We start from the raw sequence: 60,986 nt of genomic DNA on the forward strand, positions 1-60,986 counted from the left end.
TCCCTCAGTGCCTGTGAGAAGAAAAAAATGAAAGTATTCATGGTGGGACAAAGAAGAAGGAAGAAAAGAGAAACCACTTGTTTGTCCTTACTGCTCCAGAAAATGACAGCCAAAGCCCGCTCTACATCTGGACGGGGAAGCCATAGGTTGAATGTTACAGGGATGTTCTTATGGCCAAAAAAGTCATTCTATATTGACTTGCAATCAGCTGACATTTTATTGAGAAAAACAAGAAAAATGGGCATGAGGAGGTAAAGAAACCAGCTGTTTCCTGAGCAAAGCCCTCTGATCTCTAGAACCTGTTCATCAGATGAGACAGTTGAAATTTGGGGCCAAGTAGCCAGGAAGCCCGCAGCGGGTGCAGTTCATGCCAGTGGGGTGGGAGGTCGGGTCCAGCCGGGAGAACGCAAGCCCAAGTACTCTGGAGGCCCCCGTATGCATGGCCTGGAGGGCCGAAAAGGGGAAAAAGCAGAGGTGCACACAACCCACTCAGAAAACAGCTGCACCTTTTTCCCGAGGACCCATCCATCAGTGTGCCCCTCTGTGCAAAGCCCCCGATCTGTTGGCCGAATCTCTATTTCTTAACCTTCCATGAGACGGGCGGACAAGCGAGGGTCAGATGGGCACTGTGGAGGCTGAGAGCACAGGGTCCGTCCATAAAGGGAGACTTTCTGAGCCTCATCTGAGAACAGGTGGATGGACAGCTGTCTGAATTAGGAGGTTCCGGCCCTACATTCGAGTCCCAGCTCCAAGGAGTTCGACATAATTGTCCAAGGAAAACAATGTACTGGAGGCATGTCTGTTCCTGACCATTGCTCCTTCTCATCTGATCAATGGAATTAGGTTTGAGCGTTTATCATCTTTAACTGAAGAAACTGATCCTCAAAGACAGAAAACATCAAGCTGTTCTCAGCAATGTATTCCTCAGAAATCTTGCGTGTTTGTTGGGAAAAAGGGATTCTTGGGTCACTCTCCAGCCCTCACGGGATCTGGACCTCTGGCTTTGGGTACAGGAAGTGCTATTATAAAATGGAGAATCAGGGCCGCCTGGGTGGCTCAGTTGGTTAATTGTCTGACTCGTGAAGTCGGCTCAGGTCATGATCTCACAGTTCATGAGTTTGAGCCCCGTATTGAGCTCTGTGCTGATGATATTAGCCTGCTTGGGATTCTCTCCCTCTCTCTCTCAATAAATAAATAAACATTAAAATGGAGAATCAACATTTATGGAACTGCTTTAATAGGCAGTCATGATTCTTAGAACAATTCCTTACCTTCTCCCCAATTTTATTTTTCTTAATAGAACAAAATTTATTTTCCTAAAAAGAATACGTTCCTTTGGAAAACCAAGATTAAAGTCCCAGGCTGTGATTGCTGCATCAATAGAAGTTTTATCTTTGGTGCTTTCCATTTCTCCTTCGAAGCTTCCAGCACATTTTAGGCAAATGAGGAGTCATTTGAGAGAGTAGCTCAGTATATAAAGTCTCTTGCAATTTTTCCGCAGTACAATTAACGCTACCTCTGGCTGTTTCCACGTGCACATAGTAAAAACAAAGACAGAAGTCACAGAGTATATCAGATTCACGAGGGAATTACTGCCTAAATCTCACTAGTTGAAAGTTACATTAGGTCCTGGATACTCAGTACCATTGGCAAAATAACTGCTAGCAAGGAGCTTGCACCGTGGTATCTTCTCTACTGGAAGCAAAATACAAGTCTGCATCATCTCAGCTCAAGACCACAAGTCTGGACGCACACACACACTGGGCCCCGAATTAGTTTCGAATATACTAATGACCATTGATACACATATACACCATCTCTCTCTCGAGCTCTCTATCTATCTGACATTTTTAATTCCCAAAGCCTGGCACCAAAGTGAATAGTGGCTTAACAATTGCTACTTAAAGAGATGGTATTTTCCTTTTTTTAAAGTTTTGTTAATGCTTATTTATTCTTGAGAAAGACAGCGAGAGAGAGGGTGTGAGCAGGGGAGGGGCAGAAAGGGAGGAAGACCTAGAATCTGAAGTAGGATCCAGACTCTGCACTGTGAGCACAGAGCCCCACACAGGGCTCGAACTCCCCAACTGCGAGATCATGACCTGAGCTGAAGTCGGACTCTTCACCGAAAGAAATGTTATTAATCTTTTTCATCCCATTTGCCTCTTGTACGTTTTAAAGGACATCACACGGTAAAGATACAACTGGAGAAGAGAGGAGGGGGAGTGGAGCAGAGGTTATATATTTAAACTAGAAAAAATGTAAAAAAAAGGGAGGAAGAGAAAATTGGAAAGTAACCCAGCTGTACCTATCAAAACTCCAGATGTGCAATCTCTTTTCTACAGCAGCTCCACCACTGAAAATGTACCTTATGGATACACTTGAGAAAATACCAGAATATGTAAAGCATGTATAAATTAGGGTAGGTAGGCACGTGCTGTGGTAACAGACAAGCCTGCAAATCTCCTGTCATAATGTGTGAATTTCAGTCTCATGCTAAGAGCCCAGAAAGTAACACAGATCAGCGGGGACTCTGCTCCCCTCGGTCACTCTGGATCCAGGCTGACCGAGCTCCCACCATGCTTGAGCTGTGCCCTCTGGAACCTAACCACAAGTGAGGCCGGGGAAGGTAGGGGAGGACATAAATTATCTGATGACCTCCAGTGTCTCTGCCACTAACCGCAAGATACTCAAGATGTATTGCATGTAGCAGCTTAGAAACCAAACTTTGCTAGTGAGTGATGATGTACATGAACTGTGGCCTATTATATAGTTGTTAAAAAAAAAAAAAAAGTAAATCCAAATATACCAATGAAGAAAGATCTCCAAGACGTATTGTTTATTTTAAAAGCATAATGTAGGGGCGCCTGGGGGGACTCAGTCGGTTGAGTGTCCAGCTTCGGCTCAGGTCATGATCTCCCAGTCTGGGAGTTCGAGCCCCACGTTGGACTCTGTGCTGACAGCTCAGAGCTTGGAGCCTGCTTCAGATTCTATGTCTCCCTCTCTCTCTGCCCCTCCCCTGCTCGCATTCTGTCTCTCTCTCAAAAATAAACAAACACTTTTTAAAAAAGCATGATGTAGACTAATATGTATAGTGTAATCTCTATAGAGATAATTTTTAAAAAACAGGCATGTACATGCCAACAATATTTTTCTGAACAGATAGACAAGGTTCTATTTACGATGGCCACTTTGATGAGTGGAAAAGGGGCTGGGAAAGGAAACATTTTTTCTCAATTTTTACTTTATTTTTTTTTAGGAAACATAATTTTTACCAGACGCAAGTACAGTACTATTTTTATCCAAAATGAAAATGCTAAAAAAAATACATGTAACAGACTAGCTGATCATGTCATGAAATTCTTGTCAACTGACCCAAGGTTGATAATGGGATCTGGTTACTTGAGGGGGATTCCATTCTCTTAGACGCTAAATGTAGGAAGGAGGTGTTATGAGGTCGACGACTACCTTCCAATGCCTCAGCTAAAGAACTGTGCGTGTCAAGTGTGTGTGCGTGTGCGTGTGCGCATGTATGTGTGCATCTGTGTCCACAGAGCATGCACATACGTGCAAAACGTCCATGTTGAATCTCCATGGTAGATAAATGGGAGTTTGCTGTTCCGGTCTGTCGACTTTTCTGTGTATCTGAAAATTCCCCAAGTAAAAAGCTGAGGAAAATAAGAAGAAAGACTGTGATAAAAAGCACACCACTTGAGAGCAGAGAGCTTCACAGACCTCCTGCCTTCCCACCTTAGGCCTGACGTAGATGGAGTCCAGAGGCAGCCATATTAAAATGTCAGGAATCAGACATCAGGATCCGAAGTCAAGACACATCACAGAAAACAGTGGTGACAATGGTCTGTCGGAGAACAAGTTCTTGAAAAGGATTTCTGTTCAGGCCTATAAAAATCTGGGCGACCTTATTAAGCATAACCAGACTCTTTAAACTGCTTAATGACTGTCGTAATCGTGGTACCTGCTTGGCTGGCCACACCACTTAGAAAATTCTGCCATATTCGAAACACTTTTGTGAAATCTGTTCTTAAAGTTAGTGTAAAGGAGGCTCTCAAAAAAAATGCACGGGGGGCTGAAAAGCCATCTGACTTTAATCCACTCTCTCGTGAGTCTGTGAGGCGGCGGTGACTCAGGGAGAAAGTATGTGCCTACAGATCATTCTTCAGGAGGCGAGGTAGGCTGCCATTTCAGCCGACGGCCGCCTCTCCGAGTGTCGTTAATGGTCACCGCACACAAAGGTTAGGGGCCCTGCTCACTGCATCAGGCACGGCCTCTGAGCCTTTCCCACACGCTGGCAACTCCCTGCATCCAGAACGCAGTTCCCACAGCCTGGCGGGGGAGCTCAGGACACAGGAGCCAACAAGGTGTATTTTCCATCGCTGGACACAGCGGATCACAGCTTCCTCTCTGGAAACGGTGACTGGTGCTTCGGCCACGTCCAGGAGGTGGTTTTCGTAGACCTGTGTGCGTCTGCTACCTACAGTGCAAGCCTCGGACACATAACTCTCTTAGAAAATGGAATGTTCTAGTCTTTTCTTGACCCTTAGGCAACATACGGAGGAATGCATTGGGTGCGGTTAAAGTGAGAGGAACACAGCCCTTTTTTTTTTTTAATGTTTTATTTATTTCTAGGAGAGAGAGAGACAGCGTGAGCAGGGGAGGGTCAGAGAGAGAGGGAGTCACAGACTGAAACAGGCTCCAGGCTCTGAGCTGGCAGTCAGCACAGAGCCCGACGCGGGGCTCGAACCCACGAACAGCGAGATCATGACCTAAGCGAAAGTCGGACACTTACCCGACTAAGCCACCCAGGCGCCCCAACTTATTTTTATCTGAAATACTTAGGGAGCGGGGGCGGGGGGGGCTCCTGGCTTTCCTCTCCCTTCCCGAGCAGGACACGGCGGAGACCCAGGTTTTTCCAGGAGCAAACCCGCATCTGCACGTCTGAACCGCGTATGTTCCTTGCGACTTGTAGGCCACCCTGCGAACCTCCCAGACGCTCAGGCTTCGTTTTCTCCCCTGCTGTTTTCCAGCTCAGTGCTAACTGCTGTTCGCGGACATAAAGCTCCGTGCGGTTCTTTCCTCAGAACGAGCTACGGGAAAACTACCAATTATAGCCAAGAAACAGTCCTTCAAATACACGTACACATTGTAATGTGGGCTGGAAACCAATTGGAAATGTTTTGATTTGCCCTTTAAGGCCAGAGGCAGGCACTTAAGGCAAACTCCTGAGATGTTTGGAAGAAGAGTTATACTAAATTTAGCATCCTAACCAGCCAGTTGGCATATATGCGATGAAAGATTTAAAAAGAAAGAAATTTAACCCGCAGGGACAGAAGAAGCAGGTGGCTGAAAAGAGGACTATGAACAGACTAATGCTTTTTTTTTTTTTTTTTTTTTAAGAAGGTGCTCCAGGAATAAAACCCACGGTGGTTGTGCGGACGTGTGAGTCTCATAATTGTTATTCGTGGGAGGTTCGGGTTGGCTGGACCCCGAGCTCCCCATTAGGAGGAATTCTGTCCTTCAGGTCGCCCTCCCCTGTTCTGAGCACACCCTGCCTGCCTTACATGAAGGGCTAAGTAGATGCGTTCACTGGACAGAAGCTTCTAGACTTGTAGATGAGCATGCGTCGGCTTGCCCGCACGGGCTCCCGGGTTGTGTCTCTGATGAAAGGCTCCCGTTGAGGCTGGTGGACCCTGGTGCTCCTTCTGTCTCTACGTCATCTTTCTATCTTACCCTGTGGGTGCTGTTCGCTGCTGCTGAGCTCCAGGGATACTGGGGTTTTTTGTTGTTGTCGTTGTTGTGTTTTATAAGCTGCTCCCAAACCAGGCACGTACAGCCGAGGTAAAGCATGGGAAGTCCCCACCCGCGTCCTCCGGGGAGGAGGGGCTGCGCGGCTTGCCTGGGGCCCGGCGGGGAGCCTGGGGTCCCAGACAGAGGCGTTCCAGCCGGCACGGCTTCAGGGTCACACGGCACTTCAGCCAAAGGACACAAAGGACTCCAAACTGCATTAAATCACACGCGGGGGACACTGACACTGGGAGTTACGCTTATAGACAGACACCTGCCGTATCTTCCTCAGCATCCTGAGTAGTAGGCAGACTAAGCAGACGAGGAAACACTGAGACCAGACACTTACTGCCCAAGGGACGGGTGTGGGAAGCCAGGAGCTCCTTCTATAGCATTTTGTTTTGATTTCTTTCATTTTAATTTTCTCCACTTGGTGGATCTTAGGGCTAGATGTTAATTTCCACCACTTTATTTTTAGGTCTTCCTTTAATGTTGCATTGTTGACACCATTGTATACAAATAAATGATATACCTGAAGGGCAATCTTGTTGGGTTTTCCTTAAGATTTCAGTTGAATTCAAGTGATTGTCTTTGATGACATTTACCTCCCCTGCCGTTCTTGGACTTTTTAAGATAGAGTCACCATTGCTTTAAAAACAAAACACACACACACACACACAACTCCTGTCATTTACCAAGTATCGATGGCACTTGGGAAATAATAGCTCTATTATCAACTAAAAGATGTTTCTTCAGTCATACGATTCTTTGCCCTAGAAAACAGAAGCAGAGGTGTAGGTAAACATAGCAGGGATGTGCTCCAGGTACCAGCATGGAAAGAATCACACACTAACAAGGCAGGTGAGTCTGAAGTCTATAAGGAAAATGAAGCAAAGCTGGACGGTTAGCTGGTGGAAGAGACCACCACCCACCTCGAACCTGCTGCCTGGCCTGTGGTGGGTTCCCACGGAGTATGTATTTTAATGTTGTTTTTTTTTTTTTTAATTATTTCTGAGAGAGAGACAGACAGAGAGAGAGAGAGAGAATGTGAGCAGGGGAGGGTCAGAGAGACAGGGAGACACAGAATCCAAAGCAGGCTCCAGGCTCTGAGCTGTCAGCACAGAGTCCGACGTGGGGCTCGAAGCCACGAACCGTGAGATCATGACCTGAGCCAAAGTTGGACGCTTAACCGACTGAGCCACCCAGGCGCCCCTGTATGTATTTTAAATTTTATTTTGAGCGAGTGTGCACACGTGCGTGTGAGCGGGGTAGGGACAGAGAGAGAGAGAGTCTGAGAGAGAGAGAGAGAGAGAGAGAGAGAGAGAGAGAGGATCTCAAGCAGGCTCCACACTCAGCAGAGTCCGACGCGGCTCCATCCCAGGATCAGTGAGATCATGACCTGAGTGGAAGTCAAGAGTCAGACGCTCAACTGACTGAGCCACCCAGGTGCCCCTCCTCTGAGGTATTTAAATAGAAGTTGGGGGCCTGCTTGCAGGGACCTGAAAATGTGTGTCAATAAAGAAAAAAAGATCCACTTAACAATTATGAATAAAATGCTGAAAAATACAAGAGCACAGCTCCTGGTTTTACCGGCGTGCATCCATTATCAGTTAGGGCGTCTGTTTGAATTTTCTTACCACACGGGGAAGGGGTGGGGAGCAGCCAGGCCCCGAGCCCCCTGTGGGGTCTTGTTGGAGGGGGTGGGTGGATGGTCAAGGGCAGCCCCAAGTGGGCGGGGTGCGACTGTGAACCGATGGAGGGCTTCAGAGCTTCGCCCCAGGGATGCCAGGATAAGAGCAGTTTACATCAAGGCACTTTTGTCCGGCAGAAAGGCTGGCGGCTGTACTTCAAGTCGTGCTGAAGTTAAAAGTGACCTTGAACGCGCGGGAGTCCCACCCTCGCCCTTTGCAGGTGAGGCGGCTGCACGCAGAACGCAATGAAAGACCAAGGAGGCGTCTCAGTGGCAGAAACACAGCCGCAAGCGAGGGCTCCCCTTTCCCGCATTTAACACACACATCGGCCATCTATGGTGATGGGTTATTATTATCGGGTATTATTGTTTCCCATATGCTGTGTCCTTCTATAGATGGGCATTCTTTTCACGAGGGTGTTGGTTGTTACTTAAGATATAATTAACTTCACATCAAGAATTGTTTTTAAGAGATTAGGTTAATGTCTCACAGCATAAAGATTTTGCGTGGCACGCGCCCTTTGCTTCTGGGGCACGGTTTAATCACTAAAAATTTGATTCATCTTCCTGGCGTGCTATGTTTTATTATAAATAAACAGAGCATTTTCAGATCCTCTCCATCACTGATGCAAACTACACTACCTAGAAAAATCAGTACGATAGGCAAGACTCTTCCATTTCAATGCTGAACATTTGCCTTCAAGGAGCGCCTGGGGGGTTCAGTCGGTTAAGCCTTCAAATTCTGCTCAGGTCAAGATCTCCGGGTTCGTGGGGTCGAGCCCCAGGTCGGGCTCTGTGCTGACAGCTCAGAGCCTGGAAGCTGCTTCGGATTCTGGGTCTCCTCTCTCTGCCCCTCTGGCACTCATGCTCTGTCTCTCTCAGGAATAAACATCAACAAACAAAAAGGAAATCTGCCTTCAGTACGTCTATAGCGTGAATACCAGACATAAGCCCAAATCAACTGGACACAAAAAGCAGTGGGACACACAGCGTCGTGTCCTTGGCACAACAGTAGCAATCGTGTCTCCTTTGGAAGACCTATTTGCTACCGAAGGAAAGGGCAGGGCGATCATCCTTTTATTACACACTTTAGAGAAATGACTTTTCCTTCTCTGGGTTGTTTTTTAACTTTCACTGGTTCTTCTCTAGATTGGGTTCAGAGACTGACAGCAAGGTGCACAGCAGTCACCTAGTGACTGGTAGTTTGATTTTTTTTCGCATTTCCACTGTGCACCTTTATCACAGTGTTCCCAGTGTACCCAAAAGGAACGTGATGACAGAAGAGTGGAATGGAATGGTGGCGGGTGCGGAGAGCACAGCGACCCAGGGCAGGGACTTCACAGCAGCCTGCCTACCTTTCAGACAGAGCTAAGAGCATCTGACTGTGACAACCCCCGGGAGACGTTTCTGTAAGTGTCCTTCTCCCCAGCTGAAAAGAATAACAAGTGGCTGCATATTACTTCCCAGTGGAGTTTGGCTTGCCCAGTTTGGGAAACACAGTTTCAAAAAGAGGGTGGAAAGAATGACGCGGCGTATTTGGTAACTTAAGTTGCAATCTTACAAAGGCCACGATGTAAGTTGCAAATGCAAGACTTGGCGGTTGTTCTTTCATTTTAGCCAGACTGCTCATTAGTGACACTGGTATGTAGGGTGTAACTTTCTGCTTAGTCACTTGGCTGTAAATTGTGCTCTGGAACTTGGATTTGCGGCGAAGGCGGCATAAAATGACCGAGTGGATGGGACTATTATTCTAGCCCCACCTGAAATTGTGGGCTCCTGGGGAATCTGGAGGGGGGGGAGGGGGAAGGAAAGCTGCCTTTCATGAGATCCTCTTGGAGGGGTGGGGTGGGGCGGGGCTTTGAAACATGGGAATCCTTCCCTTGGCTGGGGCTGTGATCGGCAAGACTGTCTAGAGCCCTTGGCTCCTCTGTGCTGGGGCCGTGGTCATCCTGCTCACCTCCCTCCTGAGGTGAGGAGGAGCCGCAGCCTGAGATCTGAGCACTTTCGGGCAACTAGGAGCTGCTTCGGCCCTGACTGCTGCTATGCCCTCACACCTGCAAGTGAGGCTATCTCCCCAGGGGGTGGGGAGTGCCCATGCGTCTCAAGACCTGCAAAACCCCAGGAGCAGAGACAGCCCCAACCGCGCAGGCACCCCCAATCTTCCCCAGGGAGGCCAGCATTGAAAATGCGGTTACAGTAACCACCGGCCTCTGGCTTGCTTTAGTCTGGTGTCACCAAACACGATTTCATCGGCATTACCATTTTACAAGGAACACTGGACTTTTTCCTTCCTCCCGCGAGGGAAAACGAAGGCTTCGATAGCAAACCGCTTTGCTCGAGTGGATCTCAATCGATCTGGAATCAGGCGTTGAGATAACTAGAGTTCATTTTCCTCCTTTTTCTCTGGCCACTAAATTAGGCGGCTCCTGGAGACTGGGTGATCCAGGGGCAGCTAGAGAGGTTTTCGGATCCTCTTTTCGTGAGGGCTTTATGTGAAACTTTAGGATAAAATAGGATTTGTGAGCTGTGAGTTCGAGTTTCATGGGGAAACCAAGGGGCTCCCTCACGGCCCTTTGCGAGATCCGCATTCACATTACGTGCACGTCCTGATTTGAAAACGGGGCACACAGGCGCCCACGGGCAGAAGGCTCTGGACAACTGTAATTACAGAGAAACAGAGTGGAAAGCAAATTAAAAAAACAAGCGAAAACAGAAAGAAAAAAGAAAAGAAAAAAGAAGGAAAGGAAAATACTTTGAAGGCGCTTTTTCCATAGGAAAAAAATATTTTATTTTTTTAAGAACAAATTCAGTTTGAAACAGACGTGGAATGGGACCTCACGGACTGCGGTTCCGGGGGGCTGACTGCGATGTGGAAGGAAGGAAAGCAGACTGAAAACCTAGGACAGGCTATTAAAATAAAATGAAGAAAGAAAAAAAATATTTATAACTCAAGCATAATACTGTGTTACTTACAAATTGGACAACGAAATCTTAAATAAATATCCATGGTACATAATTACGGCACAAATATGCAGCAATTTGGCAAACCTTTTATACCATTTCTTTTTCCTCATTACAGTGCAAAGGGGGAAGACACTGCCGTTTAACACGCTGTAGCTAAATACATTGCAAAATTCAGATTTTATACAAAACATCTTGCTTAGACTTTATAAAAAACCAACATTGCTCTATGTACACAATCTGGGTAAGAAAAGCCATTTCTGTCTTGTTTTCATGTGTATTTTTATTAAAAAGGTGAATAAGGCTACTGTAACATCCCAAATCCATATACAGTAAAATCTGAACCTATTTACAGCATCTTCACTTAAACGTTTATGGTGCAAATTCCAAAGTCAGGTGACTAGGGATGATATTACAAGCAAGGCATTTACAGTAACTTTTTCCAAAGCTGAACCAACTTCAAATAAAGGGACAGTTGGTAGATTGTCATATTCTGCACCAGACACAAAACAGACGCACAGAACACTTTTCAATTGGTTGCAGGTAACTCTTCATCAAATTCATCTGGTTTTTTCACAGTTTAGCATATAACCAAAATCTAGCCAACCGAGGAGACACACATTTGATTTCATTAAAATCAGACTATTTCCCATTTTTCCCCTTCTTGCCCCTCTCCCCCATCCTAAAGGTAATTGTTGATGGCTTACAAGAAAATCTTGCACGAATGCACGTAAAGGAGAGGGTGGGGTGATGGAAAGAATTACATATGTACTGTGGCCGGTCACCATGGCAACCGTCCACAGAAATATGATATAGATATATATAATATATATTGTAGATATATATTATACATATATGTACACATGTATACCACTCACCCACTCACACATACACACACGCACTTTGGACCAACATCATTTTCAGGTTCAGGAAATAGAGAGGGAATGATTTCCGTGACAATTCATTTTTGCAGGTACTCACTGGAGGTCTGAGAACCTTAAAATGCTGTTGCTACATTTTTTTTTCTCCCAATTCAGAAAGCAAAGTGTTACCATAGTAACAGGACTATGTTAAAGATGTCTATTTTGCATAGCACATAAAAAGTAGGTTTCCTGTTTACTCGTTTTTGTTTCCCAAAAGGGAGGGGGCAGGGAGGGGATGGGGGCCGGCGCTCAACTTGCAGCCCCGAGCCCCCTCCGGGGGGACCCGGTAGATTTTAGGAACACTTCAGCCATAAGGCAAGGGAAAACACAACACAGAAACGAAATGCCGGAACATCTTGCCACTGTTAAGTATACGGTGCGGTAACATCCATTTCCTGGTTTGTGGGGCTTGCATTTCCTAGTCTAGGCTTACGTGAGATGCCTTCGGAGGACTGGGCTATTTCTGTATTTACTCCCCTTGTTATTTTTGGAGCGAGGCTGTTTTTCCCAGATGTAGCTGTCCCATTTTTCTTTCTTCGGCACTGGGCGTTGGGGCCGTGTGATTGCCACCAGTGAATTTCCCATCTCTCCGGTGTGGTTTGTGTGCAATCGTAACGTATATATTAGTACAAATCTTTCGGTTTCTATCCCGGGTGTTCTACAGACCTGTCACAGACGCGCCACCTTCCTTCTCCCCTCGACATCACCGTTTCTTTCCGTCTTAAGGACTCAAAGCGGCTCGCACTAGGCTTCCCCCGACACGGCGCCTCGCTCAGTACCTGCAGCCACAGCGTCGTGAGGCTCAAGGGGGGGCGGGGGGGGGGGGACGACGGGGACTCTGACCTTCCTTTCTTACGGGAGAACCGCCTCACTGGCTGGCGATGGAGTTACAGCCTGGCTGACCTCGGCCTTCCTCCGCTAACGCTTTCCCTGTTTCATAAAATGTGATCAGTGTAGCAGCGCAGTCGGCCCGAAACGCCCTCCAGAGGGACGACCCTCCCGCGGCGCCGCCGGCCGCCCCCGTCCTCCGCGCGACGCCCTTGGGTGGGCGGGTCCCTTGCACGGCGGCCGCTGTACCGCGCGTGCGGGGCCTGCTACCTGCGTCTTAAATCTCAGCGGACCAAAGTGCTGTGCTACCTACCGCCCCTCCCACCTGCGCTCCAGACGCAGCAGCAGCAGCAGCAGCAGCAGTGTGGCCTGCGTTTGCAGACAGACCCCCCTCCCCCGCCCCCGCCACGGGCTCCGGGTCGCTGTGGTCTTCGCGGCCGGAGGCTCCATCTCAGCAGACACGGTTTCTGGAAGCGTGTTACCAGCGGCGCCAGCTGCGGCGGTCCGGCCCCCGGGGTGAGGGTTCCAGCAGCGAGGCGGGGTGTGGGGGGAGAGCGGCAGGGGTGTGTGCAACGCGCAGGCCGGGCGCGGGGCCTCTGAGAGCCTCCCCGGCCAGAGGTCCGCGTGACAAGTCTGGACGCTCCTGGGGAGGGACGCCCGAGGCCGAGGGCGCCCCCCCCCCCCGGGACACCTGCCGGGGCGCCGCCCTTCCTGCGGCCGAGGGCCCCGGCGCAGGGCTTGGAGGCGGGGGCGAGGCGCGCCGCGGGCCCCGGGGGCGTCGGTCGGTCGGTCCGTCTTCACCGCGCCGAGCGCCGCAGGCCAGGCCAGGGGTCCAACTCAGCAGGGCGCTTCCGGGAGGGAGCGCCCCGCCCCCGCCGCGCTCGGTCCGTGCGGCGCGGGGTCGCCCACCCTCCTGGGGGGGCGCACGGCGACTTTCCTCCGGGACGCGAAGGCCCCGCCGCGGCTCAGACCTTGTAGTAAATGTTGGCCGGGCTCTGCGGGGGCATCTCCTGGACTATGTACACCGGGTGCCCGTAGTCCCCGCTCACCTTCTCGTAGTGCGGGCAGAAGACGCTGTCGGCAGTCCGCAGCGGGATGATGATGTCGCTGGGCTCCGAGCCGCCCGCGCCCGCGCCGCGCTTGGGCGTGGCCAGCGTGCTCAGCGACAGCGCGGCCGCGTGCTGCGGCGAGTGCTTGCGCTGCCGCCGCCGGTACTTGAGCAGCAGCACCACCAGCGTGACGATGATGACGATGAAGATGATGCACCCGGACGCAATCCCGGCGAATAAGGCCACTTCGGAACCGAGGATGTTGTTCCCCGAGTGCCCGGCGCTGCTGCCGTCCGTGCTGGGACCTGGGAGGCGGGAGGGGGGAGGGCGGCCCGGTTACTGCTGTCCCCGCTCGATGACCCCCCCCCCGCTCCCCGGTGCCCTGCTGCGCACCCCGGCAGGGCGCGCGACGGCCCCCGGAAGGCGGTGCGGAAGGGACCTGGGCTCGGCCTTGCCCACCGCTCCCGACCACGGGGTCGCTGTCCGTCCCCCTCGGGGACAGGCGGGACACGTGGGACAGGCGGGGACATGTGGGACAGGCGGGGACAGGGGGGACAGGCGGGGACAGGCGGGTACACGTGGGACAGGCAGGGACAGGCGGGGATGGGGGGACAGGCGGGGACACGTGGGACAGGCGGGGACACGTGGGACAGGCGGGGACAGGCGGGACACGTGGGACAGGGCAGGGACACGTGGGACAGGCAGGGACAGGCGGGGATGGGGGGACAGGCGGGACACGTGGGACAGGCGGGGACAGGCGGGGATGGGGGGACAGGCGGGACACGTGGGACAGGCGGGGACAGGCGGGGACGGGGGGACAGGCGGGACACGTGGGACAGGCGGGGACAGGCGGGGATGGGGGGACAGGCGGGACACGTGGGACAGGCGGGGACAGGCGGGGATGGGGGGACAGGCGGGACACGTGGGACAGGCGGGGACAGGCGGGGATGGGGGGACAGGCGGGACACGTGGGACAGGCGGGGACAGGCGGGGATGGGGGGACAGGCGGGACACGTGGGACAGGCGGGGACAGGCGGGGACACGTGGGACAGGCGGGGACACGTGGGACAGGTGTGAACAGGCGGGGACATGGGGACAGGCGGGGACAGGTGTCACAGGTGGGGGCAGGCCCCCCGCCCCCCTCCCCCGGGCTGCGGGCCCCCCCGGGGCCAGGGCTGACCGTCCCTGCGCGTCCCCCCGCCCCCTCCGGGAGCCAGCCCCTGGGCCTCTCTCGCCGCCTCCTTCCTGCGGCCCAGCCCGGCCTGCTGTGCGCCGAGGGGGCCATCGCGCCCCGGGAACACGTGCCACTAGTAACTCGTTTGTATTATGTGATTTACACCTAAAATACATTGGGAAGGCGGCAGAAACTCTCACAGACCGGCTGCCAAGCCCACTGAGAAGCACTAAGGAGCTGCCTGGCACCATTCGATTATCCGATTATCCATTTACCGGTTCGTGGTAAGAATTTGACACATCTTGTCCCCGAAAGCTAGGAACACCTCCCCTCCGCAATGTCTGCAAAGAGGGGACAGCGGCAGAAGGTGGCCGCACCCCCGCGCCCAGCCCCTCACGAAACACCGCTCACTCGGCCCAGCAGCAACCACATAAAAATGTCCTGAGCACGGAAACAAGTGCGGAGCTCTCCGCTCAAGGGCCGTTGTGAGAATGAACTTCAGTGGCGGGCAGCTTTATCTGGAATCCTAAACTTCGGGCAGGGAAGCGATGGCTATTTTATTTTAGGCTGAACCAAAAATGTCAGCCGTAACCACCTGAAGCACACGGCATGATGCAAGTTTTTAAGATGTCACCACCTACAATGCAGAACAGGCTCCATCAGGCTCTTTGTGGATTAGACGCAATTAGGTGAGGGATTAGGACGTTAATTATATCTACATTAACGTCGGCTCTACGCTGCTGTTGCAACAGGCGCGATTAAGTGTCACCAATAAAAAGAACTTCGGTCTGAACGATGACTGGTGCTCCTAACTGGCACTCCCATCTGCTGAATTCTACTCTCCTCAATGGGAGACTTTTGTGGGAATGCGTGATTTTGTTCTGATGGAGCAATTAATAACAAGCACCTGGGAGCAAAGAACATGGACTTGGGGAACTAGCAGTCAGTCTGTTCCCCTGGCGTCCAGGTGCTTGGATGCTGCTCTGCCTCTCGCGCTCGGACACACGCAAGCCGCCGTACCTGGATTTGGTTTGACGAAGGGACTTGTCGTTGAACTTCTTCCATTTGTACCGGCTTCTAGCTCTGGGCGTCGTGTCGGATCGTTGTGCCTGGTGGACCCAGCAGAACTCGCATCTATATGAGGAACAAATGATTACTTACGGCCCAGACACCTAACGAGATCTAGCCCTCAGAGCTGCCGCACGTAAATCTCAAGAGGCACAGACAGCAATGAACGTGAGAGATTCTTTATGCAAAGTGCTGTGACATACAAGAATAGAATCTTCCTTTTAAAACGGAACGGTGCTACTGGTTATGTCAGAGGTTTAGATCGTGAGGCCATCTGTGGAAACCGTAGGGATTCTTGCATTTGGCAGGCAGAGCATTGCAGATGACATTTCAATTTAAACGAGCAAGTTGACTGACTACGATCCCAATTTCTAATTAGAAGAATAAATCTTTCTGCACAATAGGTTATCTGTGTGTGAACAGGCTCAGTGAGCTAGTCTTCTGTACTCAAGATGCAGAAATGGGCCAAATGGTAAGAAACCTAAGTTTTCACTCTGGGTCGCTTAATGTTTTTTTGAACCAAAGAGGTGTTTCGCTTTTATTAAGAAAAAAAAGTGTGTACAGAGATATATCTACACACACATGGCAATGGACATTGTACCTGGCTGACCTTAACCGTGAGAGGGAACTCCAGTAAAAGAAGTTTGTTCCACTGACTTGAGGGAATCTGTCAGGGGCTCAAGGTGCAGAGAAGGATGTGTTTTCAAAACTAGGCTACGAGTGCGTGAAGGTGGGCGTTCACGGCCTCGGTGCCACGCTCGCTGGGGACTCAACCAGATAGATTATGGTGACTTCGTGGAGCAGCGGATGGTCTTTACCTTGTCCAACTTTCATGAGGATCTTCATGGCTCTTGTCTGGCACACCCCTCCCTCCTGGTTATCCAGGCCCTCCAAAGACCCATTTGATGTAGCTGATCGAAAATAAAATGGACAAAACAAAAAAATAAAGAAAAATCAGGAACTCAATAAGCCAAGTTTACATGAACATGAAATGTCTGAAAACAATTTGAAAAATAAGAATTCACTCTTAGTCACAGGTTTTCGGAAAGTATGGAATGCTGAAAGCCAACAAATAAAAAATAAAGAAAATAAAGAAAAATGGATCCTGTCAACACCACTGCACGCGTGCTATCTGCGTTCAAGTTTACTTAAGTGCCTTCTCCTCCCTTCAGTATCAACTGATTTGGGGCTAGTCCATACATAAAAGGGACAGGATCTTCCAGAAAGCTTACTATTTCGGGGTCAGCCTCAAAAGAGCAAAATAGTTAATACAGTAACTTTAAAACATCGTAATCACCGCTCAACACCTGCTTCCTCTACAACAGATTTCCTGCCTCGAGAACAATTAGCTCGGTGCTCCCCGTTTGCCAAGCATCCAAGTTCGGTAAACACTGAGAGGAGACTCCCACACGCCCTCTTCTTTCCCCACCTTATGTGAGATCAAGAAGTATGTTAGGATTCAGGTCTTCAAATTCTAAAGTTTTTTCTCCATCGTTTTTGCCCTGGACCAGAAATGATAAGTGTGGTATCAGTACCAAGACCGACCTTAGACAAACTCTTCAACCAAGCTACACGCCGGACGACAGCTTGACCGACAGAGGGGAACCCACGTGCCCTCTGCCAAGGCAGGGCCCTGGGGCAACCGCAGGGTCGGAGGGGAGGCTGTCTAGCAGTCACTTGCCTCCTGTTTCCCTGCTAGATTCCCTTCCCGCTTCAAGAAGGAGGAGGACAGGACGTGTGACCAGTGTCGGTAAAACAGCCCATGCTCTACTGCATTTAAACACATAGTCGTTCTGCCTCCTTAGGATGGTGAGTTTCTCTGAATGGCGTTGTAACTAAAGCTGTAAAAAGACAGGCTGCCAGGTACTCTGCTGAGGAAGAGGATTTAAATCGCAGGTCAAGTTCCAGAAGAGAAAGAAGGTGGAGAATGCTAGACATTTCCATCACTCCGAAGTTAAAGGGGCAAGGCACAGAAGTGTTTCATATACGTTTCTGCGCCGTAAATAATTCTCTACTCTGATTATCAAAGGCTGGTCTACTAATGCTGTACTTTTCAAAGCCCGGAAATAGGGCCAGAATTTCTGGTAAAAATACATCCAGAGGCACTCTCTTAAGGGGCTGTTTGTTTTCCAAATGGTCGATCGGCAAACAAGGTCTACATGCACACACAGAAATATGTGCGCTGCAGAGAATGTTCCTGAGTTACAACTTTTACTTTCACTGCTTTCCTTAAAAACAATGGCTGCTTCTTGTGTATAAATATCTCGTTGCTTATCTGAGTGTTTCCTTAAAGTTTACAGTCGTAAGAATCATACCTCACTCCTCTGCTGACACTGGCACCGAGTTTCTCGCGGGAAAACAGGCAGAACTAACCATAATCATTTTGGGGGTAAAAAGTAGACAGTATTCTCTTATAGATTGTTGAGAAAATGTTTGGCAGAGAAATTAAATAAAACAAATACCTAAAAACTTTAGATGGTTCTGTGAATCTAATAAGAAAAAATTGTTTTTTTCTTCCCCATGTCTCCAACCATTTTCTCTTTTCCCTCCTCCAGACAGCGTCCCAAATTTCTAAGTAACCTCTCCTCCCAAAGCCATAAAACAGTGGCACTGTTTGGGGGCAAGTGCAGAGCAATGCTATCATCTCCACTTCCTTATTTAAAGTTTTCTCACTTCTCGTTCTCAAAAATTAGGCTGTTTTCAAGGAGAAAATCCTGGAAAGCTGAGGTCAATGGCTTCAGAAGTTTAGTTGACTTAATTCAAATGGAATCTCCAGGTTTTCTGCGTGGTAGGCACATAGACGCACTCACACGCAAAGGTGCCCCCAAATGCACAGTGAAATGATCTCACTCTTTCTGGCTAACAGCTTAACAGACAGTTAAAAATACGATCTGAAGGGTGGCGCACAGAAAAGGGGGGAGGGTAGAGCTTTGTTTGTTCCAACCAGGAGCTGGTAAGTCAAAGATTCGGATCTGAAAGAAAACAACGATGACCCCCAGAATGGGTCTGACAAGCCGCGGAAGAAGAGTCACCGTGGAACAGAATTCAAACCTGCGTCCCCGGAGGTGAAAGCTGCTCACTGCTTCTACTGTGTCTGTCTGGAACCACGAGGGGTGCCCCTCGTTTGGGTGATTTTTTTCTTTCGATTTTACTTTGTAGGTCACGCCCTTTCTGAATACCAGTGCGTCCGTGCAGAGCGCCTGTTGGTGCGCCTTGAATGCTGTCCAAATCCCCCCCAGATGTAAAGAACTCAAAGTATTCAAATTAAACTGCAATCTGTAATTTAGCATCCAGGAACTGTAAGACGTAGGAAGAAAACTGTAGCAGGAGAATGAATCTGCTCTGCATCTTTAACAGTTGAAACTTTTTTTCTATTCCTTGGGAGGCGGAGAAGAGCCCTGAAGCCCTGAGTCACACGGAAGGAAATGGACGATTGTTGCTTTGCCTGGTTTTGGGCACCAGAGGTGGATGCTGGTCTGGGGGGGTGGGGGGAAGGGGAGGTGGGGGTGAAGGGGGAGAGTGGGCCAAGAGGCAGAAAGAACACTGTGATGTGCACTCCAGACTCTTGCTTTGTCCCCCTGAGTCAACTTGCAAGTTGCAAAGGTAGGACCAGAAGATATTCAAAATTCATTACTAATGTTAACATAGCGTCCCAAATACCTGGTTGTTTAAAAAGGGAAGATGTTCGCTGTGCAAGAGTTTTGCCCTTCCCTAAGTTAGGAATGACCTGAGCGGTCACGGAAAACCCGGTTGGAAGATGTCAGCAAGCAAAGGAAGCTTCAGAAAGTAAGCGTTTATAACAAGTGTAAAGTAAGTTAGAGTGACTTGCACTTATTTTATATTTGATCCTGTGATGAAAATTAACCTCAGTCTTCCCTACTACCTCCTCAGCAGGAAGCGGAGGGCATATGGTTCTCACTCTGGAAGCCCTCCTATCCCTTGCCTTGAAGGACACTGACAAGTGTGCTGTCCTGATCGCACTCCTCATGGCAGTAATCTCTGAAATTAAACCTCAAGATTAATCGTCTCATTTCTGCCACAAAACCCAGGCACTGAGAACCTTTAAAAGGTGTAGTAGCAGGGCGCCTGGGTGGCTCAGTCGGTTAAACGTCCGACTTCGGCTCAGGTCATGATCTTATGGTTAGTGGGTTCAAGCCCCGCGTCGGGCTCTGTGCTGACAGCTCAGAGCCTGGAGCCTGTCTTCGGATTCTGTGACTCCCTCTCTCTCTGACCCTCCCCTGCTCATACTGTCTCTATCTTTCTCTCAAAGTAAATAAAACATTTAAAAAAAAAAAAAAAAGGTGTAGTAGTGGCTCACTTTGGAAAACAAGAAATCCTTAATGCTTGGGGAGAACATCTAATTCCATTCCAGGAGGCAATCTTGCAATATTTTTCTATTGTTGATCTGAATGTATTAGGAATTTTTAACTTAGAGGGTAAAAATAAACCGTTACCTCATTATACTTAGTTTTTCTTTGTATCCACCTGCATTATCTAATGCTGCCACAATTAGGGTATTCCTAAGTAGATGAAGTTGCATTTAATCATTTGGAGACAGAAAAATAACCCTGTTATACCTAAGCTTTTAGTGCTCAGACATTTTTTTTCTTGGCCTAGAGAAAATATGGACTTTATAAAATTAAAAATTACTGGCAAAGTTTCTCTATCCAGTTAGAAAATAGGCTTAATAAAGATACATGGGCATTTTATAGCCTGCTTTTAAAAGCTTCTGCTTCAGGGATATAATTGCATGTAGTAAGTATACTGAAATTACCAGATTGTTCCCCTGGGGCCTGATTTCCAGTGGGTGGAGATCATTGCTCAGCAAAAAGTCCCCCGAGTTCACACCGCCTAAAAGTTCTTCTTCTTTTTTTTTTTTTTTAAATGTTTTTTTATTTATTTCTGAGAGAGAGACAGTGTGAGCAGGGGAGGGTCAGAGAAAGTGGGAGACACAGAATCTGAAACAGGCTCCAGGCTTCTGAGCTGTCAGCACAGAGCCCGACACGGGGCTTGAACCCACGAACTGTGAGATCATGACCTGAGCCGAAGTCAGATGCTTAACCGACAGAGCCACCCAGGCGCCCCGATACCACCTGAAAGTTCTTTGCTCTGAAAACCGCGCTGCCCATCCGTGCGGCTTCCCGTGAATTTGCACACGGACCCACCAGGCAGCTCTCATTCACGGGGGGCAGCGCACTGGTCATCCAAGGAGATGAACTAGTGAACACGACAGACTAAAGGAGCAAGAAGCTTTCTAGCCGCGCTTTCCAGGCTGTGCCCACGGAGAGGAAGTGAGAGGGCATCTTAACACCCCCATCTGACTGTTTCTGCCCTGCGTCCAGGGACTCCATGCTCCGCTGCACTGGCTCGGGGACATTTGCAGTCGATCAAGGCAGTGACATTGTGCTAATCAGATGGAGGGGTCCCTGCTGGGTTGGTGCATTCTGTGGGTCTCATTCACAAAGAGGTCGGCAATGAGAGCAGCACAAAAAAACTTCTCCAGGATAATGTAATACATAACATCACCAGGAAGGAATATTCTTGGCTCTTCTGGAAAGGATGAGAAAACACGCTCATACTACATGTGAACTGTGTGCAAATGTAGCTTCCTGGGATGGGTCCGGGAAGGTCCCTTATAGTCTTTATTCTTATTAGGAAACTGATCTTTGGGGGAGCCTGGGTGGCTCAGTCGGTTAAGTGTCCGACTTCAGCTCAGGTCATGACCTCACGGTTCATGGGTTCGAGCCCCGCATCAGGCTCTGTGTAGACAGCCAGCTCAGAGCCTGGATCTTGTTTCGGATTCTGTGTCTCACTCTCTCTCTGACCCTCCCTCGCTCATATTCGTCTCTCTCTCTCTCTCAAAAATAAACTATAAAAAAAATTAAAAACAAAAACAAAAAAATGAATAAAGACTATAATTTATATAAAGCTGCACATATTTGCTCTTATTTGATTATGAAACAAACAGCACTTTATGACAAGCCTCTATCAGTATCTGCTTTGTACGATTCTCTTCCACCCACGTCATGATGTGCTGGCCCTGGGAATTCTGGCTTCTTAGGGCCACACTTCCTGCACGCTGGTCTTCCTCCTTAAGCTCAACACAGACCCAGAAGAACCAGAAGCCTGTCACTTGACAATCTGAGAAACCCAAAGCAACAGAATCAAGTGAGAAGCGTGGAGAGTAAAGCCATGACCTTCAAATAAACGTGGTACACAAACTATCTTACTATCTTCTACCAGGGCCTGAACTCTTTGAGCGTCTAAAGGCAAAAAAAAAAAGCTGGAATGAGATCTGTAAGTTGAAAACTAAAGAGCCTGATAAAAATGTCATCAGTTACTGTGAATATATAATACCTGGGAAACTGAGAGCTATCTACTTAATGCCCTGACTTCAATTCAAATTCAAAATGTCTAATATGAACACGGGACTTAATTTCTAGATCTCAAGGCAGTTCGAAGCTTTGGGTGTCACAGGCATCCTCTCAGATACTGAGGAGAAAGATTCTAAACATGGAGATGATAATGTCCAGTGAGTGCCAAAAGTAAAGGCCTTTTTCTTTAATTAATAAAAACTTCTGGAACAGACACAGCCGCACCATGTGCCAAAAGGAAGGAGAAAACTTTGCTTCTTCTAACCTCTCTTCACGTGGCTTTCTTTGTGGACTTATAGTGTAAGAAATGAGGAGTGTGTCACCATCAGTTTCCAAGGGCTTTGCTATTTCTCTCTGGCAGAAAGTCCAGGAAAATTCAGCGTGATTTCAACGCACATGGCATTTCATCCCATAATACCAAACTTGCTTTATCTTTGCTATATAAATAAACACTTCTTAAAATGGCCTCAATTTGAAGAAAGAAAAATACAAAGGAAGAGATTTTCAAAGTGAAATATACATCAACAAAAAGGGTTGTGTCTGTTTTTGTTTTTGAATCTCTACTTGATGCGATAGCTCTCACTGGCATTTGATTAGCTGATTTTTGCATGTGGGGAATAGTTCGCAGTTAAAACACTGTACAGGCTCCTAGTGAGTTAGGATGTGTGGGTTTCTCCCCCGAGGAAACATTGTTCCACGATGATAAAGAAGAATCACTTGAATTAAAGCCACATCACTATGGTTGGGCTTTGAAATTTTAAGGCAGTAAATCATGCATTAAGAATTAATAACTGGCTTAGCCCCAGTGACTTCTGCACAACACAATTAATTAGTTTCTCGGCTAGACAGAAGGGTTTGGAAAAATGAATTTAAAAATGGAGTTACAACTGGGACCTTCCCGCCTTGTATTCTAGCAGTAAACTAGGAGGAAAGATACCAGGTATCAAATACAAACGGGCAGTATCATTTCATTTCCGCAGCTTCACATGTTCGTCACGGACAATGATAGGATCTTCTATTGACAGCTCAAAAATAAGAGGAGGTTTTAAGAATGTTTAACAACCTTGAAAGAGTTTAGTGAACTTTGGGTGTTCCCCAGATCTAATGACCTATATTTCTTTGCCACTTTATATTAATTTGGGGGGGACAAGGTGAGATAAGAAGGTACTAGTAGGTAAACTGAGTCTGAAGCTGCCAGTGTATTTATTGTATCTTAGATCTCATATATGCCATGAGGCTTGGACATGGAGGGAGGTCAACCTATTGAGAGCACAGTAACAGTAGAAAGTAAGAGTCCTCACATCTAGGACATAAGAAATCCTATCAGAACTAACTCAGGAAACCTTTCAGCCGTCAAGAACTGTATACAAAGATCGAGTTAGTGGCAATCACGGAAGATGCTAGGAGCCACAGTTACCTTGGGTAATAAATCCCGAAGAGTCACTGACTACATACGACCAGACGGAAAATGAGAAGCAGTGACCGTGTGTGCGTGTGCGAGAGCACAAGTACAGGGTGTGTGCCAATGAAAGAAACGCCTTCCAGGCTCTAGCAGCGCACTGACATCTTTCTGGAAAAGACCAAACAGCCCTAGCAATGGACTGACTGGCCCTCTTTTTACTAGAGGCCCGCTAATCACAGGAGACGGATTATGGGGCAATTTAGTAGATTTCCTCTTAAAAATACTGCCTCAACACCTAAGTGCCTTGACTTTTAGTGGAGAATTCTGTTGAGAAAACATCCCTTTGTACGTCTAAGATATTATGCTAAACGCAAGGATGATTTATGTATGGAATCTTTCATTAGGTAAAAAAAATTTCAATAACATCCCATAAAACAAGTTTTCATCAGCGTGCTTTAAGGGGATTTATCTTATTGTCACAGGAATTCAGACAAAGTGAACGTCCTGGGGATGTGAGAGTCAGCAGTAAAATTACCTTTATACACGAGAGTCAAACCCAATGTGGGCCAAAGCCTACTGAAAGGAATTGCACTTTATTTATTGTTTAAAAGCTTATTTATTTATTTTGAGGGGGGAGGGGCACTGAGAGAGAGAGAGAGAGAGAGAGAGAGAGAGAGAATTTCAAGCAGGCTCTGCACGTGTGGCTTGGGGAACTCACCAACTGCAGAATCATGACCTGAGCCGAAACCAAGAGTCAGATGCTCAAATGACTGAGCCACCCAGGAGCCCTAGGAATTATGTTTTAAAAATAAGTGGCCAGGGGGCACCTAGGTGGCTTAGTTGGTTAAGTGTCTGACTCTTGATTTCAGCTCAGGTCATGATCTTGAGGTCTGAGAGTCTGAGCTCCACGTCAGGTTCTGCGCTGAGAGTGTGGAGCCTGCTTTAGATTCGCTCTCCCTCTCTGCCCCTCCCCTGCTCAGTTGCTCTCTTTCTCTCAAAATAAATAAAACAAACTTAAAAAAAATAGGTGGCCAGATGACCATTTCGATCGACTGACCAAACTCACATTAAAACAAAGCAAAACAAAACAAAAACGAAACAGCCCCGGCAAGAATGATGTAAGAGTTCAAAAGATAAAACGTTATTCCCCCGTGCGTATATTAGCCTTACTTAAGCATTAAGATTTTGTAAAACTGAGACCTCCTGGTCAAGAGACTGTGATAGTATCTCATGAAAACATTCTGAACTGTGGAGAAGCATGTGTTTGAGTGAATTATTTCCAGCCCACAATCCACTGCCCACTCCTGGGTTTTTGACGGTCTTACTCATTAAAACATCTGTGTGGAAATAGGGAAATGTCTAGATTGCAAAGGGTCAGAGTAAAAAGTCCGCGGTGGGGAGGGCGCACATCCCCCAGCGCCTTGCTCATTCTACTGTCACTAATCGGATGCAATGGTATTAATGGCCCAGTGGCGGGGGGGCGGGGGGGGGGAGGCTGCAGCACTGTGTGGAAAGCATCCGCGAGAGGCAGAGCTAGGGACGGAATTCACGTTTGCTGACAGTTTAGGACATAACCCCGTGGATGAGAAAACGCGCCCCTCTCCAGGGCACCGGGGTTTAGACGGACGTGATGTTATTCGCTTTGACCATCTAGACACCACTGGTAACCCCAATAAAGTGCCCTGTCTGAATGTGCCCTACACATGAACCTCATTCCGTTCAGGGGACACGTTCTATACTCTAGGAATCCAGAGCAATTTTCCACATGTTTGCTTCAATAAAAGAAAACCTTCATCTCTTGGTTCAACATCAGGAACAATGAAACCAGGCTACTTTACTGATGCAAAAAGCCATTTTCAAAGCAGAACTGTTAGTAACTGCTGTTAGTACAGGCTCTGCCTGTAATGTAGTCCCTCCTTCCCTCCCTCCATCCAAACTGTAGCATTTGTACTTCACTATGGAAATTTGAAGTCTCATTGTCTTTATTTGTATTTTTGAGAAATTAAACATTTTTATAGTTTTACTATTTAGCAACTTGCCATTGAGGGGCTTGAAGTACTTGATAACTTTTTAAAAATGCACAGTAGCACAGTCTTAGTAAGAAATGGAATTGATGGGGAGCCTGGGTGGCTCAGCTGGTTAAGCGAATGACCCTTGATTTGGCTCAGGCCATGATCTCACGGTTCATGAGATCGAGCCCCGTGTCGGGCTCTGTACTGACAGTGCAGAGCCTGCTTGGGATTCCCTCTCTCCCTCTCTCTGACCCTACCCTACTCATGAGCATGCGCCCGTGCTCACTAATAAATAAACTTCTTGAAAAAATAAAAAAAGAAATGGAATTGATTAAAAGATCTACAAAGGAAGAGGCCCGTGGAAGACTGGACACGCTGTTCTTACAGCTGCATTTTCCACTGGCGCTTTCTCTCTTCCTAAGCTCGTCGGACGGTCTCTGTTCGACCCGGGGGCCTGTGAGGGACGTGAGCTCCAGTGACAGGACGTACGACAGGGCCCAGGCCCCCACCTGAGCAAGCGCAGACGTCAGTAGGTATCTGGATGGTGCGAGCTTCCTCTTACCGAAATGAACCGTGTGCGCCCCCCCCCCCCACTGTCCCCGTGTACGTGGCGTGCACATAAGCACAGTCTCCTCCCTGCGCATGTGATAGCACACGTATGCACACGACCTTTTCTCTCTTTTCTCTCGCTGGATGAGGGGCCTGGGAGCCCCGCCACGGACGAACGACGCTGGTCTACAGCCCCCTAGGCCTGGTCTGAGCCTGGACTCCGGCATCTCACGGCTGTGTGAACCGACATGCCCTTCAGGAACCACTCGTACTTTCTAAGCTCTGGTTTTCTCAAGGCGATAAAGATGTCTCCACCACACGTTTTTGGGACTGCAAAGTGACACAGAGTATGTGAGGCCACAGCGCTTCTCTTTCCGCAATCAAACGCCTCACCTGGGTTGTCAGAAGCGGAGGGACAAACGTGTGACTCTTAAGCACCGCACAAGTTTTCTCCAAGTGATCTTTTTTTTTTAATATCTTTTTTATGTCTGTCTATGCCTCTTGGCTATTTTTAAAAGTGCTTTAGTTTGCTTTAAATTTTGATCTTCAAGGTGAATATTTAAAAGGCTATTAAGAAAGAAACTCGTTCTCTCTCATGCTTGTATTAGGTCTCCGGCATTACGCGGTTATTTATAAGGCTAAGTGAACTTTCAAAAAGCTATAAATACAGGTGCTAGATATTAACATGCATTTTATGAAACTGTAAAGGCAGTTTTATTCTGAGCGATTCCTAAAGAATTCCATTTTTTACAAGGAATCTTCACTTCTCGTCTGCTCTGCTTTCCTCTTATTTTGCACATGAGGGTTTTCCAGTCCTTCATCCCCTTCAGGACCCTCCCATTGCTTTAAGAATCGGTTGGCTTTTCTTTCCTTAGTGGTTTTTGGGGATAAGGCATAGTATTCACAGGACTCTCTCTGTCTAGCTTTAAATGAGATAAGTTGACACCACTGGATATGAACGGAGCCCCATTCCACGACAGCCTCGTCCTCTACACCCTGGGGGACCCACTGGGACAAATATCCCAACGGCCAGGACTCCATCAGGCCCATGAGCCCAGCGCTTCTCAGCACAATCTCCAGTTAAGCAGAAGCTGAGACTTTATTCCCCAGGCGCAAAGAATGTAAGCTTTACTCATATGCTTACACTCCAACAAGGGGTCTCACCGATACATTCTAGAAGAGCCTTCAGCACAGTCAGAAGAAGATTTCACATGATGTTAAAAATAATAGAAACAACAGTTCTAATTATCAGACTAATAAAATGTTCTTTCCCAGCCCGTCTCAGTCACAAGGCAGCCCTGACACACTTTTCTCCAGGAGGATATTTGTACCACGCTAGAATGTTGCCGAAATTATCAATAAAAATACAGTGTTTCCTGTGTGCGGAGCGAGGGGACTGAGAAACGGCCCGGCAAGGTTGGTGAAATGCAAGCGGAGCAATGATTGCACGGACAGAGCGCCCCTCCCCCCTCCCCGTCTCTTCTGGGTCTTACAGAAGATCTGCTGACAAGCTCGGGCAATTCCACCAACAAAAAGATACATAAATGCATGTTTCTTTGTAAAGGAAGCCCAAGGACAAAAGAACTTTTATAACACTCCAAGAAGAAGACGAGAAGAGATCTTATAATTAAGTTATGCGGCATAACTGAAACTTGTAAACTCTCTGGAGTTTCATTTTATGGATGGCTTGCAAATAAATTACACTTTGCGAGCACCTCTTCCCCGCCCGCTAGCTTGCAGGAAAGCATCGCTTCGCCCTTGGTCTCCGGCCTCATACACTCTGCTCCGAGGGGACCCCGTGGCTGTATCTGCCGGGGGCCAACCTTGGAAAGGAGCACTTTACACAGATCGAGCATTTCATCTCCTGAGACCCTGAGGAGGTCTCCGCGGTGCACAGGGGAAGAGGTCAGGGCAGAGGCTGGTGAAATTACCCGCCGAAGGGCATGCAAGAACCCAGGTCTGCCCGACCCCAGACACGCACCCACCACGCTGATCTGTCACTCTGCGTGGCGTGTGCAGATAATCCTACAGACACCCAAGGGTCTGATGGACATTCTGTGACAAAGATGACAGTGGTAGCTTAGAAATAAACGTGTTTAAATGCTGGAATTCAGCAATTATACACTTATACACAAGGTATAAAGATAACTCCTCACCCCAAAGTCAGGGGTATGAGTGACAGGCTGATATTGTCATGTCACTAAACCTGATGGAAGTGTAGCTTTTGCTACATTTATCATATGAATTCCTGAAAGAAAACCCATAATCATTTTACACAGGCTGCACATTCTTATAGATCTGAAAAGAAATCTACATGTAAAAGGACATTCGGAAGTTCGCACAACTCTTGTGCTGGGGAAAGGTTAGTGAATCTGAGCGCCAGCTGCCAGACCTACTACTTACTCCCTGAAATAAGTGCACGGAAAACCCAAAGGGAAAACAATCTCCAAAGGAAGACAAATATAAGTAAATAAACATAAATGTAAGAAGTGCAGGAAATGGAATTTGCTATTCCTCTGCTTTGATTCTTCAAGGATAGTGTTTTGTTGTGTTTGTATGCAAGCATTTGGATTTATTTTGCAATTGTGCTCAGAAGTGAAGTTTATGCCTAAAAAAACAGCAAGCAAAGCTGACTGTGGAGCCTTCTGATTTTTGTTTTTGTTTTTTCATTTATTTCTGAGAGAGAGAGAAAGAGACACAGAATCCGAAGCAGGCTCCAGGCTCTGAGCTGTCAGCACAGAGCCCGACATGGGGCTCGAACCCACAAACTGTGAGATCATGATCTGAGCCGAAGTCGGACGCTTAACTGACTGAGCCACTGAGGCGCCCCGCCTTCCGATTTTATATGCTCTGATTTTTAAAAAAAAATTGCTTTAGAGAACTGAACCAATGGCCTAGGAAACAGTGACTCATGAAAACTGGCCCACTCCTCAAGGGAGGCCTTCCTGAGGCAAAGAACGGGAGAGGCAGCTTTGGGAGGGACCGCTGTGAGTGAGGCAGGTGGACACCGCAGAACAGCCGTTAGTCAAGCGTCGTTGGAAATGATGACTTCCGCACTAGCCCCCAAGTCCAAGTTTTGGCTCTGGATCTGAAGTTAAATATCGTAAACGTTACATAAGGCTAAACTAGGGCGGGGGGGACTTGCACACGTGGTCCTCTTTGTCACACGGCTCTGCTGTGTGGCCGCAATGGCACTCGCCGGCCATCCATCTTGGACTCACACGGTTTTGGTGGTGTGATGAGAAACCTCTTTGCAGGGAATGTGCAAGGCCCTGTGCTGAGGCTGGATAGCCGACCTGCGCAGCCCTCCTAAAGTCGGACGTGGCCACGGGCCAACACGCCCAAACTGCTGACTCATTCGGCTGTGGGTCATCAGCTCTAAGGAGAAGCTGAAAATCGGGCACAGAGAGCATCTACAAGAAAAGCCGATAACACAAATATGGATGAAGGCTGGGAACACAGTCAGGAAGGCTTTCCTCCTACATTAGATGGACTGTTTACCAAGACAAAACTTCCCTCAAAAATGCACAATTGAGAACACAGTTATTTCATAAATTTTAAAGGCAAAATAAAAATAGGTCCTAGAAAATAATGTGTACTATGCTTTTAAGAAAATTGAGAATCGGAATGTAACTGGGGCGCGCGGGAGGCTCAGTCGGTTTAGCGTCCGACTTAGGCTCAGGTCATGATCCCTAAGTTTGTGGGTTTGAGCCCCACGTCGGGCTCTGTGCAGACAGCTCAGAGCCTGGAACCTGCTTTGGATTCTGTGTCTCCCCCTCTCTCTCAAAAATGGAATAAAACGTTAAAAAAAAGTAAAAAAAAAAAAAGAATCTGAATGCAATAAAGAATTGGGGGCTTTTTCAGACCAAGTGGCAATAACATCCCCCCTTTGACTCATTTAAGATTAGGAGATTTTTTGATGCAAATTAGGCCCAAGGCTAATTACTGAAATAGGTCACTTGAAAAAGTCAATTCTTAACATTTAGAAAACCCACATATATCATTTTGCCACATGTCAAAGCAAATAATCATCTATGAGAAGAACTAATGAGGAAGCGTATCATTTTCTCATGTCATTTCCTAAGGGAACTTAGTGGGTACTTGGTAGGTTTAAAAATACACTTCCAATTAAGGATTAATATTTACTTCTAAAACTCCAAAGCATGGTGACTATATCCTATATCTGGTTAACACCGTAAATCAAATTAAATGTCTTTTAAGAATTCATAGCAGATCCCGTCCATTTCCGTTGGAGAAAAGATACATGAACAGAAGAGCCTACACTGGATGTGTATATCCCACTATACGATGGTTTGGAACTGCAGACCTCCATCACGAGCCACAGACAATGACAATAAAAGAACTTTCTAGAAAATAAATCAAAATTCAAAGAAATTTTTCCTTAAGCTTTCTCCTTAAGCACAGGCAGCAGGACCAGAACCCAGATCTCTGGCCCATTGCTCCAGGAATCGGTTTTATCTAGGGAATTACCCAACACCTCAGGACCCCATGGGCAATTTGGACCGCTCCCCTCTGGGGTAGCTCACTCCAAACCATTCCGTTCCTGTTTCCTTCCCCTAAAGGAACCGCACACAATGATGATGGTGTTAACACTAATACTCTTAGTTACGAAGGTGCTTAGACAATAAGGTTTGGAGCCGAAGACACACTGTATGTATCACAGCACCCTCCACACCAACGTTATCGACTGCCTCAAAGTAAACTGACGATCTCAGGTGTTAAAAATACATTTGCAAAGCTGAGTACCATCCCGCGATCTTGAAGAGTACTATTTTAAGTCGAGTGGGGCTCCTGGGTGTGTGTGAGTGATCGTTTGATGTGGAAATATGTGACTTCTAAAAATCTTGACATTCTTAACTTTTTAAAACTATTTTTAAATGTGATCTTCTTGTCTCTCCCCTTCTTTCCTGGGCAAGCGGTCTATCGGTGGCCTCTGCTGTGGGGCTAGGATAAAAAAGGAGTTTCTGGCTCTTCCCAGGCACCTGGAGTATCTTCCAGGGGTCCCCCAGGTCAGCCTCCCAGCCCTGCACAGCCTCCCAGGGACAGCGCTCACACAGCCTCTCACGGTTTCCCACTCGAAACCCTTAACTCTATCTTAGGAAAGATTCTTTTATCCCAGGCTACCACATGGTTTTGTACAGTAAACCTGAACTCTGAGGCGAGTCCTGCAAACTGCCTGCTACTGAAGCTAAGACTGAGTTCTTACCAAAAGAAAGACAGTAAGAGACACCATGGCTGTATGGATTAATATTATAATTGTAAATTAAACTGCGCTTCTGAGTGCACAACTGCCATGTATCGATGCCATGTGGTTACTCACCGCTCACCCCGTTACCACGGAGGTGCCGACAGCAAGCACGCAGTGTTCTGCATTCCCGCATGGAACCTCAGTGAAGGCCAGATCCTACCACGTGTGCCGAAACCCCACGTGCACCAAGGGCGGAGACACAAAATGTACAAGCCCTCTCTATGATGTCAATGAAAATCAGGGGGCAGAATCTGGGGGTGCTGGCTTGTGTCCGTGGAAGAGCCAGCTCGTGGACTTGGGCTTGCACACACAGCTCTAGTGACACTGACCCACACAGGAGCAGTGGGTGCTCGGCGGCGCCCCCTCTTGGGCATTGCACCTGCTCTCTCCCACCTCCCTGGGCACCAGCCTCCTGTGTGAATCCACCTGGGGTCAGTTTCAGTTCCCTGCACTAAAACATTACTGCCCTCGGTAAACAGTCTTTAAAATATATTTTTTTAATTCTGAAAGCTTATTTATTAGTGAGAGAGAGAGAGAGAGAGAGAGAGAGAGAGAGAGAATCCCAACCAGGCTCCATGCTGTCAGCACAGAGCCCGACCCGGGACTCGAACTCACAAACTGCAAGATCATGACCTGAGCTGAAGTTGGATGCCTAACTGACTGAGCCACCCGGGCGCCCCGTGAAAAAGGCTTTAAAATAAATATATAAACACATAAATGGCTAGGCTTCCAGTAGCGCCATTTATGTTACCTAATAACTATTTTATGTTTTAAAAGATTTCTCTATTATTTTGTATACTTTACCACCCCATCTGCTTGTTTCTTCCATCGGAATACTTTTATTTCATTTTATGATAATTATTCTTTTAAGTCTATACTTTTCCCTTTTCCCTCCTTTGTGGTACTTACTCTTGCTAAGCTAGTCTCTTGGTGTCACGCTGGCTTAAAAATAGGTTTTTAGTCTCTCGTGCTTCAGGTTTGCAGCAAAGGACAAGATAATGAGATGACTATGACCATCTTCATCTTAATAATGAATGCGGTAAAAACTAGCCTACTGTTGAGTACTAAGTACGTATCCAGGGAGTTACCAACTTTGCACACTAAGGAGCGGCTGGTGAGTTGAGGAACCCAGTTTCAATGGGATCAAGAAGACAAGGGAGGTGCGTCCAGTGGACAGCAGTTCTGAATTCCCTGATGGACGAAAGCCGTGGTATGTGAGCAGACAGGGCAATGCAGCCCCGAGCATAGCTTTAAACCAAAGAAACGAAGAAAAAACTGTCTCACTGCTTGAGTGATGTAACCAATGGCCTCAGTCACCCAGACTGCACTCTGACCAAATTCTGGACCTGGAATAACCCTCCTTTGGGCCAAGCTGCAATACTAGCAATCTGCCCCTAGGGGGCATGTGCTTGGGTGTGTGCATCCCTGGACTTCACAGCTTCAGGGAGGGAAGGGTAGTTCAGATATGGCCCAAAGGATACACAGTATGTTTCCTGAAGCAGTGTGTCACTTTACCTTGCAGATAGAAAAAAAAAGTAATTCATTGAACAAACCCAAGTTTTTGTCTTACTCTTCTAATCGTGGTTGGCCTGGAACCCCTAACCATTGAATCTGGGAGTCCCATGCGGAAAGGGTGCCATCATCCAGCTGTTCACTGCTGAGTCCCTAGGGCTTATGCCATTTCTGGCGCAGAGTAAATACTAAATGCATGAGTGAACGATGGATGGATGGATGGATGGATGGATGGATGAAGAGAAAAGTCATCGCACAAGATTTACCTATCAGATCTCACCAACGGTCCTTAAAAATGTTTTTGTCAGTAGAGACGCTGAGTATATTCATACATATCCATTTATTTCAATACTATAAAAACTCTAGGGTTTTTTTCCTCTTTGGGTATTTGTATTATCGAGCACTATGAGTATAGGGTCCCTCATTCAATTAAGGTTTCATTAGAAAAAAATGGACAATTTTCAGCAAAGATTCTCACCGAATTATTTGCCATAATAATAATTAAAAAAACCAATACAAACCTATTTAGCTTATCCTATATTCTGTAAAATAAATGAATAAAATTATACTTACATATAATGTAATAATCTCTGTTCTTCTGAAATTCTAGACCCCAGAGATTAGGGCTGAACTCTTGAAACTTGATGGTGAATTTTACATCTTGGTCTGGTCTGGCACAGTTGAGAAGAGGGGTATTTTCCTTCTTAATAGTGCATCGGTCTGCTTGGTCCTTATCAACCATATAAACTTTATAATATTCATACTGGCCAACAGTTTTAGAGTCCACTTTGGGGCAAATAATATCCAATTTGTCTCCTATCTGTGGGTATAGTACCAGTCCTTGTCCAGGTAGAAATCTAAAAGCATAAAAAAAAAAAAAAAAGCCACTGAGTTGGTAAACACGAACAGTACCAATGATAATGACAATATAGCCAGGCAAGGTCAATAATTCCAGAGCGTGCTTTGATCAATCTGCATTGGTATTCACCCGAAGTATCTTAGCTCAGACCATCACGGGGCGAATGTACTTAGGAACCAAGCTTTAAAGAAAAAAAGAGAAAAGAAGCCACTCTCCTTATACCACCTCCTCGCTTGTAATATTTCAGTGCTCCTTTGTGTAACTGCACAATAACTTTTCCTCGGTGGTGAGTCACACCTTCACACCTGTTTGTTATTTTTTAAAACATCGGCAGCTTTAGTTTATTGGGCAAGCTGCAGAAGGGGAATGGGCTCCAGGGAACAGTGGTGTGCTCACACTCTGCTGTCCTGTTGCTTGCCATTTGCTGTTGATGTTAATTAACAGACAAGTTTCATCAAGAATGTTTCAAATGACTTATCGTAATTAGTGAGCCGCTGATCAAACAATGGGGTTTTTATTAGCCCGAACAAAAGAAATGTCTTACAAACCCATAAAAACTAACCAGAAATAATTCCCCTGGTGTATTGATTCAGCTGCAAGATGAAGAGTCCCCAAATTACAAGGACAGCCACTACCATCCCTGCTTCACCAACCTTTTTCTCTGCCTTGAGATGTATTTGCTCCAATTAATTCTTAGAAGCAAATCTTTAGAACTGAGATGACTGATACAATATCCCCTTAATGCCTCCAGCTAAAAGCTGCCCTCCTCTCTTTTCTCCCTCATGCTTGCCATGCTGCTGAAAGATCTTTCTTAATGGGGAGTTTCTCTGAGAAACTGAAACAAGAGCTTTCTAATGAACATCCATCTACAAGGGCTAACACTAACAACACACTTAGAAACCCCATCTTGTACCTCCCTCCAAGCAGCCAAGCCTGTAGGCTCATTAAAATATTAAAGCCCGAGAACAAAGCATCACATCTGAATCCTTCCAATCCAATCCTTTATTTAACCAGGGGAGTCCACCAGCCATGACAATTAATGGGTCATAATTCACAGAGAGAGAGAGAAAGAGAGAGAGAGAGAGCACGCCTAGATGATGAGGCACCCCAATTTCAAGTACATAGGTGAGGATACAGGTTATGATTTATGCTGATAAATGGTATTAATTTTCTGAAAAGCACATGAGGTTGATGAAGCATCAAAGAACATAACAGATTATGGTATAGATTGATATTAAAAACCAATACCCTTTATGTCAGGAAAAATGCATGCTGCCCAGTGGGTGATCATCTTCTTGGGAATGGGTCAGTTACAATCCCAAAGAGAGTGTGCTCCCTCGTCCCTTTATTTCCTGGGCGCCTTTAGCAAGGGCATGACATTCATAGAAACAGACAGAGAAAGAAAGAGAATCTAACAAAATCTTTCTCAAAATGAGCATTTTTCATTTTATAAGAATGACAAACTTCAAAGAACCACATGTGCACCCTGAAGAATTTCTAAAACTTCTGACAAATGTGGACCAGCTTGAGTAAGAGCCTCTCTGACTTTTTTGGCCATTTATACAGTTTTCTGGGGAGACGCTTTGAAAATTCAAGTCCTAGGCTACTCTCTCCACCTCCTAAGTGTCCGTGTGCTCTCTCTGGGCAATCTGTCTTTCTTGTGGGTCAAACACAACTCTGGGTCCTGGGGGATGGACTGAAGGGCTGATCCGAGTTTACTCCCGCCCCTCACAGTGAGGCTGTGTGTCGCTGCGCTCACCCACGGGGGCAGGGTGCCTGGCAGTCAGTATGAAGGAAATGTGAGCATTATATTGCTCGCTTTGCTAACACATCCTTTTCCTCCTGTTTTATTCCTTGACCTTCTTAGGAAATCTTCACTGCGCCCAAGAACCAGGGGCCAATTCCTGCCTAGGGGTGAATCTGCTCCCTTGGGAGCTGGCAGAGAGAGAGTGGCACATGTGAGCTGAGTTAGAAGCATTCCTAAACTCCAGCTAAGGCCTGCAGCCCTGGGCCTGTGTCTGCCTCCTCCCAAAGCACTGGTCTTCACACCCATCAACTTTTTTTTAATGTTTTTTATTTATTTCTGAGAGAAAGAGAGAGAGAGAGAGAGAGATGGCGTGAGCAGGGGAGGGTCAGAAAGAGAGGGAGATACAGAATCTGAAACATGCTCCAGGCTCTGAGCTGGCTATCAGCACAGAGCCTGATGTGGGGCTCGAACCCACAAACCATGAGATCATGACCTGAACTGAAGTTGGACGGACGCTTAACTGACTGAGCCACCCAGGCGCCCCACACACCCATCAACTTTGACCTTGGACCATTTTTCCAGGGACTCGCCCAGGCTTTAGAGCAGCCAGATGGACCCATTTTCTGGTGCAGCTGGTCAATTCCCTTAAGGGAATGTTGTGGACCTGCCCACCTCCCGCCTCCCAGGTTCACATCATGGCTGTTTACCAGAACTCACCGCCTCACATCCCATGGGTCACTAAGCTCTTTCTTCATTCAAAATGCTCCCTGGATCCTGGATCCTTCATGGAGGGCTATTGTTTTTTTTCCTCTTAACTAAAGAATCACTGCAGATCCTCCTCACCATGTATGTAACGGCCTATGACAGTGTCTTCACACTCCCCAAATCTGAGTCACAGCTTCGGCTGTGGCTGACCGGCTGGGGTCGGGAACCTACGATGCATGGGCCAGTCTGGCCGTGAGGACCACTGTGTTTTAGACTGTATTTTCAGAAGGCACAAATCACGTGAAAACTGGAAACTGTCAGTGGGGAGGGAGTGACGGATGGCGAGGGGTAAGCCACGGGATGGCTTGGGCAAATGCAAGGGAAGGGGAGGAACCTCGACTTTCAGTAAGTCTATCTGATACGCTCATAAAAAGTCAGTCCTGATGAAGCCTACTGTTCCAAATGCCTCGCAAAGTGTCTGTTGGCTTTTCAGAACACGCTGTGCCAAAAAGAAAGGCAAGGATTTGATCCTTTTCTCTTTCAAGAATTCCTTAAAGAAAGACCCGGCACTTGACTGCTTTAAAGGTTTACTTATTTTTAAAGAAAAATAATTTTTAGTGTTTATTTATTTTTGAGACAGGGAGAGACAGAGTGTGAGCAGGGGAGGGGCAGAGAGAGGGGGAGACACAGAATCTGAAGCAGGATCCAGGCTCTGAGCTGTCAGCACAGAGCCCAATGTGGGGCTTGAACTCATGAACTGTGAGAACGTGACCTGAGTGAAGTTGGACGCTTAACTGACAGAGCCACCCAGGTGCCCCCAAAGTTTACTTATTTTTATACACGTATATATATATACATAAACACTATATTATATATTTACATGTAAACTGGCTTATATATAACATGATTTATATGTAATACAATGTATATAATGTAAAAAAATATATAAACTATATCAATACACACACACACACACACACACACACACACACACAAACTGATTGGCCCACCATTCAACCAATGAGATGATGGTTTCTCAGCAGAAGCAGAGAGCCTGAATCATGAGCTTCTTGGCTTCATCACCACTGTGAACCGTGAGCCTCGGAAGCCCCTTTGCTTCCCAGGAACCCTTAGTTTCTAAGGCGACATGAGGGCAGAGAGTCGAGTGAGCGCAACAACCTAAGCAACCTGTTTTGTGCCAGGTGCGCTGAGCCACAAAAAGCATCTGGCCCTTCTCCCCAGGAGCGGGCAGTCTAGCTCCCTGAGGGCAGGCCAATCCCATGTGTCTGAGCACTGAGTGCCCAAGGGCTGACATATACTAAATGCTCAATAAATAACATAGTCCTTGAAAAAACACAGAAGAACAAGGGGAAGCTAAGATAATGCACACATAAATTCAAGTGAAATTACGTGCCTTGGTCTATGTGCAGACCACAAGCACGGGAAGATTCTGGGGCTGGGACACGGATGTCCTGATGGCAGAGATGGCGTTTCCAGGACCTCATTCCAGGGCCTGGCGGTGTTTCTAGAGAGCAAGGAGCAGTGCACACTGAGCACTGGATCCATTCTCTCCGGAAGGATCTGTGAGCACAGCCGTCTTGTACAACGCCTTCCTGTCTAACATGCAAGGCACTCAGCCTCTCCAGAACCACTAATAACAGAAGTGCTGCTACGGGGCGCCTGGGTGGCTCAGGCTCAGGTCACGATCTCACAGTCCGTGGGTTCGAGCCCCGCGTCCGGCTCTGTGCTGACGGCTCGGAGCCTGGAGCTGCTTGGGATTCTGTGTCTCCCTCTCTCTCTGCCCCTCACCCACTCGCTCTCTGTCTCTGTCTCTCAAAATAAAATAAAGACATAAAAAAAAATTAAAAAAACCACAAACGCTGCTGCTTTCGAGAACTTATTCTCGGCTATGCGCTGATCAAAGCCTTTATACCACGTTATCCTCCATTTGATCACTGCACACGTACATGACACGCCAAGCAGATGAAGACCCGCTTTGCCAAACACGCGACATGACAGGAAAAGCCCCTTCCTTTGCACACTTTTCAGTTCTCGCCGCGGCATCACATTAAAGCATAAATCTGGGTTTGTGAGATGCAAGTTTTTCTAAATCGAGCTTTGCATAGATAAGCCACGAGGCTAGGGAAGAAGACGGAGACAGAGTCGAGGGAGGCGCAGGCCACGGGTGTGGTCACATGGCGTCTAGCTGCAGGCCAGGCGTGGTCAGTGGAGACGTCGCCCCCGGAGGCCAGGAACTGAGAGGGGAGGAGGAAACTGACCGACATGAAATTTGAGTTTTGATTAGAATGCTATGGGTGGTCTCCTGATAACTGCCTGAGAATCCAAAATGTACATGAAAACACAAGTGGGTAAATTTCTTAATAATACCACTTCTGAGTGGAAAACAACGACAATATGTCAAAATCAAGGCAGTAGCCACAGAGTTCTGCTTCTGAAACTAGGTCATTTATATTTGGGTTTTATTGCCTCAAGATCGCTGAGAAGCCTTAATAAGTCAGACTGGACGACACAGCGTAAGCCACGGCCTGAATATTTTGTAATTTTTAGTAATACACGTCTCCTATTTAGACGTAGGAAATGCCAAAAACACCCGCAGAACGATGAGGGCGACAGTGGGCTAATTTCAAATCACTAACCTGGCTCTCCACGGTGGGGGTCAGATGCCGATTTCTTTTTGTGTGATGAAATAACACTGATCTTCTAACCAGAAGAAGCACAGAGGAAAAGCCCCAGAGGTACGAGCCATACCACGCAGGGGAGGTGGATTTTGTTAAAAGTACACGCCAACAAAAAGTAGTTATAGGTGTCATTTAATAAAGGCTGCTGGGTTCTAGTCCAAAACAGAAAACAAAGACCTACAGCGCTTCGTGTCCTGGGTGGGACAGAGCCGACTCCCTCTGAGCCAGGCCACTTATTCAAAGGAGAGTCGTCACCCACTGCCTTGCTGGGAAGGAGAAGCCTGACGGACAGGAGACTGGGGGTTCAGTGCTATTCCTGGAGTTGACGCGTGGCTGGGCACCTCGCTGGAGGGCCCCCCAGGATGCTCTAAGGGGGGAAGACTGGGCACAAACAGGCAGCTTCTATGCTTTTCCCCAGTGAGTCATTTCCAAGCAAGACAATGGACGTGATGGCTTTGAATCAAATAGAAACAATATGGAATAAAATAGAAGCCTTACGTGGGGTTTCCAGAGTTAACCTGCATGGAATGAAAAGATCTGATAGTAGAATGTGTTTATCTTCTGATTACCTATCAAATGTAATCCAAGTTTTTTTAAAAAGTTACTCACCAAAGCAGACTCTAATATTTTCCACAGGGAACACTTTGAATCAATCTAATAACCTAAATTAGACATTAATATTTAGTAATCTAAATTAGATCTCTAATAATCTAAATTAGACATTTCAACTTCATATTCATTATTGTAGAAACTATTTATAATCCAGCTCTCATGTGACATGATATTCCTTATTGTATTAATCCACTCTAGGAATCCATGCTTAAAAAAAGAAAAGTAGCATAGTAACATTTAAAGTATACTCTCTCTCTCTATCAGAAATAAATAAATAAAAACATTAAAATTTTTTTTTTAAAAAAAGGGGCTCCTGGGGGGCTCAGTCGGTTGAGCGTCCGACTTCGGCTCAGGTCATGATCTCACGGTTCGTGGGGTCAAGCCCCATGTCAGGCTCTGTGCTGACAGCTCAGAGCCTGGAGCCTGTTTCGAATTCTGTGTCTCCCTCTCTGTCTGTGCCCCCCACCTCAGAAAAAAAAAAAACATTAAAAAAATAAAGTATAAACCAGCTATTTAGGAGTTCGGGGGGGTCACAACATTCAATTTTCTGTGACAGACCAGGACGTCACATGTGTGATCTCACGTCCGGATTCCTCTGTTGATGCGTGTTGCATTAGCAGGACTTAGGGGCTCCTGGGAAATAACCAGATGGAGGAGGGGGTGCCCCGCCACGTCAGAGCCCGGCCAGATGGAACGGGGGGACCCGGGGGAAGCCGGTAGCTGAGATGCTCAGGGAGAGCTGTGCTGGGGAGCCACGAGTGCAGCCCCAACCCCACTACGGGTGCCCCATTTTCTCCCCTACCTGGTCCCGCATGTGTCCCGGACCCCGACACTCACCGCTCAGGACATTCAACGGCCCCTTACACTTTCCTTCAGAGCCGCCCACCCACAATTAACCTACAAGAATGGCCCAGTCGCCGAGTGGCCCCTCGACGCTGCTGCAGTCTGTGGAAATACACATGAAAATCAGAAGGCCTGGTTCTCCTGGGGGAACCGGTCCGGGAGGGTCAACGACTGAGGAACGGGCAAAGCCCCCACACGAGCAAGGGCAGCTCGGCACGCGGGGGCCGCGGGCACAACCCCCAGGCTGACACAGAATGGAAGAGGTCAGAAGACGTAGACGGGACCGGCCCGTTTCTGGTCCACGCACAGGACCGGCCGGGGCAACCCCCGCCAGCCAGAGGAGGGCACTTCTAACCTAAAAGTCTCAGTGAAGGTCCAGAGCCATTTCTATTTACTACTACGTCCCTAAGAATCTATTTTAAACATCTAATCTTTTTACTTTTTACATAAGGTAGCAGGTATCATCCACCTGAGAACAGGACCTTGTCAAATCCTGCCGATGGGCAAACTGGGGAGATGGGGGACACCCCCCCCCCCGTGAGGCGCTACCTCAGGAGCACATGATGGAGCGAAATTAGATTTGTAAATGAACGGACGTTACTCTTTTCACGGAGGATTCATCTTTCGTCTCAAAGCCACATCAGAGCACGTGATCACTACAGGAACGTGGCTAATTTCAACGGCAGACACACGGGCACACACACACCATTCTGCGTGTTCTGCTGACGACACAGAAAACGTACCCAGATGATCGAACTGAGGGCCTGTACCTGGGACTGCTTTGAGCTACTGGGTGGGTGAGTGTGACTGTCAGCTTTCTGCATTTTTCAGAAGTTTCTACGGTAAATGTTACACGCTTCTGTGATCAGGCTGGGACACCATGTTGGGTGTACAGTTTCAAAGAACAAACAGTTCCCTGTTCCTGAGCAATCTTTCCTAATTCTGGTTTTGAAAAACCAGCACTTAAAATATTTAAAGCCTTGGAGAGGTTTTAACCTTTTTGGTGCCCTTCCTTAGAAAGTAACTAAATAAAGTTATTATGGGGGGGGGGGGAAGTGTGGCCTATTTAAGAAATCAGTTCCTGAGTCCACAAAAGCTTAGTAATTAGTGAACAAGTAGTGTATTCACATGAATGAAAAATACGGGAAGGGTATGGTTTATGCTGAATCACTATACTGCAGAACTCTGGAAGTTGGCTAACATTTGAGGGAATCTGAATTCCAGCTTTAGAAGCTGGTTTGCCCCAGGAGCTGGCACCAAAAAAATCACATCCGATCACGGAACGGGTTTATTTGCAAGCCAGAGTTCTAGATTAAGTACACTTTGCATTTACTACATTTTGGAAAACATGCCCTTATCCCATAAGGGGCTCCTATTTTTAATTAAATGTCAAAGGCTGCAGGGAAAAGGAGCGGTCTGTTTGGAAACGAGTCTGTCTCAAATCTCAACAAGAAGGAGCCCTCTGTAGCTTGGCTGGCACTGGCTGGGCCTTCTGGTCACCCCTGGCAAATGGTGCACGTGGCTCTGGGTGAACCCAGACCCGGGCACGACGAGGAACCTCACCATGCCCCTGGGGGGCCTTCCGCGTCCACTTGGGGCTAGAAGAGCATGAACACAGAAGCCCAAGATTCCCTTCAGGAACCTTCTGTGCGCCAGAGAATGAAATGCTGCAAAAGCTGGACTTGAATTCGTATGTGGGTTTCATCAGCAAGCAGAATACTCTCTTGTATCACCTCGTTTAATGCTACATTGTTGCTGCAGCTTCTGAGCTCAGCACAGAAGTGTTTGTTACAAAGGGAATAAGTAAGAGCAGGGCCCATAGCAGACAGAGGTGGTATCGACCCTGAGAAAGACTTGGAAAAAGTTTCCTTTTTGTGGATAGCACTTTACTGCCCCCTTTTGCACTTTCACATCAGAACAAGATTCTGCGCAAACTTTCTCTGAAACCAGAGAGAGTGGGGTGTCGCTACAGGGTGTCAGCTTTATCCAGAATTAGGTCACCAGATACCATGACTCGGAATAGCAGGTGATCACCTTAAAACTTGAAGCGAGCGCACCATGATCCTGACAGTGGCTCCAACCCTCCAAGAAATAAGAGAGTAATTGGAGGTCCTAACTGACATTTTCTGCTTTAATTCGAAAGTGAGAGCTGGGACAATTGATTGTTTTCACAGGTGCCCTTCTTTCACACTTTTCTCAGACAAATATCATCTGCAACATGAACCTGATTTATTCAAGGAAAAGAAAAGGGGCATAAAAGCAGGCTATACAATATGGGACCATTAAAGTGTTATAAATCTGAGAGCTGGGGGAGGGGGGGCGGGCGGCTGCGTGTGTGAGGCGGAGGGGTGCCTTTCAAGCTTCACACCAATGACAAGCAAAATCTCTTCCAGAAAAAGAAAGATGAGAAGCACAAAAATTCAAATGCACAGTGAGTTGATGGGTGCACAAACCAGTTTACCAACTTTTCAAGGTGAGGCGGGATAGTATTTGTGCCTCTCATTGCTGTGTATGCTGGAAAAAAGTATTCAACTCCAGCCTAAAGGAAAAGCCTTATTTATAAAATCCTAAGATGCAAAGCCAGAGGCCTCACTCTGGCCAATGACCTCGACTTGCCTTCGACTGTCTGTGTGCACTGCTGTGTACGCTTTTATTCAAATGTAATCCGTTTCCCTGTCACTCTACAATTACTGTACGAGTCAAAATAATATTAAATTTCACAGCCTGCAATGCTGCACAACTGAATGAAAACTGACTCCTTTTGATGATAATCTTGTTTTTTCTTTGTGACATAATGCTCAAACATTGGTGGGCTAAAGTAAATTTTATTTTAGGGTGCTCAAATATTCTCATGGTTTACGTTTCCATTCAAGAGAATAGTGCAAGTGATTTACTTAAGTTTTATCTGTTTCACTGTAATAAAAACTTCCAATTCACAGGCTGGCCTAGAGCAAGCTGAGGTTGGAAAAGGTATCTTCGTACACTTACGGTGCACACCCAGTAATGCAGAGAATTGTTGACTCACTCTATTATACACCTGCCACGAAGGTAATACCATGTTAACTATACTGGAATTAAAATAAAAACTTAACAAGAAAGAGGAAAAGGTATCTTCGTCTGTAAGTCAGACGTTAAGCGAGTCACTATTTTCTCTTCCCGTGTTCACAGAGAAGAGCTGATCTCTGCCATGGAGTTAAAAACAAACACATGGCCACTTACAACAACGGCAACAACAAATAGGGGTTCTTATTTACCCTTCTCTCAAAACTTTCAAAAAAGTCACCCCATGAAGTCTGTAGCTAGAGAAGGCAAAACTGGGGTGCTGGGAGGCGGAGTGGCAAAGCAATAGGGAAGTGAGTCACTCGGGCCAGGTCTGCCCTGCGAGCTGCTCCCCGCCGGCCCCATTAGTGGAACAGGTATTTCAGACCCCGCAGAGGCAAGAGACGCTGGGAGCTGCTTTCCCAGCTGGGATGTGTTTGCACCTGTAAGGTCTTGTTCCAAACCACGCTTTTAGTGAGAGTCTATAAAGGAAGGTGGTGCTCCTGTTATTTATAGGTGAGGCCCCAGAAAGAAAAGTGGCTTTCACATACGTATAGGAAGAAATTCAAGGGGCACTTCCAGATGGTCTCTGTTGTCTCAGGCAGAAGTGTGTGGATCCATTTGCTCATCTACTTGAGTGGGAACATCAGAGACGAAAGGCACATGTAAAGCACGAAAGGGAGTGGCTTGGCGTTTTGAACACTGGAAGGAATGGAATTAAGATCTCCATGCTCAGCAACATCGCAGTCTATGTGTGGGTGTCTCTTCCTTCCATCCCTTTCTTCCCTATCATCACGCCTTTTTTTTTTTTTAATTCTAAAGAGTTTTGCCTATTTAGATAAGCAACTCACCCATGTTTCATGGGTGAATGAAACCTCTCCCCTTTGGTAGGGGAAACAGCACTGAGAGAAAGAGGCACACCAAGGGGGTCCAATTCCTGCTCTTCAGGCTGGGTGGGGTGTGACCCCCGAGAGTGAGCCTGTTGTGTTTACTGACGGATGCCCGGCCCCGCACCCCAGAGTCCTGCACGGAGTAGATGCTCCGAATGAACGCTTTGATAAGTACGGTTTCAGAGGAGTCAAAACTCTGTTCTCTCTTGATACACGCCAGCCAACGCAGTTCACAGGGCTGTGCGCAATCGCTTTACAACTAGCCATCTAAGCGCCTGCCTCCTGCGCCCTTCCTGCTTCCCAGGCTCGGGAGCAGGGTCATGGACGGGTGCGCGGTGGGCACTGGACGGGAGACAGCCCAGAGAGGAGGGGAGAGGGGAGAGAAGTAAAGCGGGTCCCACAGCAGCCCGGTCTGCCCTGCGGACATCACAAAGGAGACGTCCACGCAGATCCCCCCTGAACTGTATTTGGTGAAAATGCCCACACCGCACCGCTGTGCCTGTGCTCAGTACAGTCCCTGCTCAGGCACCGTGTGATCAGCTTGGATGGGGCTTCACCAAACCGCCCCCACCCCTGTCAAATGCACAGGAATGAAATAGTCTTAAGCTACCAGAGCAGGGCCGCCTGACTCCATTACACTGAGGGACACAGGACGCGGACAGATGGGGAGGAAGGCCTGGCTGAGACCTCTGGCCGGCTATGTGGTCAGCAGGTAAGCAGACACGTCGTCCTGGGGAAGATGCGAGCAGAGGGGCTCCTTCTGGAGACAGGAGGAGCCCAGGCGGCCCGGCTTCCTGAAACAAACTGCCTCAAACTTGCACAGCGTCCAAAGCCAGATGGGATATACTGAATGGATCCACAGGCAAGACGCCAGGATCCCAGTTTGCTGTAGAAATAGGCCTGGACTTGATTTGAGTCTTCTCAGCTCTGACAAGCTGGAAGCTGGCACAGGTCCCAAAATCCAAAATAAAATGGCATTTAATTGTGACTAGACTCTAAAAAAGATGTCATACTATCTCCTTAGCCTGACACGCATGCTCAGCGCCTTACCAAAGGCAACTCTCCTCGGAGATCTGACCTCTTTTTCTCCCAGCGAAGAGATGATCAAATATTTAAATTCTTAAGAGGATAGTGTTAATAGTCAAAGGAATAATACTCGATAAATGCATTAATATTACATACTATCATAGCTGTCTAGTTTCCATGGGGTAGAACTTTGTTATCAAAGATTCAGAGGGGCCATTTAGAATTATAATATCCGTCACAGGAAAGGTTCTAAATCAAGGTTGACAAGGAAAGAGTTACTTATACCTTGAACTTTTTTTTTTTTTAACCCACCTTGTATGCACTTACGTACTGTTTTTGGTAAACGTAGGATTAATTTAGTCATATGATTTCTGATAACTTCACTCAATCACATGAGAGAAAGGCAGAGAATGAAGAGAAGGGGTCCTAGAACCAGAGTAATCAGGTTCAAATGCAGACTGTACCGCTTGGTAGCTATAGGACTTGGGGCGAGTTAACGAATGTGCCTTGGTCTCCCCATCAATATTGCAGGAACATCAAGGCACCTCCCTCAGATGGTTACTGTGAAGGTTTAATGAGTCAGTATTTGTCAGCTGTTAGAGTGGCATCTGGTATATAGCAGGAGCTCTCTACCACTGTTGTTAAAACCAACTGGGTCCACCAGGTTAAGTCGGTTTCTAAAGAGGAAAGAACATGAAACATATAATGGGAAAAATGCTACTCTGCCCATCCCTACGGGCTGACTCATGCATGTGTTCAAGAACAGCACAATCTCTTGCTCCATCCTGCACGGGGACACAAAGTGGATTCAGCCCAGGCTCTGCCCAGTCCACGGTGGAGAAACGGGTGTCTCCATGTTGAACATGTTCCAACAAAGCATCAGGGGTAGGGGGAGAGAGGAGAGAGCATCCGCCTTATAGGAGAGGGGAAGTAACGCGCTTCACATAACAAAGGATGAGCAGAAGTCTGGCAGGTGAACAAAATACAACACGGCAAACCTTAAAAGGTGAACGGGTCATGTTGTAATCTTTATTAACACGTCATTTTTGTGTATTCTGCGTTTGTATATGGTAGGCAAAGTGAGCCATAGCCCGACACACAGATATTCAATTGGTTTTTATTAACAATAGTTGACATTTATTGCTTCACTGTGCCAAGCACGGAGCTCAGCTCTTTTGATCCTGACCACAATTTTATGACTCTTTTATTCATCACTATTAGATTACCGCCTCCATTTTAGAGACGGGACACGGAGCATACTCCCTCAGTCACACAGGGGAAAAACAGCTGCACTGGTACCTCAAAAAGCCAGATTCCAAAGCATGTACTCTTAACTCCATGAAAATAGCACTGGCCTGGGTGTCTTCGCTAAATCAAACTTCCTGACCCTCCCATGACCATCATGTGCATCTTGGAAACCAGAAGACACCGTTCACTGTCCTATCAAGAAAGGTAGCTGACATCACTGTTAGCTGTCCCACGCCGGCTGGTGTGTAGGGTCTGTCTGTGAGCTACGCTCAGATGTGGATGCTTATGGATGGTACCCTTGATGGGGACACGCACACACACACTCTCAGCTGCAATGTTACTACTTTGACTGGCTCCCTGCGTTTTTCAGAGACCTCCTGGGATGGTGTCCTCCACCTTGGCTTCCCTCTGCCACTTCAGGACTTAAGTTTCTTGAGGGTACAGGCAGTCCTTTCTCTCATCAGAGCCTAGTAACGGGGCCTCAGAGTTAACAAATGCTTACTGACTACATCAATGGTTTATCCACTGCGGATGATCCCTGTGGCCTCCACCAAGGCCAGGACCACAGGTTTCCTTGAAGATTCCAAAATAGCCTTAGAAAATGATGAGCTAATGTTCAGCTGTTTCCAAAAAAAAAAAAAAAAAAAAGGTGATTTAGGGCAATGGTTCCCAAGGTGTGGTCTCCGAGCGACACCAGCGGCAGCTGAGAGTTTGTGAGAAATGTAGCTTTCAAGTCCCGCCCAGACCTGGGTCCAGCAAAAAACTCTGTTTTAACAAGCCTTCCAGGTCCCTCTGTGGCCTCAAGTTCTAGGGCCACCGTTCTGGAGGGTAAGTAGATCTCTAGTAATATGTGACATGTCAACACAGCACGAGCAGCCACAAACATACACCTGGGTTGTGTCTGGTCACAGGACTAATTCTTATTGGATGTCCCCACTAGCTCCTAGGTGGAGACTGCCAAAAAGAAACAGCTCTAGTCCCCACCTCCTAGGGATAGAGAGGGCCCTAAAGGGGATTAAGGCTTACAGTATGAATCATGACAGTGCAGTGTATAAGGTTTCCTATACCCTCGTTATTTAACTAAAGAGCTGGGGGATTACAGAGACAAGATTTAAAGAAATTATGTTTGATCTATGTCATAAAGAGGGCACTCATCTAGGGGAATCTGTAAGCTTTATGAGACAGTCCATTATAATGAAGATCCATTTGCCTACAGACAAGGGGGGGATTGGGAGCTTACAAGAGCTTGTTTTTATCTAACATGAACCTCCAATTTAGCTCTGGTAGTTAGATGAAAACTGGCATTTTCTAGTTTCTTTAGCAGGTAAGTTACATTCTGAGCTGGCCCTGCACACGACCAGCCTGGCCCACTCATTCGTAAGACAGCTGTGGCTCAGGGCACAGGTTTCAGGCCACTGTGAGCCAGCTCAACAACGAGTGGAAAGAGCGAAGGACCAGGATTCAAAGGCATTTCATCAGGTGGTTGAACCACGCTGTGGCTCAGGTCACCCATCAGAACCCTGGAGGCTGCGGAGAAGCTGGAAACTCTAATTCGCCAGAGGGAGTGTGCTGGGGAGCAATACAGTGGGCGGACCACAGGGTGCTGGACCCAACAGACACACACACACACACACACACTGCATTACAAGCACACAGCCCATAACTACCACCCAAGCCAAAGGACTGTCCGCCATCACTTTCCTTCAGTACAAACACCTTGCCTCTCCTGGGGTCACAAATGAGAGTAGCACTCATAATTATTCTGGGGTGACACGGGAGGAATCCGTACGAGGAATGCCTTGGGCACAACAGGGATGTACCCAGCAAGTACTGGAAGACCTCTACAAGGACTCTAATTAAGCCTGGATGCAAATAAGCTTAAATTGAGAAAATAAACTGGACTCTTCCCTCGTTTCATACAGAAAGCATGAAGAATCTATAGTGCTGGAAAGCCAGAGCTTTCAAAGCAAAGCACATCACCTGTGGTTCACTCCGAGCATCCTGAACGTCTGTCTGTCCACCATTGAGTTGTTAGGACCTTCACCTATCTGTACTTTTAGAGAAAGAAAATAGCAAACTATTACTACTTCACTGCAACCATTTCCCCCTTCATATTCTGGGTAGAGAATTAGTGAGGGCAGAAATGGCTTGTTTTTCCCTTAATGGAGTGTTCTCCCACTAGTTTCTTTTTTTTTTTTTTTTTTAATTTAGCAAGCACGCACTTCACCAGCCACAAAATGCTTTGAACTAGAATTACACGTTTGAGTTTATACAGGAAAAAGGAAAATAAAGAGCCACTGCCAATTCTCTGCGGGAGCGGCAGAAATCGGTTCACCTGGCATTCGGTGTGCCTGGAAAACATGTCATAACTGATCACCTACTTTTTTCATCGGCGCACCAACTCCAACCATCCTTATCTCTGGGACGGCTTAAATAGGCTTACGCAGGTAGAAGGAGAGGCCAGAACGCCACACAACGGACAGTGGACAGGAGGCATGGCTCCCCTGCTCCATTTAATCACTTTAACCCCATTCCTAGTAGAAAGCCGGAGGCCAGGGCAATTCAGCGTCTCCTTTTGTCATTTGCCTGCCATAAATATGCACCAGTCTGCATATGAAAAGCTGAAGGAGGCCGCAAGCTTGCTGGACATTTATCATGCTCTGTTCCCTGTTAACAAGCAAATGCTATAGCTGAATGGGCCATTAGCAATCATTGTCAAATGTAGAATGCAAGGTGCTTGGATGTGACCAGCTTGTAAATTAGGGGGTGTCCCTTCTCTTTGGAGAATCTAGACAAGTGCAAAGGACCTTTTGATATGGGTTACTGAATTAGACTAGAAAGGAAGGTAACGTAGCAGGCACTGCGCATGGGCAAGTGCATGTGCAGTAAGTTTTAAATGGCTTCTGATCTATGAAAGCTACACAGCAATGACCAGAACAAACGGGTGACAAAGGCGATAAACCCCAGCCCTGCCAAGCAGAGGGTCGGGTCAGCTCCGTATTAAGAACCAAAACAACGCAATGGGTCTGAAATAGAATATTTGAGATTTGCTGAAAGTCTCAGACACTCCCGGAACAAGTTGGTCTAGAAGGGCCCCGTGTTGCTGTTACAGAGAACAGCATGGAGCCCCGTTCGCCCACTCCATCAAGAAAGACACTGGGGGTGTTTGTGGCTTTCAGTATTGTCAACGCCTTGAGAGTTCAGACTCTCCCAAAGAAATGCTGAGACTCTTCTAAAACACCAAATAGGAGGCAATAAAACAAATACTTCTTCGCTGGCATGACCCAATTGGCGGATGTCACTCTGCCTGTAACCCAACCGTGGTTTCAATGGCTTGTTTTGTTTAATGACTAAAATGGAAAGTGTGGAAGGCAAAAACAAAAGTCTAGTTTACTCTCGAGGTTGTTCAAGACCGAAGGCAGTCAGACCCTACAGCATGGCGACTTTTTCGTGTTTGTTTTCAACTTTAAAGTGGGGCAGTGCTAACCCTTTCCAATCCGACCATCCCATTCAACTCGAAGGTGAAGACTCGCATCGGTGAGTAAAACATCATCTAGATGGAGCCCACTGGTTTGGTTCTACTGGATTACTGCTGATTCAAACCCCCCACCCCTTGCTTTTATTGTATTATATATTCTTTTCCAGGGTGGGAAGAACCAAACTTGGAGAAGAGCTCTCCGGCTGAGGGAGAGGAAGAATATGGAATGTTTACCCTTGCTTCTCCCATGCGGTGGGAGAAGGTGCTGGGTCTGAAACCTGGCTACGATCCAAAGGTCCCCCTTGCTTGCAGGGAGCTCCAGCCCTACCTTCCCCTCTGGTTTCTGAGCCTTCCCAGCATGGCCCTGCCTCAGGCCCAAAGGGATGAAGGCGAGGACGGCCAAGGGCAGTTAATCCTACAGAATGGCTGTCGCTGTCAGGCCAGGAGTTAAAAGGGAAAATCTTGCAGGCTTTCACCACGGCGGTGATCCGAAGTTTTAATCAGCCCCGTATCTCAACCTCTAAGAGAAAGGGCGGCCAATGAAATCTACCTTTGCCATATTATCCACCATCAATGAGCAAGAACTGAGCGGCTTTCTTTGCTGCTTTAACCATCCCGGGCCACAAGTAGGGCTTTCATACTTTCTAATCCCAGTCTCCAAGTCTCTGTGGTTCTCACATAATAGCCCACAGCCTGCAGCAAGGGGGCTGCGCCTCACACCCTTTTCAGGGACGTGTCATTTCCAACATCAAGCTAATCTATATGTTGCCATGGCTTCCCCCTTTATCTGCCTTTACATCTTATGAACTGCATGGATTTACCACATTATTTTTATCTGAAAGACAGAAAATGGTGGTTTTATTGCCATACAATCAGATTACTGCCGCTGGTTTCTCTATGCCTTTTTACCATACTTCAATCAAAAGGGATCAGTTTCTTTATACTCTGCACTTGATTTACATTACATCTGTAAAGACCTAGTCTGGGTTGTAATCCCCTTATTAACTATGACCAGGGTTGATTTGCCTAAAAATAAAAGCAAATTGTGTCAGACCCTTTCACTTTGTTTTTGAGTCGGAACTACAAAATGGATTACTGAAGAAATCTTCAGAGTTCACACGGCTAGCATAGCACTGAATTTAAAACAAGAATTAAACAAGTTAAACAGGGGGCCGTGTCAATGGTTTACATTTTCCATCATGGGAGAAGGGCTGAGTTCCTTATGTCTTTGTATTCTCTGGCTTTACAGAGACAATGAAGCCACAGGAGTTTTTCCAAGCTGTTCGGAACACTGTCCCATTCGCCATCCTTCTCCTTTGCTTTTCTTCTATCCCTCTTCCCAGCCCATTCTAATCCCATCCCTTAAAAAAAAAATGGTTGGGGAGGGGGAGAGCTCTTCCCTGAAAGAGCTAATTCCTGCCTAGAAGCTTATAGCTCTATGGGTTCTGCATATTTTAATCAAAATATTTTAAACAGTTGAACACTCCTATTTAAGGCTCTCCTCCGCTACACAAAGGCTGAGCTCATAAGCAAATCTATGTAGATGTATGATAAGTGACCTGAAAAACAGGCTCTTTATGTCAGCAGCCAACGAAAGCAGAGATTAGACAGACAGAAGTGCCATTTTCATCACTATTTCTTACGAGAGCCCTGCTTTTTGTCGACTTTGTGATGGAACGGTTTAAGAATAAAGTTTTCAGAAGATGGTAAAGAAATACCCTTTCTACAAAAAAAAAAAAATATGTCCTTTTTTGCTGAGGGTCTATAGTCTGTGTTTCCTTTCCCTGCCACTCCCATTCCGATGACGCATGGCTGCAGTCACGCTGGGATCTCAGATCGTCCCCCATTAGGCAGACGCTCTGGGAAACATCACGCTAAGGTAGATGTCACCCTCGGCCTCCTGCGAGCTGCGGAAGGCAAGGTAGCACAGGCTGTCTCGCTCCCGCTGCAGTGTCCCTCCGAGGATAATTACTGCGCTGATCCACCAACCAAAGGAGTCCTCTCAGGAAATTTACAGATAAGAGGTTTTACGATAAGTGGTCGAAATGCCCCATGACTCTTCGGCCAACTTCCCACGGAGACACCATGCCACACCATGCCGATCTGCACTTTTCAGCTGGTCTGGGGGAAAGGGCTAATTCACCTGTCCTTCTACCACTGCCTGGGAGTCGGAAGCGTTCGGGAAATTTGCAGTCATTTGCATTTCTTTACATCCACAGGACAAGTGTCAACAGCTACGCTTTGTGAAAGATTTAGAACCGAGTGCTTAACAAATCATCTTAACCTCCAGCTCCCGTTTCTGAGGCTTGAGGCTGTAATTGCCGAGGTTAAAAAGCGCGGTCCCTAGACACACGATTCCCAAATAAATTCTCTTCTTGCCTGAAAAGGAGGCGGCCAAGCATGTTGTGAGACATCGCTTCAGCTCCGTCTTTGTGCTCGCCCTGGCTCAGTTGTCCTGAAGAACAACGACACTCGATTACCTATAGTTTATCATCCTGACAAAATGTGAGGAATGTGGATGGGAAAGCGCTCACAATTTCACCCCTGGTGTTTTGTGCTTTTTTCTCTCTACATTAAAACCGACAAGATTAACCCAAACGCAAACTGTGGAGCACAGTTCAAGGGGCTATTCAATCAGTGTTGAATGTGCATTTGTTTATCTACAAAAATAAGAATTTCAGACACAATGGAAGGCAGGCTGGCTTATATATGGCATTGAATGGACTGTTTAAACAGCACTATCCTTTGTAGTTTATTTTATCAATCTCTGACAGGTCCGTATTTATTCAGAGCCTGACTGTGGTGGGGCCCACGTATCATAGGTTATCTGGATATTATCCAGCCATTCTTTTGTATGAAGACTATCGATATCAGGAATTCACCATTCTGCAGGGGAAAATGACAGGGGAAAAGCAGAATGAGCTGTTAACTAACTAGTATATGGTGCACAGGGTAGTGTCCCCCTAGACATGAGAAATTAATGCGCGGCTGAAACCTTCAACGAAGTCAGTGCAATGCATTGTAGGATACCACACCAGTACAGCCTTGCTCACTCTAACGTGGGCATCTTTTAGAAGAGGCAACTATTTTATTCTGGCAAAAACATCACGCTTGTTAAAGCTGTTCTACTGAAATGTTAATTGGAAATGAAAGCCAGGCTTTGCAATTCTCTGCCTAGTTGGGGGGGGGGGGGATGTTGTGGGGTGGGGAGGCTTAAACAACCTACCAGGCAAAAACGGAGGCAAGCCTACGGGAGCCTGTGCATGAGATGGGAGTGACCCACCTCGCAGGGCAGCCGCTAATGTTCCAGGATACAGAACTTCTTTTGATGGCTGTATAAACTCTCAGGGACAGCAGACAGTGTGATTAAAGTAGTTATGGAGACGGTGAATTTACAAAGGATTTTCTGGAGCCTGCATCCAAACAGCTGCTCGCGCTCCCTATGTCGACCACCTGCTAAAAAAAGCTGACCTCCGAATGAAACAAATCTAATTACTGATGGCTGCTTCATTACAAATGAATTGTTCCACAGTTCACAGGAACTGATGTGAAACTTCCATGCATTTGATTACCTTTCTGCCACATCACATTTACGGACTGAAACTTTCCCCTGGAAATAAACAGGCAACTTCCCGCAAATAAAGCAACCCCTTGGCACGAGGGGTTTTTATTCATCCTGCAACTTAGAAAAGGCTCTTTCATATCATTCCTCCAGGAAGAAATCTTTCTGATCTCTCAAGCTAGCCTTCAGTTGCATTCTTTCTTAAGTAGACCTTTTCCAGGGACAAATTATCCAGTCCTCCAGGCAAGCCATTATCACAAGGATTTTAGAAGAAATTCTACTCTGAAGGACTGGAGCACTCACAGCCAACAGACACCTCATTGGGGCAGGGAGGCAGGCTTCTCCAAAACGCAGGCCTCCAGAGGGCCTCCAGCTCTGTGGCCGAAGCACAGAAAAACAGAGCAATCCTAACTGTCAGAATGGTGAGTAAAACACCAGTCACCTCTCCCCCCACCCCCCACCCCAAATACATTAGGACAAGAAGATACTGATGGCTGTGGTGGAAGTAATCCTTGTTTCTACGTTTTCTTCCAAGTAGGTATTTCTAATCTTCCGGATACACAGCGAGGAGTAAACAGAGACACATATACACTGAGCTGAGCAATGGAAGGCTTAATGCGAGTTTCTCTGGACGAGATTTAAATGTAAATATTAAACCCTGGTGGGGGGGGGAGGGGAACCAGCCTCCCCAAACAATCCGTCAGTGAAAGTGCAAAGTGGAGCGGTGCAGACAGCCTGGGGGAAGAGGTGAGGGCTGGCGCCGAGAGCATTGCGCGTGGAAGAGTGACCTCTGTAGGCGCAAAGCGAACACTGGCTGGCCTGGTCCCCGCTCGCCCAGCCTGGGCTCCCGGGACCGCCCGGCCCGGGCGCCGGCTGCTGCGCTCGGGTCTGAGCCCGGCGCCTTCCCGCACCTCCGGGAGCCTCACCACTCCGGGTCTGGGGATAGATGTCACTGCGACCATTTTCTCAGCAAGCACAAATCTTACCTTAAAGAAAAAAACAGTAGTCCCTACAAGGCCGGGCGCATGGGAGGGGGTGGCACTGAGTAACTTTTAAATAGGAGCAGCGTTGGAAAGTGCCAGCTAGCGTCGTGCAAGAATGTGTTTAATCCGATGTTTGGCTGGGACGTGTCTTGCCCTTATAGCAGGGAATTCTTGGTAAGCAGGTTGGTGAATTTGAAATGTATCACTTTTAAAAGAGTGGATGTAATTTTTTAAAATGTGATTTGTAAATCAACCCCCCCCCCCACCGCCCCCCATCTCTTTACTCCTAAATCCATGGCCAACTTGCCTGTCTTCAATTAGGCCACTGACTTTCCTTCTGATCTCAAAGGCTTATTACTCCAGGAACCAGCCAAGGTTTCCACACTTTCCCCAAGTTTCCCAAGGCTAAAATCCCATGATTGTGTAAAAACAGTTCTGCATTTGATTCGAAATGTACCCCAAGAAGGAGCTAATACGCACAACTGAACGCACAGGCACCTAATTACGAGTCACCGCCGTATAGACTGAGGGATGAATCGCCTTTTCTCAATTCTAAATATGTCTTATGCCGGCAGCTCACGCCGAAAGTTAATCTTCACAAGGCCTAGCTTTCTCGTGGCCACACTGTTCGGTAAAACCAAGTCGGATCCAAGGATCCCATTCCTACCCAGGCTTCCCCAAGCGCCAAGGCCTCAGGAGCCGCGTCGACTGGGCAGGGCCTCAAGCTTTTGCAGAAAGCGCCCTTAAACACCAAGTCCGCCAACTGGACCGCGAAGAGTTCGGGGCCACTGGTTTAGAAGCGAAGGGCGCAGCCGACGAGCCGAGAGCTCTGCGGGAGCAGCCGCGGCCCGCGCCCCCGGCGGGGAGGAGACGGCTCGCCGCCCGAGTTCTCCGGCGGGGCCGGCGAGCTCCCCGCGCACCCTGGGGCCGGCGGCGCGCTGCGGGGCTCCGGGGGCAGCGGGGGCCGCTCGGCCGACCCCGGCTCGGCGCCCCCGGAGCGCGCGGCACCCACCGCTGCCCGCAGCCCCGCAGCGCGCGCGCGCCGGCCCGGCCCGTGGCCCCGTTCCCGTCCGCGGGAAGGAGTGAGGGCCAGGTACGGCCGCCGGACACTCGCCCGGACGCGACACCCGAGCCGCCGAGGGCTCCCCCTGGGGCAAGGGGGGCGGGGAAGGCGCCCCTCAGATCCGGCGCCCCGGCTGGAAAAGCCGGGCCAAGAGTTCCATCAAGTAAGATGTGGCGAGGGTGGGGGCCGGGGGACTTGGGGTGCGGGGAGCCGGGGTTCCCGAAACAAACAGGCCCCGGGGCTGCGCGGCTCAGCCCTTCCTCCCGCCCGGACGGCGCGACGCGGCGGACCCCGGGCGGGGCCGAGGGGGATCGCGGACGCCACTTACTTGGAGTTCGAGGAATTCCAATAGATGGGCTCTAAAACTATCGACCTGGAAATCGCAGTTCTGCATAAAACCATCAAAACTCCCCAGCAGTACTTCCACACGGGGTCCCTCCTCGCGGCCATGGCCAAGCCGCTCCCAGCTCCGCACGCTCCCGACGACGGAGGGAAGGGGCGCAGGCCGGAGCCCCAGTCCTCGGGGCAGGCACGGGGGAGAGCGCAGGCGGCTCCGGGGCGCGCCGGGCCGCTCCAGCCGGCGCCGAGGTCGGGGGCGCTCCGCTCGGGGCCCTCAGGGCGCGGGGCGGGGGCGCACGCGCGGGGCGCGGCGGCGCGGCGGGCTCGGGGCTCCGGGGCGCCGCGCCGGACGCAGCTCGGACGGCAGGCTCCCGTGCGGCTCCAGGGTGCCGGGCGCGCGGCGGCAGGGAGGGCGCGCGGCCGGGACACAAAGGCGGAGAGACGAGTCGCGCTGGCGGCGGGCGCCGCGCTCCGAGCGGGCCGCCTCGCACTATAGATCCAGGGGGGCGGGCAGCGGCCCGAGCGCGCGGGCGCCGCGTCGGCGCGGTTCCATGTCCCGGAGCGCGGGGCGCGGAGCGGCGAGGGGCGCCTCCGGGCGCGCGGGAGCCTCCTCGGTCTTCGCGGCCCCCGGCCCGCGGAGCAGGCAGGAGGGGCTCGGTCCCCGCCGCGGGCGCCGGACGCGCTCGGGCCTTTGTGTGCGGGGAGGGCGCCGGGACCGCCGTGCGCGCGGCTCCTCGCTCCGGCCGGCGCCGCCGTCCCCGCCGAGGAGAGTCAGCGCGGCCGGCGCGCTGTCAGAGCACTATAAACGCGGGGCCCCGCCCCGCGCCGCGCAGCCCATTGGCCTGCGGCCCAGCAGCCGCGCGCCGGTTGGGCGGCCGGCCCGTCCGTCATCCGCCCCCGCCCGGCATTGGGCGCCGCGAGGCGGGGCGCCGGCTGACAGGTGAGCCCCGCCCCCGGCCCCGGGCGGTGGCGCAAGCCGAGCGCCGCCGGGACCGCCAGGGACGCGGCCCTAGCGCGCGCGCCCGGCGCCTGTCCCGCGGCGGGGTGGGGGTGCCGTCCAGGACAGCCGGGGGTGGGGGTGGGGGGCGCAGCGGGGCCCCCCGTCCCCCGCGCCCTGCACGCGCCTGCGGTGCCCGGCAAGTTCTAAGCTCAGCAGAGGGACAACGTCGAGGGCGAAACTTGCCCCGCGGAAGGGAAGGCGGCGGGCTCCGCGCGGGTCTTCCCCGTTTGCGCGGGGTGTGCCCTCCGCGGGCCCGGCTCACACCCGCACGCGCGCCCCTTAGCTGCCCCAGCAGCCCCCCGAGCGCGGTGCTGCACACCCGACGTCGGTCCTGACGTCCGCGGCGGCCGGACCCGAGTCGACGGGGCCCGCGGGTGCAGCCGACTCCTGGGGACGTGGCGCCCGCGTCCCGGCCGCGCACCCTCCGCCCCCCGCGCCGGGCGCTCCCTGCAGGGTCGCCGGCACGCCCGCGCCCGCCGCGCGCCCTTCTCCTTAACTCGCCTCTGGGACGCTCTCACCCTCCCCGAGGTGAGCGAGAACTTGGGGTGCCGGTGACAAACAGCGGCCGAACGGAGGGGCGGCAGGGATTCCTCCCTCGGGCTCTGGCGAACGCCGGCCCAGAGGCCGCGGCGGCCGAGCGCCGGCGCGTCGCCGGCTTCCGCGGACCCACAGCGCCCGCTGGCGGCGGCCCGCCCACCGACTCCGCAGCCGCGCGCCGACCCTCGGCGGGAGCCCCGGCCGGGACCGGCACCGCACCTGCGGACCGCGAAGGTTTGGGAAAAGTGGAAAGAAGCATGCCGCCAACACGCTTTAAAACGCTCCTGTGTCCTCCCGGATTTCTGTAATGTTTGCAGACGCAACGAACCAGACGGAGTCCCTACCGATTCTATTTCTTCAGCTAAATTATCTACTAAACTGCGTTTAAAAATACATGGTAAAACATCTCGTTTAGACATTTACCAGTGTTTCTTTCACTCTTCTTTGTAACCACGTTGAAGACGTTTATGGGTAAGTATTCCTTTTTGGAAACATTAAACAAAAGTTAATGCACGTTTCCACTGGGAGTGTTAAAGATGTGTTTTAAGAGCAGTTTGTTACGATCGAAAACACTAAGGCACGGGGTGGGGGGGGCGGGTACCGAAAACATTCATATTATTACGGGTAAGTCTTTGAGAAGAAAACTATTTTATTTTCTCTGACTGCTAGTTTTAAAAGAAGCCTTCAATTTGAGGGAAAAATTTTTCTCAGATGCTCAAACATCACACACTGACTTGAAGTCCTGGGCGGGTTCCCACGAGGGCTAAAAACCAGGAAGGGGGCACATGGTATATTATTCATCACTTTATCACAGGGGCTAAAAGGGAGTGGTTTTTTAATAAGCCTAAAACACTTAAGGAATTCGTTTGAAATTTAATGTAAAGCTAGTGATTTTCTAAAAGAACTAAAACCAAAACAGTACCATGTTTTAAATTTGGCAAACTTATTTTGTAAAATTTAAGTTGTGACCTGTTTGCTCCTACACGTAAGGAGCTCTTACCACGTAAACTAGAGGAAATAAAGGAAATTTGCATAGTCTGAAAATAACCCTGGCTTCCATTTTTCGTAAATCAGATATTCACACATCGAAAGCATATTTACCCTGGGGGAAATGTACGTGTAAAACTTGCTTCTTTTTAAACAAAGAGGATACTTGATGAAAAAAATAAAATCCTACACAAAGATTATCATTGTATAACTAGAGCGTGAATAGTTATCAACTTATTTTCAGTAAACACGGATTATCTGTAGAGACTAGGTGAAAAAACATCAACAGTTAGCTATTTCAAGATGAAAATGTCCCTCTGTTTAGATAGTAATCTCAGTTCCATTGACCTGTGAAGGAGAAGAGGGCAGGGACCCCCTCCCCCCATCCTTGTGTAACTTTGGATTTCCCGGAAACCTAACTACCAATAGCCTGTTCCAGAACCCTTACCAATAACAAATCACATATTTTCTTGTTATATGTATATTCTGTATTCTTAAGGCAAGCTCATGTTAGGAAAACGAAAGAAAATACATTTAGAGGGCTGTATTTATTGAAAACAATCCCTGTAAATGGAACCACACATTTCAAACCCAAGTTGTCCAAGGGGCAACTGTAATTAAAAGCATCACTTCAAGTCATTTGCATCTATTTCTGTGCATACATGCCAGGCAGAAACTGTTACATCAGCAGGTACCAGACGAAGTTCAAATTTTAATGCATGCCACACCAAAACGAACAGAGCACATCACTTTGTTACATGTTTGTATTTTATGATTAAAATTGTAGGGAGAAACATAGTTATTTCTGAAAATCCATAGTTTTACCAGCACATATTTAACCCCACATTAAAAGAGTGAAGTTGTATTTCACCTGAGGAACTTACTTCAACTTCTAAAGTTAAGGAAGAATTTCTAAGTCAGGTTAAAAATCTGGGCAATTTCAGATAGTCAATCATAAGTCAATAGAAATAGAAATTTGATTATGTAACGAGGTAGCAAATGTAAATTTCGGTTTACTAAGTTGGCAGTCAAGTTTGCCCAAGAACACGCACCCTATGAAAGTCATGTTCCTGCCTCTGAATTCCTGAACATGCTTTGGTCTTTAGATCTTATGGATGTTTCTTATATATTCCTTGTACAGTCATCCATCAATTCTTAGATCTACTTCAAAAGACATCTTTAACATAACTTCTGTAAAAACAAAGAACAAATGCCTTATCTAAATGTAACATTACAGAGAAATTACTGAAACTTGATATACATGTTGACTAAACGCCGTCCAAGCCATGAACTTCTCGCGTAGCTGCGAGCCTCGACTAGTTTCCTGGCACTGCATGCAGTTTATTTCATGAAGGTCACTGGAATTTTTAGGAGGCTTCTGCAAATGATACTGCTCAAATTACTCAAAGGGAAGACCTTTCAAAACAAGAGTAAATCTTTTCTTAGTAAACTTTGCCATGCACTCCAGTGTCATTTTTCTGCTTCTAAAATTCAGCTTATATGTTAAAGCATCTTAAATTAGTATCTACTTAGGAGTTTGGTAGGAAAAGGATCAGTTACTCCCTGGGCTATTGGATCCCAAGAACATTTTTCCCTTTGGAAGTTTAGTGACAACTGACCTTATAGATGAGAACAATATATATACCTTATGGAACTAAAATACCATTATTTTTCAACTAGAGTAGTCATTTAAATTTGTAGTTTATAATCTGTCATTGATTTCTTATTAGGCAAAAATAAACCTAATCAAAGAGAATGAAAGGCCTACATTCCCAAAACTATAAAACACTGTGAAAGAAATTGAAGACGACACAAAGAAATGGAAAGACATTCCATACAAATTAGAAGAACAAATATTGTTAAAATGTCTATAATATCCAAAGCAATGTACACATTTAATCCAATTCTTCTATCAAAATAGGGCATTTTTAGGGCACCTGGGTGGCTCAGTCGGTTAAGCATTTGACTTCAGCTCAGGTCATGATCTCATGGTTTGTGGGATCGAGCCCCGTGTGGGGCTCTGTGCTGATTCTTGCCTAATCTGCTTTTGCCTAATAAGAAACCATCATGGCTCCGACTAGCTTGGGCAATTGGCATGAAATCTCATATCCTTATTCGCAAACCGACAAGTGTAGAAAAGCAACCAAACTCCGGTCGGCCTTGCGTATGGGTTTAGGTGGTTTGGTGCAGACAGACAGGTAGCAGGTGTTTTGGTCTTAACCAGTCACGGACACTATTACTTTAACTCTCTCTCTAAAGAGGACTCCCACTTTGTGGACTGACAGGGATGTACTGTATAACAAGTTGAATTCTGCTCTGAACACAAAAGTGATCTTACTGACAGCAATCATAAGGAGATGAACATCTATTATGGGTCCAAGAAGCCATTTTTGCTCCCTCTCTATCCCGCGTTACAGGAAGAGATGGTCACAGCACTTGGAAGAGGCTACATTACGTATTCCTTTGTTCATTCCTTGCTACTGCCCTTGCTCAACCCACAGTGCACTTCCGTAAGCCTGGAAAACGAGGAAGAAAACAATCATTATCCAAATGTATACAAAACAACGAACGTATTTTATTCTAATGCACGAGGGAGGTTTAGTAATCAATAGTTGTATGGACACTCTTAAACAGCCCCCCCCCCCCCCCCCCCACCCATTAGGAATTCCTGAGTGAGGGTGAAAGTGCTGACCACTGAGAATTTCACTCTTTAGTCTTCTGGTTTCACATTAGTAGGTCTAAAGAAAATATATGTAAAA

At 48.0% G+C, this 60,986-nt stretch overlaps 1 protein-coding gene across 1 annotated transcript; it reads right to left on the bottom strand.

Annotated features, from left to right (window-relative positions):
• Positions 1–10,252: 10,252 nt before the first annotated feature.
• EFNB2 (ephrin B2) lies at positions 10,253–56,456 on the bottom strand. Its single transcript, XM_039226689.1, has 5 exons — positions 55,693–56,456; positions 33,184–33,467; positions 16,311–16,403; positions 15,445–15,558; positions 10,253–13,555 (listed from the first exon to the last, which is right to left on the bottom strand). The coding sequence occupies exons 1-5, from the start codon at positions 55,812–55,814 to the stop codon at positions 13,167–13,169; spliced, it is 1,002 nt and encodes a 333-aa protein (XP_039082620.1). The 5' UTR covers positions 55,815–56,456; the 3' UTR covers positions 10,253–13,166.
• Positions 56,457–60,986: the final 4,530 nt, after the last annotated feature.

The sequence above is a fragment of the Hyaena hyaena genome, unplaced genomic scaffold (assembly GCF_003009895.1).
Source record: "Hyaena hyaena isolate Hyena2069 unplaced genomic scaffold, ASM300989v1 scaffold_22, whole genome shotgun sequence".
Lineage (NCBI taxonomy): Eukaryota > Metazoa > Chordata > Mammalia > Carnivora > Hyaenidae > Hyaena > Hyaena hyaena.

Excerpts from the sequence above, each read along its gene's own strand:
- EFNB2 (XM_039226689.1), bottom strand. The coding sequence starts at position 55,814 with ATGGCCGCGAGGAGGGACCCCGTGTGGAAGTACTGCTGGGGAGTTTTG. Across the intron at positions 33,468-55,692 it reads TGGAATTCCTCGAACTCCAA|ATTTCTACCTGGACAAGGAC; the intron begins GTAAGTGGCGTC and ends TTATGCTTTTAG. Across the intron at positions 13,556-15,444 it reads CTTCGTCAAACCAAATCCAG|GTCCCAGCACGGACGGCAGC; the intron begins GTACGGCGGCTT and ends CCCGCCTCCCAG.